Source organism: Arachis hypogaea, chromosome 17 (assembly GCF_003086295.3).
Source record: "Arachis hypogaea cultivar Tifrunner chromosome 17, arahy.Tifrunner.gnm2.J5K5, whole genome shotgun sequence".
Taxonomy (NCBI): Eukaryota; Viridiplantae; Streptophyta; class Magnoliopsida; order Fabales; family Fabaceae; genus Arachis; species Arachis hypogaea.
Window position 1 is genome coordinate 20,166,886 of NC_092052.1, and position 72,089 is coordinate 20,238,974.

At 35.5% G+C, this 72,089-nt stretch overlaps 2 protein-coding genes across 3 annotated transcripts; one reads left to right on the forward strand and one right to left on the reverse strand.

The window, feature by feature from the left end:
- Window positions 1-12,898: 12,898 nt before the first annotated feature.
- On the forward strand, window positions 12,899-17,561 carry LOC112764593 (probable inactive receptor kinase At5g58300). The gene is made up of 3 exons (XM_025810269.3): window positions 12,899-13,717; window positions 14,983-16,346; window positions 16,690-17,561. The coding sequence occupies exons 2-3, from the start codon at window positions 14,996-14,998 to the stop codon at window positions 17,319-17,321; spliced, it is 1,983 nt and encodes a 660-aa protein (XP_025666054.1). The 5' UTR covers window positions 12,899-13,717; window positions 14,983-14,995; the 3' UTR covers window positions 17,322-17,561.
- An 18,012-nt stretch (window positions 17,562-35,573) lies between these two features.
- Window positions 35,574-42,041, reverse strand: LOC112766468 (choline-phosphate cytidylyltransferase 2). Of its 2 annotated transcripts, XM_072222587.1 has the most exons (12): window positions 41,684-41,989; window positions 40,445-40,621; window positions 39,034-39,716; window positions 38,592-38,640; window positions 38,383-38,506; window positions 38,192-38,305; window positions 37,997-38,092; window positions 37,869-37,911; window positions 37,631-37,786; window positions 37,442-37,522; window positions 36,311-36,421; window positions 35,574-36,182 (listed from the first exon to the last, which is right to left on the reverse strand). In XM_072222587.1, the coding sequence occupies exons 3-12, from the start codon at window positions 39,049-39,051 to the stop codon at window positions 35,970-35,972; spliced, it is 1,005 nt and encodes a 334-aa protein (XP_072078688.1). In that variant the 5' UTR covers window positions 39,052-39,716; window positions 40,445-40,621; window positions 41,684-41,989; the 3' UTR covers window positions 35,574-35,969. The 2 variants fall into 2 exon arrangements, with proteins under 2 accessions (XP_072078688.1, XP_025668149.1); XM_025812364.3 differs by lacking the exon at window positions 40,445-40,621 and having other exon boundaries at window positions 41,684-42,041.
- Window positions 42,042-72,089: the final 30,048 nt, after the last annotated feature.

Sequence of the window (72,089 nt, forward strand, 5' to 3'; positions counted from 1 at the left end):
TTTCAGTCCTCTGTGTCCCTACTTTTTGGAGATATTGAAATACTAAAATTTTGGAGATAGAGACAGAAATTTTAGTACCAGTCTCTGTGCCAACAAACATGATACAGTGTCTCAGTCTCCCAATCTCTGTCCTAATACCTCAAAACAAACGCTACCTTATGGCATCTCAAAATGAGCGCAAGTTAGTTTTTTTTTTTTTGGAAAAACAACAATTTGTACTCATAAATTTTGCAAACACCGACAAAAGTACTCATTAAATAAAGAAACTAATGGTATACTCACAAAAGATGGGGTTTGTGAGATAAAAGTATCCAAACTCTAATTTTTTATTAACTTTTTAACAAAACTTTTAAATTACCCCCCACCCTTTATTTTTAACCTCAACTCCACCACCACCACCTCTTCTTCTAGAATCCCAAACTTTTAAAACCCTCATCATCACCACCACCACAACCTCCTCCTCTGATTTCAGAGTATTTGAGGACAAAGTAATTGCGCAGGGACTCATAGAGATCCAAGGGCTCACTCTTCTTCACCGCGTCCACGTTGACCTTGAAGACATTCGGGTTAGGTGCTGACCAGAAACTATGGTGCGAGATGGAGGCAGAGATTGGCTCACCAGAGAAAAGCGTGATCTTGACGTCGCCTACTCCATGGCCACGTGTGCATGGCGAGTTTGCTTTGTCAAAGAGAAGTAAGTTCTGTGCCCACTAAATAGCATGGAGATACTCCAATAACAGCTCATTTCCCAATTGATCGACGGCGCTGAGCAAATCTTGGAGTCACCATTGGAAAGATCCCGTGGCTGTCGGGGTTTGTGCGTAAATGGTGGTGATGGCAGTGCGGATGGTAGCGGTGGTGGTAATGAAGGATTTTGAAGAGTAGCACATGGATGTTTTTGGAGAGTGGTATTGGCATCGTTCTTATTGTTGTCGTCATCGAGTTGTTGCTGTAATTTGAGCTTTGAAGCCTGAGCGGAGAAGAGGTGGTGCAGAGTCTTGGTGAAGAGGTGGTGGTAATGTAGAGGGGAGGGGAGGCAATGGTAAATAGGGGAGGTGGTAGCGGTGGCAACGAGAGTTTTGAAAGTTTGGGATTGGAAAAAAAGAAGTGGTGGTGGTGGAGTTGAAGTTGAAGATAAATGGTGGGGATAATTGGAGAATTTTATTAAAAAGTCAACAAAAAATTAAGGTTTGGATACTTTTGTCACACGAAACCCATCTTTCATGGGTATAACGTTAGTTTTCTTGTTTGATGGGTACTTTTGTTAGCATTCATAAAATTCATGAATACAAATAGTTATTTTTTTTTTTTTGATATTTTGTTGGTTGTGTAAACTAACTTTTGTATATGTTTCAGTAGGTTGCCACAGAAATATGTGTACAAAAAGATTCATACTACACATCCAAGTCTTTTTGGCGACCAAGTCTAACCAAGTTAGTTCAAGTCCAATAAAAATCAGTTTCATTAGTAAGAGCGTAAATACACGCTCTAACTACGGAAATGTTCCCGCGTTCCTCTCCTTCTTTTCCTCCTCCTCCTTTATTTTCGCGTTTCTCTTCCTTCTTTTTCGCGTTCTTTTCTTCTTCGCGTATTTTCTTCTCATCATCTTTTATTACTGTTGTTATTGTTGCGTGTTTCTCCTCCTTCTTTTTCGCATTCCTTCTTCTTCTTCGCGTGTTTCTTTCTCATCGTCTTCTATTATTGTTGTTATTGCTACATTTTTTTCTTTTTCTCCTCCTCTTCTTATTGATTTTGCTGCATTATGCGTATCTTCTTCTTCTTTTGATTTTTTGTTTTGATTCTTGTCAAGAGAGTCAAACCAGAAGAATAATGAGAAGGTAAAATAAAAAAAAGATGATGAATAAGAAAAGATGAAGAAGATGATGATAATGATGAAGAAGAAGGAGTTTTGAGTTCAATGCATTCTGGATTTGAATTTTGGTGCATTTTGAATTTAATTTCAATAAATTTTGGATTTAATTTCGGTGCATGCTAGATTTGAATTGTTATACATATAAAAAGAAGACAATGACAATGACAATAACGATAACGATGATGATAATAATGATCATGGAAGAGGAGGAGGTGGTGGTGGTGTGGTAGTGGTGACGATGATAACGAAGGAAAAAGAAGAGAAAAAAAGAGAAGGAAGAGAAGAAGAAGATGATGATCATGAAGAAGAAGAAGTAAGAGGAGGGGTTTTGAGTTATCATTTCGTAATTTCAATGCATTTTGAATTTAATTTCGGTGTATTTTGGTTTGAACTGAGTTTCTTTTGATATCATCATCATTAAGAAAATTTCAATGCATTATGGATTTGAACTATTATACATATAAGAAGAAGACGACGATAATAACAATAACGATAACAATAATGATAATGATTATGATAATAATGATGATGGAGAATGAGGAGGAGGAGCAGGAGGATAAGATGGAGGTGGTGGCGTGGTGGTGGTGACAACGACAATAATAAGGAGGAGAAACAATACCAATCAGGGGTAGGAAAAAGAAGAAAAAGATAAATATGAGAAAGGAGGAGGAGGAGGAGGAGGAGGAGGAGGAGGAGGAGGAGGAGGAGGAGGAGGAGGAGGAGGAGGAGGAGGAGGAGGAGGAGGAGAGAAATTTGAAAAAAAAAATCCATAAAAAAAAGCTATCAAAAGGCAGTTACATATAGTGGCGTATTTAGTGGCGCGTAAATGTCAATTTAATTATATCAATTTGGCTAAACTTGAATAATTAACTTGATTGTAGAGCATTATTCGTACAAAAATTTACATATATTTTGTTGACAAGTCAATGAAATATAAGTAAATTAATTTCGTTAGTATCTAGTAAAATACTGTAATAATACATTGAAGCGTAAATATATTGTATTTTCGATAGAAACACATAAATAATAAGTCCTTTTTGTTTAAATTTATAAAAATTCTTTAAAATTTGGAACATTGTTTAAAAAAAGAGTTTATCTACTTTATGTCCTAAGGGCACATGTTAAATTTATAAATTAAGAAAGTTTTTGTTGAAAATATAAAAAAATTAGGTTTCTAAGACATTTGTTTGGCATTCATTAAATAAAAATATTTAAAATTTTTCACTAATAATAAACTTATGGGTAAAAAACTGAAATGAGCCAAGGGGAGCTCAAATTTACCCATTTCCGCCAAATGAAAATTTGATACAACAATCCACCAGATGACATATTTATGTAATTCGAGTCAATTGGATTCGAATTAACTTTGAACATAATTCGAACTCAATCACTTCGAATTAAGACCAAGTAAACTAAGCATGTAATTCGAAACAACTCGAACCGAATTATGGATGCAAGATCACACGTAGTTCGAGTCATTTAGAATCGAATTAGCCAGGACTAAATCGAAAGAAATCAACTCGAATTAGTATGAAAGGTTGACGTGTAGCATATTCGAGACATATAGATTCGAATTATTACTTTTGGTAATTCGATTCAAATTGACTCGAATTATATATATATATATATGGTGCGAATGAGGTTGATTCGAATTAGTGTGGAGAGGACCTCTATATATAGGCTGTGAACTCATGTTGCTGTGAACCAAGAGGTGAGATGGCTAGTGAGGATAGTTTTATAGTGCTAGTACACCACAGAGGTTCGATTAAGAGGAAAACTCGGTCTGGCGTAAAGTTCACTGATAAGGATCCTCTATGTATTGTCGTTAGCCCCACGACCAGCTACGATGCTCTCGCTAGTTCCGTTCTAGTCAAGCTTGGTCTAGAAGGAGTGAAAAGGGTTAAGATGTTTTTCTATCGCATACCAACCACGGTGCTTCATGATACGGTGAAGTTTGATTGTTTCACGATCGGGAGTGATGAGGACTTGCAGGTCATGTTTCTTTCTCGTAGGCAGTTTCCCGAGGTGAGGACACCAGAGCTGTTGGCAAAGTTGGTTGACGTTGTATCCAGCTCGGGTGGGTCGAACCGGAATGCCAACACTATAGCCACGATGGCCGGTTCGAGCTCGAGACCTGCGGTTGCTTCATCGTCCGTTCCAGTGTATGAGCCAGCGATCCAGTCTGCCGCCTCCCCGTCTTTTGCTGTTGATCTTAGCGGCAATGTTGGAGAAGAGGTTGGATATGGGGAACATCTTCCGGCCGAAGTACAGTGTCCTCCACCGGCTGGTGTTGGAGAGGGATTATGTGATGATCCAGATGACGATGATGTCGAGCCGGATATGATCGCTGATGACAGTGGCGATGATGTTGGAGCGAGTGATCCGATAAGGGTTACTGGTGGATCTAGTTCTGGCACACAGCAGTACCCACCCCATTTTTCATCTTTGGACCTGCATGCCATGAGGCAAGATGAATATCCTGGGCAGCTCGCTGGATTTGGCGCTAGAGATACGGAAGGGTCTGCTGGAATGACAGAGTTCCAGGTTGGTCAATAATTTCAGGATAAAGATGAGGCGTTGTTGAGCGTGAAGACGTACAGCATCCGCCGAGGGGTACAGTACAAGGTAGTTGAATCTGACTATCGCAGGTACGTGGGAAAGTGTTCTGAGTTTGGGAATGGGTGCACATGGTTGATTCGGTTGAGTCTCCGGCAACGCAAGGGCATCTGGGAAGTCAAGCGGTATAACGGACCGCATACCTGTCTGGCCACCTCCATCTCGAGCGACCATAGGAGTTTGGACTACCATGTGATAACGACATTCATTATGCCAATGGTTAGAGCTGACGCATCCGTGAACATCAAGGTGCTTCTTAATGCCACGGCCTCACACTTTGGGTTCAGGCCTACATATAGGAGGGTGTGGATGGCGAAGCAGAAGGCGGTTGCAATATGGCGCTCAATATGGCGCTCCGGTCTTACTCGAACCAAATGTTGGTCATTTTTTCTGGGATTTGGTGGGGTATGAGAATGAGAAAGTGATTCGAATGAACTTGGTTCGAACTCTTTGTATAGGCGAGTTCAGTGTAATTCGAGACAATTCGAGTTAATACTACTCAAACCCCTCTTTTGTAATTCGATAGAAGTAGATTCGAATTACTCACGAATTTTTAAGCATAATTCGGTGCTTCTTGATTCGAATTAGTTGTAATAGTGATTGTGAGTAATTCGAATTTACTCAATTCGAATTACGTGATAAGCTAATTCGAATCCTATTGTGTCGAATTATATAAATATGGGAACTGGTGGAATGAAGTAGCAAAATTTTATTTAGCGGATTTCAGTAAAAACGAGCTCCCCTTGGCTCATTTCAGTTTTTAACCCTAAACTTATCATATGTCATCAAGATACATGTTAGCTAGACCCTTAAAAAAAGAAAAACATGTTGTCGTTAGTTTAAACTTTTGGTTTTGTAGAATATCCTATGATTAAACATGTCAAAGACTAATTCATTGCGGATTTAAACTCCATTTAAGAGTTTATTATTAACCAACAGATTGCTATATGCATAAAGCAAAATTTAAAATTCCAACATTTACTTAAACAAACAAATTAACTAACCATTCGAACAAACTAAATTAGTTAAAACAACCCTATTTCAAACTACAACACCATTAATGTAAAACAATCCTAAACTCTACTTACCATTCTAGGGTGTGTTTGGTAAACACGTTTAAAGGGAAAAAGCACGTTACAACTTCTTGAAAGCTTTAATTTTTTGTTTGGCTAATTTTCTTCTCTACAAACGCAGAAGTGATTATGTTCATAAAACCACGTTTAGAAGAAGCAATAATTTTTAACTTCTCCGTTGCACTAACGCGCTTTTAGCCACTACATTCAACATTTATTTTTTTTTACCAACTTTATCCTTTATACATGTTATTGTATTATTTATAAAATTCTTATTATTTCTCTCTATATGAACTATTTTTTTATTATTTATTATTTATATTTTTTATTAATTTTTTTATTTGACATTATATATTTTTATAATTATAATTTTTGTGTATTATATTTATTATTATCTTTTTATAATAGAATTTATTGATTCCATTAGGTAAAATAAATTAAACAAAAAAATTAACCATAAATAATAATAATAGTTAAAAATTATAATGTACTAAAAAAGAGTACTAAGAGTATTAAAAATATACTATATAAAAAACATATAAGAAAAAAGTATAAAAAAAAATAACATTATAATTTAATATCATGTCCTTTTAAGTAATTATCTATCTAAAAGTGATTTTAACTAATATTATCCAAACAATATTTATTTTATCAAAATCAATTTTGGTATAGAGTTGCTAAACATAAATCATGTTGACACAAACTTACTTCTACTATATGAAGCACGGACACTTCGTTGAGTTGCCGTGTCCGTGTGTCGGACACATTTCGGACACGACACTCACCGATACTCGTCCAACACGCGTGTCTGCTGTGTCCAACCGTGTCTAAATAAAAAATAAAAAAATTTTCTCCGAACACACCTGGACACACCTAAATACCATCACGTGTCAACATGTCCTGTCTTATTCTTAACATATATTTTTAAAATAAATTTAGATATAGTATATATTATTATTTTTTTTTTTGGTGAACAACCAAGAGAAAAAACAAAAGAGCAGAAAAGAAAAAGAAAAAAAATCAGGTTCTTAACAGCAAGAGAGGACAAACCACCTCTGGCGGCTGGTGCCAAAGGTGAACCTCATCAGCTCCGCTACCTCCAGATCCTATCTTTGCCAACCGATCTGCCACGACATTAGCTTCTCTTGGGATAAGCTCAAAATGAATATCCCAATCCTTTCTTAACTTCAAGTCAAAGATCAGTTGTATCACTTCTTTTTCAAGATGCCAGAGTGGAACTTGCCAACTAGTCACTAGCTCAAAAGCTGATGCGCAATCTGTCTTACAGACAACAAGCTTAAGACCCGCCTCCCAAGCCCAAGCCAAACCTTTCCATATACTCCACAACTCCATCTTGATGACACTAGATCCAAAGGAATTTTCTGAGCATCCCATTACCCATTGACTGGAGCTATCGCGAATTACCCACCCAAAACCAGCACAATCATCTCCCAAGTTCACACTCCCATCACAATTTAACTTCCAAGCACCAGGTTCTGGCGGAGACCAAGACAGAGATTTTAATCCCTAGATGCAACACACTCGATTCTGAGTTGTATATTCAAAATCCACCATGCACCTGCGAGCCTTGTATGCAATTGACCAGCAGATCAAAAAATTCCCTGAAAATTACCCATATTTCTGTCTTGCCAAATTGACCATATTATAGCTGCAAATTTGGAACAACCTTCATTGAGGAGGCCATGCTTGAACCAATCATGCACCTTGTGAGAGCCAAAGAAACACACATCAGAAAAATCTAGAGAAGCCCAAACTGATCGCACCACTTCACAATCCCGAAAATAATGAAGAATTGTCTCCGGAAGTTGATTGCAACGTGTACATAAGGATGAGGAGGAGAGATGTCGCCGAAAACGCAGATATTGAGTTGGTACAGCATCATGAAGGCAAAGCCACACTAGGAGCCTCAACTTTTCAGGGACCCGCGCCTTCCAAAGCCAAAGCCAATTGATATTCCTATCCCAATTCAACTTATTCTGAATTAACCATAAATATCCTTGTTTAGCAGAGTAAAGAGTGTGCTCCCAACTCCAACCCAAATCACGACCAGAAGCCGAAATATGTACTAAACTAAGAATGTCTTCCCTTAAGTCCATAGGAATAAAAGAGTAAATCCTCTCCAAATGCCAAACTCCATCACGGTAAACATCTTCAATGGTCAAAGCAGCCTCACAGATATCAAGAAATTCAACCCTCGCTCCTACTGGCCCAGAGTGCAACCAAGAGTCAAACCAGAAATTCTTAGAAAGAGCTCCCACTTCCCAAACAAACCCTTCCTTTAATACGAAAGTTGTGTGCACAATAGACTTCCATATATACGATGAAGAACCCATTGCTTTAACTGCAAATAGGTTTCTATTCTGGAGGTATTTTTGAAGCATAATCTTGACCCACAGTTTCTCTTGATTCATCAAAATTTGCCAAACTAGCTTTCCTAATAAAGAAAAATTGACCAACCGCGACTCCCGCAAAGCAAGACCTCCAAACTTTTTCGGAGTCGTCAAAACTCTCCAAGATGCTAAATAAAGACCACAGTGATTATGATTACCACGCCAAATGAAATTTCTAGTAAACTTATCAATGTTAGAGCACACACCTGATGGAAAAAGGCTTACTTGCATCCTATAAATAGATATAGAAGATAAAACTGATTTAGCAAGGCAAATTTGACCAGCTTTATTAAGAAAGTGACCTTTCCAAGATGCTAGCCTATTAGTAAGCTTATCAACCACATCATTAAAATCAGCTTTAGTAACTCTGCCATGCTTGAGGGGGACACCAAGGTATTTTCCCAGAGAATTAGCAAATCGGATAGAAGAAATACCAGTGAAGAGATCCTTGCGTTGTCTAGAAACATTCATAGAATAGATAGCACGAGATTTGTCAAAATTCACCTTCATACCAGATGCTCTGCAAAAGGTGGCCATAGTGTCCAAAACATGAAGCACTTGAGATTTCTTCGCTTTGCAAAAAAGGATAAGGTCGTCTGCAAAAAAGAGATGGGAGATTACAGGACCTCCCCTAGACACAGTCACTGGTTTCCATCTACCAACCTCCACTTGCCTAGCAATGAGGCAACTCAACCTCTCCATACAAATAACAAATAAATAAGGAGACATCGGGTCTCCTTGCCTCAAACCCCTCTTTGGCTGAAAACCATCCAACCGGTTACCATTCCACATTAGAGAAAGGGAGGAAGACTTTACACATTTCATAATAAGAGAAACAATAGTATTTGGAAAGCCAAACATTAGGAGAGATTGCTCCAAAAACTCCCAACTCACCCTGTCATAAGCCTTTTTTAGGTCAATTTTAAAAGCAAGAACACCTTTCTTTGATTTGGTTTTCTTCATAAAATGGAGAACTTCCTGGGCTACAATGATATTGTCTGGGGCACCCCTTCCAGGAATAAACCCTCCCTGCAGAGGACCAATGATATCTTGTAGAAAAGGTCGTAACCTCTCCACAACCACCTTAGTTATAATCTTGTAGATGACATTACAGAGGCTGATAGGACGAAACTCTTTCATGCGAGACGGGTTATCAACTTTAGGAATCAGCACCACCAAAGTGTCAAACAGAGCACTATCCAGATCAAACCCAGCGAAAGCCTTCTTAACAAGTTCCCATACCTCTGTACCAACCACTTCCCAATATTCCTTGAAGAAAAAAGCCTGAAAACCATCGGCACCTGGGGCCTTAAAAGAGTTCATGCCCATAACCACCTTCCTAACCTCTTCTTTAGAAACATTTCTTGTGAGACTTTCAATAGCCTCACGAGATAAAGAAGGTAATTTTTGATCCCCCATCACATCAAGTTCTACCTGTTCCACATTACAAAAAAGATCTCTATAAAATCCAATTGCACATTCTTCGAGTTCTTGCGGATCAGTACTCCATCTTCCATCCTCCAAAAACAACCCCTGAACCTTGTTACGCTTCCTCCGCATAATGGTTTGCATATGAAAGAACTTAGTATTTCTATCTCCAAATCTGACCCAGTGCTCTTGGGATTTTTGATACCAAAACAACTCCTCTTGCATAAGCAGATTACTATATTCAGCCTGTAACTCCATTTCTTCCTGTATAAGGGATAAAGCATCAACTCTCTCCATTCTCTGTTGGATACTGGTCACACGCCTCTCCAATTCGCTCTTTCTTTTAAAAATATTCCCAAAGACATCTCGGTTAAAGGCCAAAGCATCATCTCTGACCTGAGAAAGGCAACGAATAGGATTTGGTCTACCCTTGTCCCAAGCACCCCTGACCACCGACAAAAAACTTGGGTGATAAGACCAAGCTACTTGAAAACGAAAAGGTTTTACCCCGAATCTTCTATCATTACCTTGACATCGTATCATAATGGGACAGTGGTCAGAATGCATCCTCGCCAAATTCTCCACATAGCTTTCCGGAAAACGAAAACACCAAGCATCAGTAGTCACAGCCCTATCCAGCCTCTTCGAGATGAACCGATTACCCTGCATATGTCTGAACCAAGTGTACAAAGATCCATGGGCTCCCAAATCAATCAAACCACACTCATCTAGGAGAGCTCCAAACCGCTCTGCCCTTCGAGAGACAAAGTTCCCACCTTTAACCTCAGATGAAAGAAGGATCTCATTAAAATCCCCAATAGCTAATAAAGGACCTGAACAATTTCTAGAAAAATCTGTCAAAACCCTCCAAGCTTCTTCCCTTTTGCTAGGAACGGGACTTGCATAAATTGCTGCACAGACCCAAGAAAAACCACCATTCGAAAACTCAACACACACCACTTGCGAACTCGCTGCCACGACATTGCAAGATACTCCGGGCCATGCAGAGAGTACCCAAATACCTCCACTATGCCCCTGAGCTTCTTCAATATGAATAGGAGTATAACCTAATCTGTTCCAAAAGACAGCCATCTTTTGGAAAGCACAATGAGTCTCTAAAATGATAAAAACATACGGATGAAAATTCTTTACCAATTGTTTCAGATGCACCCGAGCCAGCTTATTTTCAGCTCCTCTCACATTCCAAGCTATAATGTTTGCACAATCCATATTAATATTACTTGGAGTGAGACCCACACCTCAGATTATTTGAGGGTAGTGAGTGGGGTCTCCACTGTAACCACACTGTGCCCATTCTCAACCGGAGAATTCTGAAGAGAATTAGGCCTTAATCTCTTTAAATTGCTTTTGAATGGCGTTTTAGAAGTCTCCGCGCCTTGCAAATAAGCCCCTGCCCGTTCTGAACCAGGTCCTTGCTTGCCACCCGTCACACCTTGAGCAAAGGTAAAACCTGACGAAGCTAATTTAAAGTTCCTCGCTTGTTTTAGCACTTGATTGCCCTTACTTATGTGTAAAGATGATTCAACCACATTGATGCCTTTCATAGCAGGTTCTCCTTTAGCAACATCATTAGAAGATTTATTCACATAAACTTTTTTGGACTTATCCTGGTCATGCCTACCCAAAAAGACCTTCTTGCCCTTTGCCTTTCTTTCCACTTTGGTCCACGTTGTATCCCCTGCATGTGTCCCTTCCATTACATGCACTTCCTTATCCTTATTCTTCACTATCCCAATTGTAGTACTACCAAAAACAAAAGGCTTCTCAATATTAGAAGAAAATGGCACCTGATCTATCTTCTCATGATCTTGTTCCTTGTCTTCATTCACCCCTGTTTTATCAATGTTCACTGAAATTGAACTAATCAATTTACAGTCCACACCAACATGCCCATAACAACCACACGTATTGCAGACCAACTCAAGGCTTTCATATTCAACATCCAAAACCCTCCCATCCACCTCAACACTACGAGTAATGGGAACGCCTAAATCAATCTCCACACAAGCCCTCGCATACTTCCCTCTTGCTGCCATCTTAGTTGCTACATCGACTTTCACTGGCTTTTTCACCGCAGCGGCAATCCTCAACATAGCCTTCTCATGGTAGTAACGAATCCCTAAGCCGTAAAAGCGTACCCATACCATGGTGGATCCAAAAACCTCCTCCGAATAGAACTCAGGTGACCATGGCTTTACAGCAAGATAGAACCCAGATATCATCCAAGGACCACCAAGTAATACCCTCTCCCGATCTTCGAAAGCATCAAACTTCACCAGAAAATAACCATTTCCTACGTCCAGAACTTGAAACCCACCCTTCAATCTCCACACCATACCCAGCTTATGCACCATTGCCGTGTAACTCATATGCTTGCCCAAGACTTTGACGACGATCGCTTCCTTATATGGTACAGATAACGCCGCCAGCCCTTCTTCTGAGAAGATGACTCGAGGAGGATGCGAATCCCCGTGGTTCCCTTTGATCACCTTAGCTAGCCTCTCTCCATCTAAAGCCTCATTCCAAAGCATAGGAGACTTCTGTCCAGTCACCATGTCGCGGAAGGAAACCTTTTGAAAGCCATGTTCTTCCTTAGAAACCCTAGTACCCTCCTCCTTCTCACCAGATACAAACCCCCCGACGCTCTCCCCCTTAGTTCTACCGCCGGCATTACTGGTTACCTTACTGTGTGTCACCCTCTTCGTGAACCCCCCGCTCACTCCGTCACTCATACCTAAACCCTAATTAAATTGGTTTAAGTCTCTCACTGTATATATTATTATTTATTAAAACAAAAAATATTTTAAATACTTGATATAATTAAAATAAGACATTAAAAATAATTAAAAATTGTAATTTATATTTTAATATCAACAAAATATCAAAATATCATTACGATTTATCTAAAAAATAGTTTATATTTTATATGTATGCGTGTCCCCATGTCATATATGATTTTAAAATTCGCGTGTCGACGTGTCCCGTATTATGTCGTGTCCCGTGTCCGTGTCAGTGTCTATGCATCATAGCTTCTACTCAAAATCAATTCTATAAAATTACTTTTATTCAAACTTTAGTTTGACAAACCACAATCCAAACACACACCTAATACCTAAATCCCCCCTTCCCCTCCCCCTCCCTCCCCCAATTGGAATAATAGTATATCCAAAATATAATTTATCATGATTGATTTTAAAATAAATGAAAGATTGTTTAAAATAATAGTATGATTACAATTAAATTTATCATATATTAAAAAATTTATTATTATAATTATATATTATTCAATTAAAAGAGTAATATAATAAGATTTTTTACTAAATTTTAAAATTTATTATTGTAATAAAGATTATAAATTAGACAATAAATTTGATAACTTAATCTAAATTATTTTTAGTCATAAATTTATTAAAAAATATATTTTTAATAATTCAGATAGAATAATATATATATATTATTCTATCTGAATTATATGTGTGTGTGTGTGTGACAATACTACTTATTCCTAGGAAAACACAAATGTTAAGCCCAAGTGGTAAAAGTAAAACTCAAAAAGGTTAATTGAATTTTTTGCTTATTAACGGATAAATAAAATAACAGAACATTCATGTATTCTTTTTTCTTTTCTTTTTCATATGCGTTTCCAGTTTTTGAGAAAACATTAAAGTACTTTCCATCTTAGCCGTTTAAGAATTCATCAAACAGTAACATTATAACAATACTCATAAGTCCTACTTACGTGTCCGTTGTCTTCTTCTCTTTCTTCTTCTTCTTCTCTCTCTTCCATTGCTATGGGGTCATGGTTGAGTCAAGAAAGAGGGTAGTGTATGGCACTGCATTGCCTTGCTGTACACTCTTATTCTTTAATCCATTTGGCTTTTACTCTCTTTTTGTTCCCTCTTTGCTCATTCGTTTACTTTGCCAAATAAAGTAGAAAAAGAAAAAGGCAAAAAAAAAACCCCCTCACTTTTCTGAATCTTGAGCCCTTTTATTTTTTATTTAAAAAAACATTTTTTTTATATTTTATTTTGAATTTGGGTTGTGAAGCATATGTCTTTAGTTGTAAACTTGTAGCTGTTACTGAATCTTCTCTCAAGCTCAGGGGAAAAAAAAAAAGAAAGCTTTCAATCTCATCATGCAAATTCACACTGGATTTATGTTCTGCTATGCTTCAGATTCTTCATTGTTCTTGTGACAAGTACTTGTCAGAATCTGAAGCTGCTTCAACTTCCATAGCTTCTTCTTCTTCCGAGTTCTGCCATGAATCACCATTCTGCTCCTCAGGTTCCATTAAGGTGAGTAATCATTGAAAAGTGTTACCTTTTTCTTGCCCCTTTATGGTAACTGGTTACTGGTACTTGTAGTTAAGTTGGCAGATCTGGGGTGTTGTGTTTTGAGAGAGTGTTGTTCATGGTTGGTGACAATTTGGGAAAATGGTTTCCACATTGTGGTTTTATTGCTATCTCAAAACTCCAATAATATGTTTTGAAAAATGAATTTTTGGGTCTCTTTTCTCAGATGATGTTGTTGCATGTTTTTTCTTCTGGATGTGTAGCTCTAAAATCTAAATTGCTACAAAAAATCTGGTTTAGGATCTCAAGTTATCTGGGCAGAAAGGTGTTTTGTTTTTTTCAATTTTTCTTCTGATTAAAAATGAAAAAAGATTTGGTGAACTGCTTTGACTGTTGTTGGTGTTTTAATTTCCTTCCTAATCCAAAAAATGTGGTATGTTTTTGAAGAAGAAAACTTGCATTTTAATTCATCCATTAATTCTATATTCAAATGCAGCTATTCACGACCTTTCCTTTTTCATCTTGAGATTAAAGCAATCTTACAGTAGTTGATGGTTGACATGAAACTATTTGTTTCTGAGGATAAACTCTAGATATGTTAGTTCAAGCTATCAAAACTAGTCAAAATTTCATTTAGTTTAGTTTTAAGAAAGCTATAACTACTCAATGATCTTATACCTACCCATATGACTTAGTTTTACAGTGGAATTCACTCTATTATTATATTAATACATAGAAAGTTATGAATCAGTACATAGCATGTATGCTTAACTGCTTTTTACTCTTAGTCTTTGTACTTTCTCACCTATGAACTACCAAAAGTAATTGTTTCAACCTTAATTGTTCAGAAGACTTTCTCACCTATAAGCTGCTAAGCATGTTTCTAATTTCACACTGAGCTGGTTCGAAACTATGCTTATGGTTGTAGTATGATAAAATTTCTGAAGATGATTGTTTTTAAATTTTAATATGTATTTAAAATATCCTCTTAGAATACGTTTTCTCTTTTAGGCTGTAAATCTAGAGCTTTATTCTCCCTTTTTTCAGTCACACAAAGTTTGTTCTTCCATTATAATTAAGCAACAATTCATCAGTGGTTTACAATTGCCTATGTGTTTCTTACTTGAATCGGATGCTACGTTTACTTAATTGGAATTGTTCTGTGATTATGTTCTGGAGTTTTTGTTTAGTCTACATTATAGCTTCTTTATGTTGTGCTTATTCTCACTTTATCATTTTTTACTTTGATTTGTGTCATGCTAAATCAGGAAACTATGAAGGATGGAAGAGGTTACTTTGAATTCAATTGTCAACATTTTATACCTTTCAGCAAGAAAACTATCCATGAAGTTCTATTTACCTCTACTGCATCCTTTATTTTTAAGCATTGTTGTTCTTTCTCCTCTGGTCTTTGCTGACTTAAGTTCTGATAAGCAAGCCCTTCTTGATTTTGCTGCGGCTATCCCCCACCGTCGCAACCTTCAATGGAATTCATCTACCAAAGTTTGTACATCTTGGGTAGGTGTCACTTGCAATTCGAATGGCACCCGTGTTGTTTCTCTCCGGCTCCCTGGAATTGGACTAGTTGGCACCATCCCGGCTGACACGCTCGGCAAGCTTGATGCTCTTAGAAATCTCAGCCTTCGTTCAAACCTACTCTTTGGAAGCCTACCCACCGATATTACTTCTCTTCCATTACTCCAAAACCTCTACCTTCAGCATAATAACCTTTCCGGTAATATGCCTACCTCATTGCCTCCCCAACTCAATGTACTTGATTTGTCTTACAATTCTTTCTCCGGTGGTATTCCAAAGACACTACAGAATTCAACACAGCTAACAAGATTGAACCTACAGAACAATTCCCTATCCGGAGAGATACCGAATCTCAATGTTGCTAAGCTCAGGCATTTGAATTTAAGCTACAACCACTTGAATGGCTCTATCCCTCCTGTTCTTAAGAACTTCCCGAATTCTTCCTTTGAAGGGAACTCTCACTTATGTGGATTGCCTCTAAAGCCATGCTCTGTAGCTCCCCCAAGACCTACGTCAGCACCACCTCCATCGTCGCCTCTTGTAAGAAAAAGCTCCAAACATAAACTGAGTAAGGCAGCTATAATCGCAATCGCTGTTGGTGGATGCGTGCTTTTGTTGTTGTTAGTTCTTGTCATTGTTCTTTGCTGTTGTTTGAAGAAAAAAGATGATGGAAATGAAAGACCTAGTAGTGTAAGTAAAGGGAAGGGTCCTAGCGTCGGAGGGAGGAGCGAGAAGCCAAAGGAAGAGTTTGGAAGTGGGGTACAAGAACCTGAGAAGAACAAATTGGTTTTCTTTGAGGGAAGTTCCTATAACTTTGATCTCGAGGATCTGTTGAGGGCTTCGGCTGAAGTTTTGGGGAAAGGTAGTTATGGTACTGCATATAAGGCTGTGTTGGAGGAGTCGACAACCGTCGTGGTTAAACGGTTGAAAGAAGTTGTGGTGAGCAAAAAGGACTTCGAACAGCAGATGGAGATCATAGGAAGAGTCGGACAGCATCCGAATGTGTTGCCACTTCGTGCATATTATTATTCAAAGGACGAGAAGCTTTTGGTTTATGACTATGTCCCAGGTGGCAATTTATCAACACTTTTGCACGGTAAGCATTTCTTCTAAGGTTTATAATACATTATTCTTTTAATTGCTTTAATACATTGAGACTCTCTATAATGTTGTTTCTGTTCATTTCAATATAATTGCACGGTAAGCATTTCTTCTAATACATAAAATGCATTTGTACTAATTTTAGTCCAAACAATAGAATTTGTAATGCATTGTTCGTTCTGCATGGCATGTGCAGATGTCAGTTGCACCCTTTTTCACAATCATCCTATAGATTGTATGTTATGTATATGTGTATTGCATGTTCCCACTCTTTTTGTATTATTTGAATCAGCTAAATCATTCACTTACCTTAATTTGAATCTGAATTTTGATGACAGGTAATAGATCAAGTGGAAGAACTCCATTAGATTGGGACTCAAGATTAAAACTCGCACTTGGAATTGCCAAAGGAATTGCTCACATACATTCTGTTGGTGGTCCAAAATTCACTCATGGAAATGTCAAAGCCTCGAATGTCCTCATCAGCCAAGAGAATGATGGGAGCATTTCTGATTTCGGCCTGACGCCACTCATGAATGTTCCCACAGCTCCCACTAGAGCTGCAGGTTACCGTGCGCCGGAAGTCATTGAAACCAGGAAGCACACCCATAAATCGGATGTGTACAGTTTCGGTGTCCTCCTTCTTGAAATGCTTACTGGGAAAGCTCCGCCAATGTCTCCAGGACGCGATGATATGGTTGATCTCCCAAGGTGGGTCCAATCGGTCGTTAGGGAGGAGTGGACGGCCGAGGTTTTTGATGTGGAGCTAATGAGGTACCAAAACATTGAAGAAGAAATGGTGCAAATGTTGCAAATTGGCATGGCATGCGTGGCGAAGGTTCCGGATATGAGACCTACCATGGAGGAGGTAGTGAGGATGATAGAAGAGATCCGGCTATCTGACTCCGAGAACCGGCCGTCTTCCGAAGAGAATAAATCCAAGGACTCAAATGTTCAAACTACTCCATGATTATTAAATCTGATTGATTTACTTTTGCTTTGTTTTCCTTACAAACCAAATTGATTTCTAGAACTTTCTTATCCAGGAAGCAAACATAAAATGGTATATAAGAGTGGCCTTCAATATTTGTCATGGATGAAATTCCTTGAGTTTATTTGAGTAGCTTTTACTTTCTTGAATTCTTGTGTATTATTAACATTGTGATTCAATTGATGATGTTCATTCAAGAACAATTTAACCCCCTCTTAATTGTTGTTAGCACCTCATTTTATGTATATTACATCCTTGATCTTGATTCCAGAGATGAGTAATGATAATAAAATATAATAATATTTTAGGGAACAGAGCTTATTAAGTGCAATGAAACATAGACAGGGACACGGATACTAGTCACAATTCAAACATGTAAATATTAGATAATATTAAAATAATATTAGTTTGAATTTACTAGGTTAGAGTGGTGAAAGTCACACATTCGATTACTCACCTGAAGCTTTATATACATACATTCACGCCTTTGGCACTAGCTAGCAAAAAGAATATGCTCTCTGATTCTATCTAACTATACGCAAAATCAGCATGCAATCTTCTAACATATTTGCTTATTTTAATCTATCTATACACCACATATATCACACCTTTAGTCACCTAATATCAGTAGTAACATCCCCCCTCAAGCTGGGGAGCATGGAACTTGGTATTGCAAGATGGAAGTGATTGAGGTGCCAAAGCCTTGTTAACAGATCTGCTGCGTGATTTGCTGAACACAGGAAGAAGTTTCAGAACACCTTCATGTACCTTGTCTCGAACAGAGTGGCAATCGACTTCTGTATGTTTAGTTTGCTCATAGAAGACTGGATTAGTAGCAATGTGGAGCGCAGATTGATTGTCACAACACAATGTTATTGGGCGCTGAAGAGGAATTTCGGCAAACTCCTGCACACATAGCAAGCGCCATGGCTCCATACTCAGCTTCAGCTGATGAACAAGCTACCATGTGTTGTTTCTTACTACGTTATGAGATCAATGACTTTACAAGAAAGAAGCAAAAACCCCCAAACGGTACATCGAGTGTCCGAGCAAGTAGCCTAGTCAGAATCAGAAAATAGAATCCCCCGTGCAGGTGCACCTTTCAAATAACGAAGTTTACTCGCATGTTTTTTAAATAAATTAGCCACCCGATCAACCTTCCTCCAACAGTCATGGACAATGGCTTCCTCATAACTTTGAGGTTCTATTGTGGAGGAGATTGCAACTGAAAAGGCTTTATGAGTTGCTGATAGTGGATACCTATTTTTGGAGGAAGAAGAAAGTTGCTGTGTTGACCTTTTTCGCCTACTTGACTTTCGCAAATCAGAGACTTCTTGAGGTTGTTGATTAGAATTCAAGAAAGATGGTTCAGATGGATGCATGGTGTTCATGCCTAAGTTATCAATTGAATTATGCAGTGATGTAGATGATATGGATGCCAAATGAGATGCAGACCTATCTAGACTATTGGAAGTGCTATATGTTCATGAATTGTTAAAGAATCAGATCCGTTAGAATTGATACATTGGTTGTTCAAATTTTGAGGTGGCATAGGTGTCTCATCATAACTGCAGACATCTAAATGATACCTCATCCGGACTGATTAGGATTCTCACCATTACAATTATGAGTAGCAGCATTTGCTTCATTTTCAAAGCAGGATAAAAATATCTTTAATGTTTAATTTGTTTTAATTTTATTATTAACATTTAAAATAAATTTTAATTTTATACTTACTATTAATTGTTAACAGTCAACTGTTAGTTAACATGTTATTTTACGATTTTATCCCTAAATCTACCCTCTTCTTCCCCAACCCACTCCTTACTGTCTTATATTCTCCCAAAACCAAAACCAAATTCAGAAACAATAGCAACATAACCACCATCATCATTTCTTCATCTGCCGTCGTCCTCTTCTCCTCCTTCCTTTCTCTCTTCTCTTCTTTTCTCTTCTTTTTGTTTTGTCTTTTCCTCATTTAAATCTCCCTCTTTACAAGAACAGAGGTTATTGAAATCTTCTTTGTTAAAAAACTCATTATTTCCAAAATAACCCTTTTTTTTATTGTTGAATCTAATTTAAAACATATTTATGAGTAATTGTTGTTGTCCTTAATATTATTGTTGGTGGTGGTAGATTGCATTGAGAAGGGACTGACTATGTGATGATGGTAAGGGTGGAGGGCTCAGATGAGTTGGGGTGCCTGTGAACTGTGCTGGCACTAGATTGGGGATGTGAAGTGTAAAGGATGTTGAGGGATGATGGTGATGATAAGTAATGGTGGTGGATAGGGTTGAAGGGGTGGCAACAACAGTGGGTGGTGGTGATGGTAACGATGGAAACAGAAAGTGAAGATGATGATGATGATGATAAAAATTAAGGGTAGAATGGAAAAAAAAAAATTTGACTCACAATTGATTGTCAAAAAATTAATAGCAAGGACAAAATTAAAATTTATTGAAATTTTAGAGACAAAACTAAAACAAATTAAACGTTAAAGATATTTTTAAAATTTTTTAAAAACTTTTGGAATAAAAAATATATTTTATTCTAAAAAAAATAATTTTCATAGAACACTTGAAATAACAGTTTCTCTAGCTTTTATGTCAGGAAGAATGAAACCTTTTGAACCAATTTTGTAACTAAGAAAGACACATTTAGGTGCTCTATGGTCAAGTTTTTTTCTGTGAGAATGCAACGTAGAAGCATAGGCCAATGAACCAAAAACTTTCATATAGCTCAAAGTTGAAATTGTGCCATGGAGTATTTGATAAGGACTCTGATTCTTGTGAGATATCCTATTTATAACATGAATGGCATGTGTTACTGCATAATGCCAAAAATAACTTGGCAGACTTGAAGCAAATATAAGAGTCCTTGTAATTTAAGAATTTTTTGATGTTTTCTTTTTACCACTCCATTTTATTGTCGTATCTCAACACAATTAGTTTGATGAAGAATACCCTTCTCTTGGTAAAAAGAATGCATAGAAAATTCTGATCCATTATCAGACATTATGCATTTAACCATGGTTCTCTTTTGAGTAAACATCATTTGTATGAAATTTTCAAGTAAAGTTCTTGTTTTGATTTATGTTTCATAAAAAACAACCAGCAAAACTTAGTCTTATCTTTTACAATGGTGAGAAAATACTTATAGCCAAAAGTAGATTGAGTACTTATAGGACCCTATATGTCAACATGAATCAAGTCAAACAACAATTCAGATTCATCGACACTATTTAAAAATGGTAACCTCTTGTTTAGCATAGTGACATGAGTCAAGTTTTTTTTTAATATTGGGCTTTGTAGTCCAGGAAAATGGCCCAACCCACATGTATTATGCCGTTGTGAGGCCCTGAAAAATAGCCTCAATTCGGCGATACCCTTTTTCTAAAAAACGACACTGACGTATTGATCAATTCGACAGTGTCGGTCTAGGGAATCAACACATGGCATACTCCTTTTTCTCCCACCCGTGATCAGCTATTTTCTTACCCGTGACCAACTCTCCTTTTACCCTTTAAGCTTCCACACTCATTCACTCAGTATCAAATTTATTCGTTAAAAAAAAAAAAAAAAGAATATAACTAATATATCTATACCAATATATAATAGAGATACGGAAGTGTAGTATCCAATTCTTTCTTCCTATTTTACTCCTATTTTTTTTATTAAAAATTGGCTTTATCCCACGACAGAACTTAAAAATTGATTTCAATAAAATAACTGCTACTACGTACTCAATTCTTTTTTATTTTATTTTTTTAAAAACTTACTTTACCCCACGATAAATTTAAAACTGATTCACTTTCAACAGCTGATTCACTTTCAATAAAAAAAACTATTAATACGTACTCAATTTAAATACCGATTTACTTTCAATAAAAAAATTTATGTTCAATCGTACCTTATCCAAGAGAGTTAAATATTTGTTTCACTTTCAATCTTGCAATAGTTTTTTTTTGCGTCTTGCTATCTTATGTTCTCACAAATATAATTGAAAAATTCAACTAATCGTCAGCAATCACATTATATCAACTAATATAATTCATATTCCAAATCCATTGTCAAGTACAGGATTAACTACAATTAGACAAATAGTTAGAGCCACCCATCATCATCGTTATCATTTTGTTTCAGGTAACATAAAACTTAATATGTATTATGATAATTTAATTTTTTTGGACTATAAATTCAATTTTTGCTTAATATTTGTATTCTACTCTTTGAAAAATCTAGAATTGAAAGCGCATGATAATGGAGTTGGTCCAAATAACAGACATCATAGTAACATAATTGGTTGGTATTCTATAACAAAATTAGTTAAATTAATATACACTATTTATATATTTCTGATACTTATTATTTAACTTAAAAAAAATTACATATAACAGAGCACTCCTTAATAAAAAATACAAAAAAGTTACTAAAATTTGGTGTTCAATTTTTTTTAGACTTCGTATATCCTTACCTAATCTATTTCATAAAATAAATTTAGCGGACAAAATAATAATTTTTTTTAATATTCCATCTTTATCATATAATATATAAATAATTAAAAAATTAAAATAAATAATATATTCATAAAACTAACAATATCAAATAGAATAAAGAGAAAAATATTAACATATTACTTAATTTTTTGCCATGTGTATTTTTAAATTTGAGTGATTAAATATATTTTAACTAAAACTTTTATTATAAATTTATTACAAAAGAAATATATTTATGTTTCAAATTAATGTAGATGCTTGGGATAAAATATTAAAAATAAAAAAAATATGCATTTGCATTCTTATATTAAAAAATACTACGTTATAAGATAATTACAAAAGTTGTCAAACATAATAATTTTATTATTAAAATAGTATTTATATATTGTGTTAAATTAATGTAACATAATGATTTTTAATATACTTTAATTTAATGTTTTTAATTTTTATTTTAATTTATATTTTTATATTTTAAAATTTTGATAATAATATATATTTTTTATAATTTTAAAATAAAACCAGGAGAAATTTGACTTAAATACAAATATAATGATAGAAGAAGAATACAAGAATATTGATATTTCATCTCATGTATTTAAATACATGGCATAAATAAAAATTAATCCTTCTTATTATAAAATTATTGTCCATTTAAAAATTTAACAAATGCCAAAATTTGATCACGGTAAAATGGGTCATAATTTTATAAAAAATCTAAATACTATATTAAATATTACAAACAGTGATTGGATAAATAGTTTTCAAATTCTAAAATTAAAAACATAGATAACACTTTATATATTTATATTAGTTTTCAAATTCTAAAATTAAAAACATAGATAACACTTTATATATTTATATGAGTTACTGACTCAATTTTTATTGAATAATTATCTTAAATATCAATTATAAAAAAATGCTACTATATCAGCCAATAATAATAATCATGAAACACGTAACATTATTTATTATTAAAAAATATATTAATTTAATAATATTAAATATATAATAAATTCCTAATATAAAATGTTAACATATAAACACAAAAAATAAAGATAAATTAGGGTATAACAAATAAACTATTTTTTAAAAAATATTTCTGCAATCTTAACGGACAAAATACTCATCATATTATTAATTTATCATAATAAATTAAAAAATAAATTTAAAAATGTCACAAACTAATGGACGATATTCAAACTTTGAAAAAAATTAATAGAAAAAAATATAATAGAAGCATATTATTTTTAAAAAATATTCTCTGTTTCAGAATAAAATTAAACAAATTTAAAATAATTAAAATCACCTTTATACGCGACATAAAAATTAACTTTAATCATGATAACTAATTTTACTCTTATGAATTCAAATTATGCTTATTATCTGTATTGCTCTTTAAAAATATAGGTCTGAAATCACATTATAATGAAGTTGTTCAAGTAAAAGATGTGGTGATGACCTAGCTAACGTCGTTTTAAGTCATTTTGACTATATACATTAAATCTTAACATAGAAGATTAACAAAATTAATTAACTTAATTTACGCGATTTGATTTGATTTCTCAGAACTAATTTTTAATTCTTTTAAGATAATCTACAACATATTAAGTTTGTATTTTTTTTTTTTTTGTATAAGTGTAGGTCGAGACATACCCCACTGCTACTAATTCAATGTCTCAATTAATCCTTATAATGAACCAGTTACAAACAATGCTAAAAGCCATACAAATATGAATAGTTAGTACTCACTTACTCTACTTATTTTTTTTGGTGAACAACCAAGAGAAAAAACAAAAGAGCAGAAAAGAAAAAGAAAAGAAATCAGGTTCTTAACAGTAAGAGAGGACAAACCACCTCTGGTGGCTGGTGCCAAAGGTGAACCTCATCAGTTCCGCTACCTCCAGATCCCATCTTTGCCAACCGATCTGCCACGACATTAGCTTCTCTCGGGATAAGCTCAAAACGAATATCCCAATCCCTTCTTAACTTCAAGTCAAAGATCAGTTGTATTACTTCTTTTTCAAGATGCCAGAGTGGAACTTGCCAACCAGTCACTAGCTCAAAAGCTGCTGCGCAATCTGTCTCACAGACAACAAGCTTAAGACCCGCCTCCCAAGCCCAAGCCAAACCTTTCCATATACTCCACAACTCCATCTTGATGACACTAGATCCAAAGGAATTTCCTGAGCATCCCATTACCCATTGACTGGAGCTATCGCGAATTACCCACCCAAAACCAGCACAATTATCCCCCAAGTTCACACTCCCATCACAATTTAACTTCCAAGAACCAGGTTCTGGCGGAGACCAAGACAGAGGTTTTAATCCCTGGATGCAACACACTCGATTCTGAGTTGTATATTCAAAATCCACCATGCACCTGCGAGCCTTGTATGCGATTGACCCAGCAGATCCGAAAACTCCCTGAAAATTACCCATATTTCTGTCTTGCCAAATTGACCATATTATAGCTGCAAAATTGGAACAACCTTCATTGAGGAGGCCATGCTTGAACCAATCATGCACCTCGTGAGAGCCAAAGAAACACACATCAGAAAAATCTAGAGAAACCCAAACTGATCGCACCACTTCACAATCCCGAAAACAATGAAGAATTGTCTCCGGAAGTTGATTGCAATGTGTACATAAGGATGAGGAGGAGAGATGTCGCCGAAAACACAGATATTGAGTTGGTACAGCATCATGAAGGCAAAGCCACACTAGGAGCCTCAACTTTTTAGGGACCCGCGCCTTCCAAAGCCAAAGCCAATTAATATTCCTATCCCAATTCAACTTATTCTGAATTAACCATAAATATCCTTGTTTAGCAGAGTAAAGAGTGTGCTCCCAACTCCAACCCAAATCACGACCAGAAGCCGAAATATGTACTAAATTAAGAATGTCTTCCCTTAAGTCCCTAGGAATAAAAGAGTAAATCCTCTCCAAATGCCAAACTCCATCATGGTAAACATCTTCAATGGTCAAAGCAGCCTCACAGATATCAAGAAATTCAACCCTCGCTCCTACTGGCCCAGAGTACAACCAAGAGTCAAACCAAAAATTCTTAGAAAGAGCTCCCACTTCCCAAACAAACCCTTCCTTTAATACGGAAGCTGAGTGCACAATAGACTTCCATATATACGATGAAGAACCCATTGCTTTAACTGCAAATAGGTTTCTATTCTGGAGGTATTTCTGAAGCATAATCTTGACCCACAGTTTCTCTTGATTCATCAAAATTTGCCAAACTAGCTTTCCTAATAAAGAAAAATTGACCAACCGCGACTCCCGCAAAGCAAGACCTCCAAACTTTTTCGGAGTCGTCAAAACTCTCCAAGATGCTAAATGAAGACCACGGTGATTATGACTACCACACCAAATGAAACTTCTAGTAATCTTATCAATGTTAGAGCACACACCTGATGGAAAAAGGCTTACTTGCATCCTATAAATAGGTATAGAAGATAAAACTGATTTAGCAAGGCAAATCCGACCAGCTTTATTAAGGAAGCGACCTTTCCAAGATGCTAGCCTATTAGTAAGCTTATCAACCACATCATTAAAATCAGCTTTAGTAACTCTGCCATGCTTGAGGGGGACACCAAGGTATTTTCCCAGAGAATTAGCAAATCGGATAGAAGAAATACCAGTGAAGAGATCCTTGCGTTGTCTAGAAACATTCATAGAACAGATAGCACGAGATTTGTCAAAATTCACCTTCATACCAGATGCTCTGCAAAAGGTGGCCATAATGTCCAAAACATGAAGCACTTGAGATTTCTTCGCTTTGCAAAAAAGGATAAGGTCGTCTGCAAAAAGGAGATGGGAGATTACAGGACCTCCCCTAGACACGGTCACTGGTTTCCATCTACCAACCTCCACTTGCCTAGCAATGAGGCAACTCAACCTCTCCATACAAATAACAAATAAATAAGGAGACATCGGGTCTCCTTGCCTCAAACCCCTCTTTGGCTGAAAACCATCCAACCGGTTACCATTCCACATTAGAGAAAGGGAGGAAGACTTTACACATTTCATAATAAGAGAAACAATAGTACCTGGAAAGCCAAACATTAGGAGAGATTGCTCCAAAAACTCCCAGCTCACCCTGTCATAAGCTATTTCTAGGTCAATTTTAAAAGCAAGAACACCTTTCTTTGATTTGGTTTTCTTCATAAAATGGAGAACTTCCTGGGCTACAATGATATTGTCTGGGGCACCCCTTCCAGGAATAAACCCTCCCTGTAGAGGGCCAATGATATCTTGTAGAAAAGGTCGTAACCTCTCCACAATCACCTTAGTTATAATCTTGTATATGACATTACAGAGGCTGATAGGACGAAACTCTTTCATGCGAGACGGGTTATCAACTTTAGGAATCAGCACCACCAAAGTGTCAAACAGAGCACTATCCAGATCAAACCCAGCGAAAGCCTTCTTAACAAGTTCCCATACCTTTGTACCAACCACTTCCCAATATTCCTTGAAGAAAAAAGCCTGAAAACCATCGGCACCTGGGGCCTTAAAAGAGTTCATGCCCATAACCACCTTCCTAACCTCTTCTTTAGAAACATTTCTTGTGAGACTTTCAATAGCTTCACGAGATAAAGAAGGTAATTCCTGATCCCCCATCACATCAAGTTCTACCTGTTCCACATTACAAAAAAGATCTCTATAAAATCCAATTGCACATTCTTCGAGTTCTTGCGGATTAGTACTCCATCTTCCATCCTCCAAAAACAACCCCTGAACTTTGTTACGCTTCCTCCGCATAATGGTTTGCATATGAAAGAACTTAGTATTCCTATCTCCAAATCTGACCCAGTGCTCTTGGGATTTTTGATACCAAAACAACTCCTCTTGCATAAGCAGATTACTATATTCAGCCTGTAACTCCCTTTCTTCCTGTATAAGGGATAAAGCATCAACTCTCTCCATTCTCTGTTGGATACTGGTCACACGCCTCTCCAATTCCCTCTTTCTTTTAAAAATATTCCCAAAGACATCTCGGTTAAAGGCCAAAGCATCATCTCTGACCTGAGAAAGGCAACGAATAGGATTGGGTCTACCCTTGTCCCAAGCACCCCTGACCACCGACGAAAAACTTGGGTGATAAGACCAAGCTACTTGAAAACGAAAAGGTTTTACCCCGACTCTTCTATCATTACCTTGACATCGCACCATAATGGGACAGTGGTCAGAATGCATCCTTGCCAAATTCTCCACATAGCTTTCCGGAAAACGAAAACACCAAGTATCGGTAGCCACAGCCCTATCCAACCTCTTCGAGATGAACCGATTACCCTGCATATGTCTGAACCAAGTGTACAAGGATCCATGAGCTCCCAAATCAATCAAACCACACTCATCTAGGAGAGCTCCAAATCGCACTGCCCTTCGAGAGACAAAGTTCCCACCTTTAACCTCAGATGAAAGAAGGATCTCATTAAAATCCCCAATAGCTAATAAAGGACCTGAATAATTTCTGAAAAAATCTGTCAAAACCCTCAAAGCTTCTTCCCTTATGCTAGGAACGGGACTTGCATAAATTGCTGCACAGACCCAAGAGAAACCGCCATTCGAAAACTCAACATACACCACTTGCGAACTCGCTGCCACGACATTGCAAGATACTCCAGGCCATGCAGAGAGAACCCAAATACCACCACTATGCCCCTGAGCTTCTTCAATATGAATAGGAGTATAACCTAATCTGTTCCAAAAGACAGCCACCTTTTGGAAAGCACAATGAGTCTCTAAAATGATAAAAATGTACGGATGAAAATTCTTTACCAATTGTTTCAGATGCACCCGAGCCAGCTTATTACTAGCTCCTCTCACATTCCAAGCTATAATGTTTGCACAATCCATATTAATATTACTTGGAGTGAGACCCACACCTCAGATTATTTAAGGGTAGTGAGTGGGATCTCCACTGTAACCATACTGTGCCCATTCTCAACCGGGGAATTCTGAAGAGAATTAGGCCTTAATCTCTTTAAATTGCTTCTGAATGGCGTTTTAGAAGTCCCCGCGCCTTGCGAATAAGCCCCTACCCATTCTGAACCAGGTCCTTGCTTGCCACTCGTCACACCTTGAGCAGAGGTAAAACCTGACGAAGCTAATTTAAAGTTCCTCGCTTGTTTTAGCACTTGATTGCCCTTACTTATGTGTAAAGATGATTCAACCCCATTGATGCCTTTCATAGCAGGTTCTCCTTTAGCCACATAAACTTTTTTGGACTTATCCTGGTCATGCCTACCCAAAAAGACCTTCTTGCCCTTTGTCTTTCTTTCCACCTTGGTCCACGTTGTATCCCCTGCATGTGCCCCTTCCATTACATGCACTTCCTTATCCTTATTCTTCTCTATCCCAATTGTAGCACTACCAAAAACAAAAGGCTTCTCAATATTAGAAGAAGATGGTACCTGATCCATCTTCTCATGATCTTGTTCCTTGTCTTCATTCACCCCTGTTTCATCAATGTTCGTCGAAATTGAACTAATCAATTTACAGTCCACGTCAACATGCCCATAACAACCACACGTATTGCAGACCAACTCAAGGCTTTCATATTCAATATCCAAAACCCTCCCATCCACCTCAACACTACGAGTAATGGGAACGCCTAAATCAATCTCCACACAAGCCCTCGCATACTTCCCTCTTGCTGCCATCTTAGTTGCTACATCGACTTTCACTGGCTTTCCCACCGCAGCGGCAATCCTCAACATAGCCTTCTCATGGTAGTAACGAATTCCTAAGCCGTAAAAGCGTACCCATACCATGGTGGATCCAAAAACCTCCTCCTCTGAATAGAACTCAGGTGACCATGGCTTTACAGCAAGATAGAACCCAGATATCATCCAAGGACCACCAAGTAATACCCTCTCTCGATCTTCGAAAGCATCAAACTTCACCAGAAAATAACCATTTCCTACATCCAGAACTTGAAACCCACCCTTCAATTTCCACACCATACTCAACTTATGCACCATCGCTGTGTAACTCATATGCTTGCCCAAGACTTTGACGACAATCGCTTCCATATACGGTACAGATAACGCCGCCAGCCCTTCTTCTGAGAAGATGACCCGAGGAGGATGAGAATCTCCGTGGTTCCCTTTGATCACCTTGGCTAGCCTCTCTCCATCTAAAGCCTCGTTCCAAAGCATAGGAGACGGAGACTTCTGTCCAGTCACCATGTCGCGGAAGGAAACCTTTTGAAAGCCATGTTTTTCCTTAGAAACCCTAGTACCCTCCTCCTTCTCACCAGATACAAACCCCCGACGCTGTCCCCCTTAGTTCTACCGCCGGCATTACCGGTTACCTCACTATGTGTCACCCTCTTCGTGAACCCCCCGCTCACTCCGTCACTCATACCTAAACCCTAGCAGAAAGAGTACGTAAAATAAGTCCAGCACTTACTCTACTTATATTTTTAATATTTTATCTTCATCGCATAATATTCATTTAAAATATTTTTTGTATTGAATAAATTAAGAGGTTTGATGTTGTACACTGTTATATAAAATGCCTAATGTCAAACAAAATTATGAATTCTATAATAAAAGAATAAAACAAATAATTAACAAATACTATAAATTTTAAATAGGCAATGCATTCATAAGACTAATAATAACAATAACTTTGTAATAAAATTTTGGTAACAACATATATCTTTTTAAAATTAAATAGTAAAATTAGAAAAGATCTACCTTAAACATAAAACAACAACTATTAAAAAATAGTACAAAAATATGTCTTATTTTATCTCATGTATTTATTAATGTATTGTACAAATTATATGGATCCTTTTTATTATAGAATCTTTATCCAATTAAAAATTTAATAGATAGTAAAATTTGGTCATGAAAAAATATGTTCTAATTTCTTAAAAAATATCAAAATACTATATTAAATATTACAAGTCAATAGTTAACTAAATTAAAAATTCTCAAATTAAAAACATAGATAACATTGTATATATTTTTATGAGTTATCGGACAAATTTTTATTGAATAACTAATTTAAGTACAAACTAAAAAAAATGCTACTACAAATATTATTTAATGGCAATAACCATAATACACATTACATCCTTTAGTGATGAAAAATAAATCTTAATTAAATTACAGTAACTAGATAATAAGCACTTGATGATAAAAAAAAATTTTATCAAATTAAAATTGAATAATGTATGGAATATAACATAAACACCCAAAAACAAAATAAAGTACAATGAATAAACTAATTTTTAAAAATATTTTCGTAATTTTAGCAGACAAAATCTTCATCATATCGTTATTTTGGCATAATAAATTTAAAAAATTAAATTAAAAATATTATAAATTAATAGACGACATTCAAAACTTTTAAAGAAATACAATAGAAGTATTATCATTCTGAAAATACTTTTTGTATATTTTAGAATAGTTGAGAATAAAAATCTACTCTATCGAATATTTCACCTCATATAATACCCAGAACTTTAAACTATGACCATCTTATATTACCTCTTTATTGTGTGGTTTTATAATTTAACATTTTAAAGTAGTTTATAGTAATTTTAATTTCAACAAAATATGATATAAATAAGATTACGTCAATATTAAAATAAAAAATACTTATCTAATAAATTTAAAAAATAAATAATATATTAACAAAAACATAAAATTAATTTCTTAAAAACAATAGAAAAGCGGTGCCTGTTGAACCGCTAGTATTTTATAATACAAGTAATTTAGTTAACATTATTTTTAGTTAATTATTCTAATAATTTTGTATGCTAAAAATATATAATTTATTAATGCTGTTGTCTAGTCGATTAATCTTATTTAGAGTAGTAGTTGTTAATTGTTACTAACAATTGTTTATTAATCTTGTTAGTTAGTGTTAATGTTAATGTTAGTTGTTACTGTTAGTGTTAGTTGATTAGTATTAACTAATGAATTAACAACATGTAATTACTTAGTGTTTAGTTGTTTATATAGTTCTATGTATTTTGCAGTAGTTTATCTATTTTTTAAATGTTTATTTAAAAACCAAAATTATTAATAAAATTGTTAGCATATTTTGTTAGTAATTTTAGTTTTGTTTTAATTATTTTTTTAAACAAAAAGACTTATTAATTTTAGTAATTGTAGTTTTATTTAATTACTTTAATTATTTATTAAAAAACAGGTTTATTATTAATTTAGAATATAGTTTTAGTAATTTTAGTTTTGCTTAAACAATGTATTAAAAAAATAGAATTAGTATTAATCATGGTTAATATACAATTTTAGTGACCCTTAGTTCGTAATTTATCTTTTGTAATAAATATTTATCAAATAAGCTATTTTTTTGAAAAAAAAAAAAAAAAAGCAAAAATGGGAGGTCGTAACATTCCATGCCTTGAAAATCAGATTATAGAATATTTTGACCATCCTTTATATATGTAAGTAATTTAGAAATTACCAATTAAGTAATTATTATTGATTAATGATTATTTTTAATCATATTTATGATTATCATTATTATTGTTGATGTTGTTGCTGTTAGCTGTAATTATTGACTAATATTATTATTTTATTTTTTTTAGGCTTCAAGAAAGTTGCACCGAGACACTTAAATCAAATTAACTCTTACAATGTCAAGGTAGAAGAACATCTAAGAGAAAATGAGTTTTATTATATATTTCAGATTGGTAGAATTATTGTTCATTGTCCAAGTAGGAAAAAGGTACTAGTTGAAAGGTGACGTCCTATGACACACACTTTCCATCTTTTACATGGTGAGTACACGATCACATTAGAGGATGTCGCGATGATCCTGGAACTCCGAACTCATGGCCAACTGGTGACTGGATCGACTGATAGCAGCACAAATTAGCTAGAGAACAGGTGTCTAATGCAATTTGGACTGCACCTGGACCAAACGACCATAAAGGAAGCGGGATCAAGTTGACATGGTTCCGCAGCGTAAAGTGGCGTCTACCTTTGGCTGATCGGGTTAGTAAAGAAATGTATATAAAATGCCACATAATGTTACTGTTCGGAACGACATTATTCTGTGACAAGTCCAGAGTCACTGTGCATTGGAAGTTTTTGCCATTGCTTTGACAATTTTCTAACATTAAGAAGCTCAATTGGGGTTCCGCATGCCTTTCACATATGTACAGATCACTGTGTCGGGCATCACGATATGATTACAAGGATATGAATGGTCCTCTTACACTGCTCCATGTGTAGGCATGGATATGAATGCCGTCAATAGGGCCTCTGCCGTTAGATACTAATTTTTCGCTTACATGCAGGTAAAATTTTGATATGATGTGATTTTTTAATTTTTTTTGTTTTAATTACTTTCTAAAATCACAATTATGTGTTAGGTAAAATGATTATCAACCGAGCAAAGATCAATACAGACATTAGATAACCACTCACATGAGGAGAAGGTTGAATGATCTTCTCCCAAACAAAATATGTGTTTTGTTATTTGTGCTTTTTATTGATATTGAATTCAGTTAATAACTACTATTGATAACATTGTTCTTTGATATATTTTTGCAGTTTCTATGCGATGCATACAACTCAAACTGAGTTCCACCTCATGTAATTCCACTTTAGATCAATGAGGGTTCAAATCTATGGAGTGCGATGATGCCATTGATATGTTTTGAGTGCGTTGAGTAGCATCGAGTAAGGAGGCATTTTGGGTTTCACAAGGACTTTCTAGAAAATCTTTTTAACCTTAAAGGATCGCATAACATAGTACTTACCGGCATGCTCCACTACTACGAGCTATGGCTGAACTAATGGACTCATGTCGGTTAGAGATAAGATTAATATCATCTCAATTCACCACATGTGTTTGCAAATGGCTAAGAAAAAAGTACTATGCATCGGCAGTCTCACCTTTAACTATGGCAAATTCGAGAGGCAAAATATTTTCATTGCCATCATGTGATACTACAACTAAAAAAGCTCCTGTATGTTTTTCATACAAGTGTGTGCGGTCTACTTGTAATAGCGATTTGCAGCTTCTGAATGCTTTAATGAAAGGATAGAAAGCCCAAAAAACTCGCATCAGAATCCAAATATCCTGAACCAACTCATTCCCTTGGTAGGCATATGCAGTTTCATACTCAACGGCTGCTAATAGTTCTTTTGCTATTATTGCTTCAAACCATGTGGGGAAAGCTTTATAAGAAGCTTGCCACCCACAAATTATTTTTTCAATTGTCTTTTTGCTTAGCCAACCATTCTTTGTAATAACTTATTGTATAATTGAACTTAGACTATACTTCAGCAATTACAGATTTCACCTTTAGAGATTGGCAGCTTCAACCAATGACTTTATTGCCTCTGCAATCATCTCTGAGTCCAATTTAACATGATCTTGGAAAATGGTAGTGTTGGTGCATGTGTGGCTACCGTTATATTTTCTTATAACCCAACAATATTGTCTTTTGATAAGACTAACTCTAATAAGCCAATCACAAGTTGCTCCGTATTGTACATTTGCATAGAATGTCGTAGGTTCTGATTCAAACGCCTTGTAATCAACTCCTCTACAAATGGTATACTCTTTAATTGCTACAATCATAGCCTCTCTTGAGTTAAACTCCATTTCAATGATGAATTCATCGTCTACGACAACGGGTGGGGTTACACCAATAACAATACCAAATAAATCATAGAATGCTAAATTTATATTGACTAAAATAATTAATTAATTATCTCTATAATAATAATATTAATAATAATTAAAATAATAATAACAAAGCTAATAATTGACTAAAATAATTAACTATATCTAAATTTCTATTAACATGATTACTAAGATTATAATTAAAAATAGGCTACTACTGGTAATTATCTGCATTGACATACTCAAGAAACTCTAGTGCATGTATGGCATCAAGATTTAAAGTATGCATGAAAGATGGTTCTTCGAATGGATGCCGATCTGCTAGTACATTTGCAACATCTGTCACATCTGTGTCAACCATTATATCTTCTTCATCTCCATCTTCATTTGGACCAAGAATTTGGTAATTGCCTTCAAACTCTTCTTCATTTTTACTGTTATAACCACTCCAATCTATGTTAAGCTCCGGATTAATCAACTTCAACAATTTTTTCGAACTCAACATATAACTCGATAATTGAGACTTGTGCTCTAGTTTGATAGTAGGTTAAAAATATTTTCTGCATACTTTTTCATCAGCCACATGCATTATTTAAAATTGAACAAACCCATAAAATACCAACACAGATTATCTGTACAAAACATTTGTTATTCTCTTCAATATTTGGTAATCTACACTTTGACCGAGTACATTCTTAAGTGCTTCATATGTTATTTCAAGAAGAACAACAATAACACAGATTCTCACATACAAAATTTACATCCTCATATGTTTAAGATAAAATTTTACCACTATAGTATATTTTTAAACTAACATAACCCTTCACTTTATACATTCAAACAATTTTGTTCTCGCTCAAAATACAAAACTCAAGAAATAGACAAATACATAACGCAAGAAGAAAGCAAGAAGAATACCCTTTACCATCACTAAACCACTAAACCTAACTTTCGAATGCAACAAGCGTCTCCCTTTTCTCCCTTTTATAGTTAGTTTGATAAGTTTTTAAAATACATAGTATACAAAACGGCACATACGAGAATACATCACTCACGTAATGCTAAAATAGCACTGTTGTTTTACTTTTTCTGACAAAACAACTATGTTTTATACTTTTCGAAATTTTTATTTATTTTTTATACAACAATTCGGCAATCCCGAATTGATTTTGAATGAATTAATTTTTTTTTTTAAATTCTAAAGTAATTAAAAAAATTTTGAAAACATTTCGGCAATGCCGAATTGATCTTTAATAAAGTTCACATTTCCAAACCCACATACATGTATAACACAAATTAGAAAATAAAATGGAAAAACTCAAATAATCCCAATAATAAAAAAACTGAGCCACATGAGTCACATGGTAGTATGGTACATTATTACTTGGAAATGAAATGAAAGGGTGAGTTTTCATTAACTATTACAATCTATTAAAGGAAATGTGCCCTAAGGTATGGTGCCAAATGACACCTGTGATGAAGTATGCATAATACTTCCTTCTGGGGCAGTAATGAAGGCCGCCAGCATCACTTATGTTCTTTGCTTACAACCCCCCTTTTTCTGTAGCAATTCCAATCGTCCTCGAAACAGGCAGCTCCTGCTGCACCTCACAGTCATGTGCACACATGTACAAAACCGACAGGGCCAAGTACGAGGCTACCGCCCGCAGCTGGCCACACAAGTATGCCATGGTGAGGGTGGGAACAGGGGTTGGAGGGGTTGCTGCTTCTTCCCTCGTATAGTGACATAAAGCAGGCAATTAGGTGCTCTAACTTGGCGATTATTGTTGACCAACCCCGCCCCCTTGTTTATGTGTATTACTATTCATTATTATGTGGAGCAGCAGCCGCCATCGCTAGTAAGTAGCTAATGGTACCTCATACCTCAGGAATTAAGAAGCTTCTGTTTTCCTTGCAAGTCTTGGACCATTGAAGGTGAGCCCACGCACCAACTTAGTTCTAGGCTTCAAGCTCAGACCAAAAAATTAAATACCCTGAATGATGTTCAACAGTTAACGCTTAACATTGTACTGCTATGGAGAATGACTTCCTCGCAGATGTTACAATTTAAAAGAGATGGGAATGGGATTGGAAACCAGACAAGCCAACAACAAAATTACGTGTTTATTACCCTATTTTTATTTTATTTGTCTTGATTCTATCATGAAAATTTCCCAAAAGTAAACAAACAAATAGAAAGGATACAGAATTGAGAATTCTCCTCTAATATCAACTCCTTGACTGACTAACCACTAACATGTAAGCCCAGGGCAAGTCTAGGTACTAAGCTATGCACAAACATCATTTTCCATGTATACCAGCACTCCACAAGCAAAACTAAGTTAAAAAAACAAAAAAACCCAGCAAAATGGAAGTTCCCAATGCAACTCCGAAGCATGTTCCATAATTCAAGATATAACATATAATATTACAGAAATCCCCATGGGCAGTTGTTACGCACATTCCGCCAAGATCCTAACTCCTTCCTTGAGGTACACCTACTTTTTGTTTTCTTCATCCCCATTACTCTTAGGATTAACCTCCTCATCGTCATAATACTCTTCAAAATATTCTTCTTCGCTATCATCATCATAGTAATACTCATCAGAATCGACATCCTCACCATCCTTGCCATTTTGTAGAAGAAAAGATCCGTCTCTTGATTGTTGACCTCTTAACCTCTCTTGAATTCGATCCCTAATTGCGGTGCCCTGATAAAATCCACACATTAACAGAAAAGGAAAAATGAGAGAGAGAGAAGAGAGAAGAGAGAAGCCAGCTAATAGTTCACTAGTAGCAACAGAGTTGTCGCATTTACCCCCTAGGTTGGTTAACTCACCATCTTATGACAACCTTCTTCAAACATCTCAAGAAATCCAGCAACCCAACGATCAGCATTTTCAACCCATTCATTGCGGTGCATACTGGCAGTCCTTTTAACAATTTGGATCTGATAACAAAGAATATATTATACTTTTCTACAGAGAAAAACACAGAGATATCCTATTAACCATGGATAAATATTGAAAGGAGAATGGAAAAGTCCATGGCACTGCAATGATGCAGTCTGCAAGTAAGGCTTTGACACAATACTTTCTTAATGAAATTATCCCCAAGATCGGTTTCCAACTGCATTATATATCCAGTATAAATCTTGAACCCATGTAGATTGCTATCCATGTCATGAAGATTCGACTAAGTTTTTATGTTGGCTATCGAAGGCCTAACACAACCCTTCTCCTTTATCCGGGCCCACTAAGTGAAAACTTTATTAGGTTCAACACTTCCTATATATACAACAGCTCCCTGTCATGCTTATCAACATTTAACAAGATCAATAATCAAGAAAGCCGCTTTAGTTTTGCTTCTAGAAACTATGTATAACGGAAAAAAAAATTGGAAATAACATGAAAAAACAGAATCACAAAGGTTTTAGTTCTCTATTTTACTAGAAAACTACCATCAGGCCAGTCTTTTTTCCAAATTGCATCAACATGTGGAATGTAGACATAGGAATGTTAGGATAGACAGTTGTTAGTTCCTTATTGTTATTGATGAGGGCTTTAAGGAAAGAGTTCAACAAAAGCGAGAATGGAAATCTAAAGTTTTTATGCTTTACGCCCATAGGATATATCTGACTGGGGGATAAAATGGGATGAACATTCATGTCTGAGATTGATGTGTAAAATTACACATGGAGCTCATCCAAGAGAATTCTTACCCGACAACCAAACATGCCCTTAGTTTATGTTTTTGTCCTCAAACAAGCACTTGAAAATCAAAGTGTCCAGCACTTGAACATAACTGATAATAAACCCTTAAAGAAAGTAGCAATTCTATATGTCCAACTATTGCATTTAAATATGTGTACACGTTTATCCATCGACAATTCCAACAAGCAATTCAATTGACATGATATTGGCCAAAGAAAGTAGCAATTGAACTTGATTAGCTAAACGAGGGGGCATACCTTTTCGCCAACCTTTTCTTGGTGCTCCTTGACCTTCTCCTGTAATGTTTTCAACCTTCTATTGACCCTGAGTCGCTTCTCCTGTTTATTATATAATGAACATGAGTGAAGAAAGGTATAAGGTGATTGAGGAAAGGAAGGCCATATTAGGAGAAATAGTTGAGTTAAGGAGGTGTGGCAAAGTCATGCCTTGACATAACTGACGCCGAGCTCTTTCCTAGAGTAGCCACGATCCAAATTGCGCAGCACATATTGGTTATAATCCTTGACAATCCTCATTATAATGTCTGATGTGGATATTCCTTCTGTTCGTTTTGTTTCCTTAAATCTGCCAATAGCTTTAACCTGGGAATAAAATGGCAGACCATATAGAAGGAAGCAAGAAGGAGAAGTAGATAAAAATGAAGAATATAAGGGTGAGACATACAAATTCATAAACATCATTGGCAGCACCACTTGTATCAGCATAACTGTGAACAGGAGGAAAAGGGTGGAATGAGTAGACAGATGCAGGGCGTATAGAGTTGAGGAGATTAGTTGAGTGATTGTTCTTACGGAAGAGAGTCGTGAGCTACATAGTCGATGTTGTGCATATCGAGGAACTCTTGGTTGATGACCCAGGGAGCATCGGGAATGACTTCATCCACCCATCTGCTCAAAACCCGCAATTATCAGTCACAAGAGAGAGAGAGAGAGAGAGAGAGAGAGAGAGAGAGAGAGAGAAGAGTCAGCGAAACAAATATGACTGACTTGCAGTGGCGAAGGGATTCGTAACGTTCGGCCTCAGTCATAACAGTTTTGCCTTTGTATTTGTGGGTGATCTCATCGTTGCAGCAACCCACCAGCAAGTAAGTATTCGGAAATCTAAAAGTGAGAGTAAGTAGGATAACACAAGAGATCTATTAATTTGATTCGACACAAAAGTGAAGAGAGAGGATTACGATTTCTTGGCTTGCTCAAGGGAACGAGCGTGACCGAAGTGGAAGAGATCGTAGATGCCGTCCGCGTACACACGAACAGGGCGGTCCACGGGAGGTGGTAACATCCGATGTTCACTGCTGCGGTCTGCCATTCCAATTAGTGGTGTCAATATGTCTTTTAACCGAGACCAATGGTTTTCGGTTTTTCAATTAATTCAAAAAAAAGTAACCTATTGCTCCTTCTGTGTCACCAATGTTGTCACTTGAACTGATATCAAACTGCATAATTATCGCAATTCACCAAAAAAAATTAGCACCAATGAGTTAGAATTTGTAATCAAGTAATCAAAACTAACCCACAAATTAGTAGTAACTACTGAATTTGCACACAGATTCACATTACTAACTACTGAATTTACAAACAGACTGGAAAAAAAAAAAATCAAACTGCAGTAACAAATTAAAATCAGAACAAATAAAGAATTTGAAACTTACAAAAACAGAAATAAAATTTTTTTAACCCTCATCAACAGAACAAAAAAAATCGAACAAACACATTAAGCAGAACAAAAACAATTGAATGATATCAACGAAGCAAATTCATAGCCAAAAAAAACAAAAACACAAACAGAACAAAAATATTTGAACGAAATCAATGAAGCAAATTCATACCTGAGGCTGAGGCTCCATTGGAAGTGCAGCGATGAAGGGGAGAGACGGAACAACAAGGCGGCACGGCGCTGACAACGACGACGACGCTGACTCGCTGAGAACCACGCCGCTGCTGCCTGCTGAGGACGACGCCGCTGAGGAGTGAAAACGACGGCGCTGAGCAGTGAGAACGATGACGCTGAACGGCCACGGAACGACGCGGGTGCACCACGGCGATGGCAGAGAGAACGACGGTGCTCTGAGACTGAGAACGAACGACGCGAAGAGAGATTCTGAGAATGAACGACGCGGAGAGAGACTAAGTACAACGCCGGGAGAGAGACTGAGAACGACGGAGGTTGTTGGAGTAGACGACGACGGCAGAGACCATAGATGAGTAGAGGTTAGGGGTTTCTGTGAAAAGAGAGGAGGGTGCAGCGGGTGAATTAGGCGGCGGCGTGAACGAACGAGAGAAAGGGAGTGAGTGTATTAGGTTAGGTAAAGTTGGGGTACTTTCGTAAAATTCATATGCATGTTTACATTCACCGGCTCGGTTTGATTTGGTCCAAGTCTTTTTGGAGTCAGAACCGAAAACCAAAGTTATCGATTCCAATTTTCAATTTTCGATTCTCGGTTTGTTTGGTTATCGGTTTACTCAGTACGGTTGCTCGATTTTGTTTGAATTTAATCGGTTTTAAAAACCCCTGTCATAACACACATAAAACGTATTAGAAGCCTATCCCTGTGCTATTTTTTATGTATAGAAGATAAGAAAGTTAAAAAATAGATATCAAATAATATGCATTATTCAACATTCAATATTCATATTAAATTCAACTTTCTATATACAAACTGATTCCAAATGATAGTTATACATATGCCTGTTTGTGTTCAATTTAGAATTGCATAATGAAACTTCGAATCACACACAAACTCTTGAAGAAATTTCCTTACACAGTGCAAGCTCCATATCATTATAAAAGGAATGAAAAGATTCTAATTAAAAAACACATACAATATACATCAATCAATTAAGCATCTTCTATCTCATCACCCTTATCACCCTTCTCCTTCGTATCCACCGTCATCAATGTCTCTACTAAAAAACCGAAACACCTGGTAGCGTTTATTTTGAAATATTGAGATAAAGACTGGGAGATTGAGACTCAATATTATGTTTATTGGCTCAGACACTGGTATTAAAATTTCTGTCTTTGTCTCTAAATTTTCAGTATTTCAGTACCTCTAAAAAGTGAGGACACAGGAGATTGAAATTTTTAGAGAGAAAAACTGAAACTTTAATAACATTTTATACCTAAAATACCCTTATTTCAATTAATTAATTTCAATTTTACCTTTTATACAAATTAAATTAAAATTTTATTATTGTTTCAATTTCTGTCACCTACTTTACACCAAACAGAATACTGACATTTATTTCAGTCTCTGTCTTTTGGTTTCTGTCTTTCGGTCTCAGTCTTTCAGTCTCTGTCTCTCCACCAAACGCTACCCAAAAGAATATGAAAAATAGCACCTCCTCTCAACTATTCTTCTATTTGCTCAATTGCTTGTCCATTCAAGTTAATCCCAAACTGATTAGGTTAATTCACTGATGTTAAAGAAAATATCCAGATCATTAGAACCTATATGATAATTACAAAAGAATATGAAAATTTTAATAAATGAAAGTACAGCACCGCTAATCTCAAAGGATAACTTTTCAATGTTAAAATGTAAGGATTAATCACTGCTCGTTAAAAATTAGTAAACCTATGAACCTTTTCAATGTTTTTCGTGCATTGATATTCCATTGTATTCCTGTGCCTTCTCAAAAGGTAGCTCTCTTTTCATACTTCCAATCACATTGATGTAACAAGGTATGATAGAATTTAACATACTCACTTGAATTAACAAGTTAAACCATATTAAATGGGGCAAATTCCAAAGTTTCCTATTATTAAAGAGACACACAATAATCCAAAAATACAAGGAAAATCACAAACTAGTAACCAACAAAGCAAGGTTGACTCAGAAGTCAGAACAAAGAACATTAACATTTAAGATAGCTTTTTTTTTAATAAATAGAATTTAATTTTGATGCATTTATGCACCTAATTAGACGATGTCACATCAATAATATAACTACTATTTATATTGACTTTGACAGTATAAATGATCATCCAAAAAATCAGATATAATTGCATCATGTGTAAAAGCTTTCCACTAGTAGTGCATCAAAATTAAACTCTTACATAAATAAACACCCCCCAAAAAATTCCATCAAAACGGTTAAATTCTACAAAGCTACAAACTACAAAGCTCAGATCCAGTTCAGATCCATACCTAAAAAGTAAAAACTACAAAGCTCCAGATAACAACAGCAAAATCATCAACAGATCCATGCAATTCCCAAAAAATATAACCAAAAACAAAAATTACCAACTACAAAAAAAGTCAAACTACCTAAACCTTGTCAAATCCTTTAAGATCTAGGAGCAATCAACCAACCGAACCAAATAGAATCACCAATTATAACAACAATTCAAAAATAAAAAGAAAAATTAACAACCCTAATTCCAGTTATGTTCCCAAAAATGAAATTTCCAATTTTAAAAACAAAAAGAATCCTCTTTTAGCATGAGCTGAAGAAGCAAATAACAAAAGACGTTACCTGGAGAGAAAAACTCGAGGTGTAGAAGAAGAAAACCGGTTTCAGAGAGATTCGGTTTTGAAGTTGGGAGTTTTTGTTGGTCTCTTTTTTTAGGGGTTCGGAGTTTAGACACCGATTCTGACTTTGGGCGGCTGAGTGGAGTTAATTTTAGGGCTTTTAGGCCCTATCCTAATTTTTTGTTGAAACTTGGTTAGGGTCAGGGTCTTATAAAATATGTTTTTGTAATTTTAGATTTATAGGCTGAACTTTATTTGAAGGATTTAGGGCCAACCCTGAAGTCTTGGCTTCAATAATTGACACTGCTACATTCAGGTAATCGGTTTTTATGACCACATTATAGTCGCAAGATTATCACATTATGTGAAAATTATTGTAGCGGTCAAATTATAGTTGCAATTTGAAACACATTCTCGTGTGTTTTGGTTCACTCTTTACGGTTGCGCAAGACTATGTCCCAGTTTGGATAACTAATTTAATTAAGCTCCTTTTGATAAAATAACTTAAACAATAAATGATTCTGTTAAAAGTAACTTATAAATAAGTTATTTTGTGTTTGGATTTTTAACTCTAAAAGTGTTTATTTTAAAAAAATGTAATGAAAAGTAGAAGTATTATGAGAGAAGTCATTTTTTTTAATTTCTCTATAAGCTCCAAAATAACTTCTTAGAAAGTTGCAATTTGGTTTTGAAAATTTCACCCAACATTAATACTATTACTTTTTATAAGTCAAAAGTTAAAAAAAACTACTTATAGAGTTTCCAAACGGGCCCTATATCGTTTATATCATTTCAAGAGTACTACTTCTACTTCTAGGATATCAAGTAACATCGTGCTTATTATTTATTTGAAACCTTTACACTTTCGTTATAAATAGAGACATTGTTTAAGTGTCATTCATGACAACATATAAATATTATTAAATACTTTAATGTTTTATAATTAAATAATTCTATTATAAATATAAACCTACTTAATTCAAAAAATGTGGTAAATGAAGTTGATTCACTTAATAAAATGTTAATTTTGTGATAAGGATATATTGTATGTATCAGGGCGGAGCTAGAAATTTTTTTAGAAGGGGTAACATGAAAAATATAAATAAAGAGAAAAAATTAAAAATTAAAAAGAAGCTAAACTAAAAAATTAGAAACTTACACATACACCTTATTAATTTGGGGGGCCATTACCCCCTTCTTATAACGTGGCTCCGCTAATGGTATGTATGGAACAAGAGTGACAGGTTTAAAAAAAAAAGGATTGAGTGAGAGACACACACTAAAAGACAAGAAATTAACAAATAGACATTTAATTAGGTTTTTATATTGTGTTTGATTTAAGATGTATAATTTATAACATTGAGTTATGTTTTAGTATTTTTTTTTTTGTTTAAGATAAATATGGAGAGAAAAGTCCTAATTATTTTCAACTAAAGGTAGAATTAGAATTTAAAAAATTAAAATGAGAATATTTTTTAAAATAAATATTATTAAAATTTTAATTTTCGTCCCCAAAAATTTTAGTCCCCTGTGTTCTCACATTCTAGAAGTACTAAAGAGACTTAAATTAAGTGTTCTAGAACTGAAATTTTAGTTCTTGTTTCAAACTATCAAACATGATACTAAATCATACTCTTATAATCTGAATTTGAATTTCTAAAATAAATACAGCCTTAGTGATTGAGGGATAAATTAAAAATAGTTAAATGTGTATGTAATCTTATATGTGTTTATTTTAAATTTTAGATGTATAATTATTTGCTAATTGTTGGTTGATTTTTTATTACTTCTTACTAACTACTATTATAATTATCTTTTTTTTTTCAAAGATAGTAGGTTATATTTCATTAATTATTGAGAAATAAAATACAAAGATGTTCAAAAGCACAACAGCATAATGAAAGGTGGGGATTTCCCAAAAATACTACACTAAAGGTGTTCATCCAACGGTGCGTGGTCAAAAAATGAAGAAAAATCTTAAAGAAGAAAGAATGATAAATCAAATTGAATGCAACTAAGAGCTTGCCTCATGGAGATGACGACCTAAATTGGGAGTTCTTTGGATTTTACGGAGCAACTTGACAGAGCTTGCTAGAATGGCAGACGGCATTGAAGTAGAACCTTCAAAAATCAACTGGTTGCGAGCTTTCCAACAGTTCCAGCAAATGATGGCAAGCAATTGAGGATTACGGTCAGCATTCTTCAGCGGGTTAAGAATCTCTGTTGATGCAATCCACCATGTTCAAAAGTCGTTAGGACTCTGAGGGGGAAGACAGTCACGAAGATAACTCTGAGACCATACATTTTTAATTCTAGAGCAATCGATCAAACAATGAGTGACTGTTTCGGTTGCTTCATGACAGCAGGAGCATATTGGTGATATAGATGGGATGCGGTAATGAATCTGAGTAAGCACGGGAAGCCGGCCATGGAGAGCTTTCCAGATAAATAACTTAATTTTGTGAGGCAAGTTCAACTTCCATAGATCAATCCAGGGCTTTTTCTGCTGCATATAATTAGGGCAAAGCTCCAGAGGCGGATGGTAAAATAAATAGCCAATTCTGTAACCTGAAGCTGTATCATATTGCTTGGATTTGTTCAAATCCCATTGTAATTTGTTCCTACTCTGCTGAATTTTCACTGACAAAATCCTATTTGCAACGTCTTGGGGAAATAATTCTTGAATGAGATTCTGATTCCAATTCCTATCTTCAGTAATTAGATCTTTAACTCTTGGAACTAACTCAGAAATAGCCTGTCTATTTGGCATGTCAGAAATCATTAAAGGATACGGAGGAGGCAGCCAAGGATCCTCAAAGGTTCGGATATTCTCTCTCGTACCCACAGCCCAATTAAGACCTTTTTCAACAATCTTTCGGCCTTCCAGTATGCTCCTCCATCCCCAAGAAGGTAAGACTCCAATTTCTGCCGTTATAGCATTACCATTACTAAAGTATTTACCTCTTAGGATTTTGGATAATAAGGAAGTAGACTGTGTTACGAGTCGCCAAAACTGTTTGCCTAAAAGCGCCAGATTTTGGATTCTAAGATCTTTAAATCTAAGACCTCCTTCTTTTCGTGGGTGAGTCATAGTGTCTCAGCTAATCCAAGCCATCCGCCTTTCAGAACCTTTTTGTCCCCACCAGAACTGAGAAAGTAGAGAGTGAATTTCCGAAATTAAACCATCAGGCAACTTGAAGCAAGACAATGTATAAATAGAAATAGCTTCTCCCATTGCCTTAAGCAATACGTGTCTACCACCTGACGATAGAAGATTGTGCTTCCACCCTTGGATTCTTTTCTGAACCTTTTCTTTGATCATACTAAAAGAAGCCTTTTTCGATTTAGAGACTGTAGAAGGCAAACCAAGGTATTTATTCTGAGCCCCAATATGATTAATATTCATAGAGTTAGCCAGTAGTGTACGAGTAGTAGAGGGAGTGTTGTGGCTAAAGAATATAGCAGATTTATTAAGATTTACCCTCTGGCCACTGATGCTTTCATAAGAATTCAATAAATGTAGAATATTTGAACATGCTTCAGGATTAGCCTTACAGAATAAGATGGAATCATCAGTAAAGAGGAGGTGGTTGACCTTGGGACATCGCCTATGTATCTGAAGACCCTGAATTAGTCTGTTTTGTTCTGCCTTGTATAGCAAGAAGGAGAGGCCTTCTGCACAGAAAAGAAAAAGATAGGGAGATAGAGGATCTCCTTGTCGAATACCTCTATTTGGTTTGAAGAAACCATAAGGTTGTCCTTCCACAATAACAGAATAAGAAACAGTTGTCACTACTTCTCGAATCCACATGATCCACCGGAAGTCAAAACCAAACTTCTCCAATATAAACCAAAGAAAGTGCCATTCCACCCTATCATATGCCTTACTCATATCTAATTTTAGCGCCATTTTATTTTCGAGTCCCCTTTTTTTGTTCTTCAAGTAATGCATACACTCGTGAGCAATTAGGATATTATCAAAGATTAATCTGCCTTTAATAAAAGCAATCTGCGTAGGACTAATGAGTCTATTAATCATACCCTAAAGTCTATGTACAAATACTTTGGAGATAATCTTGTAAAATACTGAAGATAAGCTTATTGGTCTTACCTGAGACATATATTTAGCATCAGAAATCTTGGGAATAAGACAGATCTGAGTGTGGTTAAAATCCTTCAAAATTCTACCCCCTGAAAAGAAGCTCTTAACTGCTCGAAACACATCACCACTAAGTATGTTCCAGAAGCTTTGAAAAAATTTTGCTGTCATACCATCATCTCCTGGAGCACTTTGAGGATGAATGCTAAATGTTGCACGTTTCACTTCCTCCATAGTCACTGGTCTTTGAAGCCTACGGTTCATGTGAGCTGTAACCTTAGGTTCAAAATCAGTAAACAGAGGTTCAGGTTCTCATGACAAGTGGAGGAAAAGATGTCCTTGAAATAAGATTCAGCCACAGAAGCAATACCAACATTTGAAGTAGCCACTTCACCATCACTGCTAGTTAGTTGCCAAATTCTATTCCTTTAGGTTCGATTTCTAAATTTCTGATGGAAGAAAGTTGTATTCTGATCACCAGATTTGAGCCATTTGACTCTAGACTTATCTTTCCAATAAGATTCCTCATTTTGCAATGCTTTTTCAAGTTTGTCCTCTATTTCTGAAATGATGTCGCCTCTATGAATTCCTGCTAAACGAAGTTTCTCTAATTCAGACTGTAGTAAATTAATCTCCACCTTCGAATTAGATCTGTGTTCTTGCTGCCATCTGACAATCTTATGCCAACAATGCTTTATTTTTTGAGCTAGGATATACATGGCTGAATCATCAATCTGTTCGTGTCAAACCTCTCTAACAATCTACCTTATTTCATCATTGGAACACCATCTTTCTTGGAATTTGAATCGGCATTTAGATCTCTCAGTTCTCGGATTAGAGTCTAAGAGAAGATGGGAATGATCTGAGCCTGATTCTGACAGTCTAAGAACCGTTGCATTAGGATAGAGTTGCTGCCAATCAACTCCTACTAAGAATCGGTCCAGTCTTTCCTGTATCAACTCATCACCCCTCCGTCTATTCGACCAAGTGAATGGTCTTCCGACCATACCAATATCAATCAGAGAATTATCATCAATAAAACTATTAAAGGTTTCGATAGAAAAAGGAGATTTAGCACCCCCACCTGTTTTCTCCAATTGATTAGAAATGGCATTAAAATCACCCATTAACACAACCTTACCATCGAACTGTTGGGTGACTGAAGTTAATTCAGCAAACTGAGATAAACACCTAGAACACCATAGGGATCATTAGAACCAGCTACCAGAACTGATGCCACAATGAAGAATCTACCATGCTGTAAAATCTGAACAGTGCAACCATCCCTCCATGCCATTGCCAAACCCGCTGATAATCCATCCGGATCCACAATAAACCATTCCTTGAAACCACAAGATCTTAGTTTTCCTTCAACTTGTCGAGATTGATTTTTTGTTTCACAGATAAATCCAACCTTAGGGGAGTAGGATTTGCAAATCCCTTTAAGATTGTGGATTGTCAGGGGTCTCCCCAAACCCCGATAATTCCATGAGAGCAGTTTTATATTTCTTTGGGTGCCACTTGAAGGCTGGCACCCTCCACCGTCATAGCATCAGAGATAATATCATTGAGACAAATTTTCTTTGAAATATCTTCAGTACCATTACCTCCACTCCTCCGTTTGAAATCTATCATAGACTTTCTGGCAAGTTGTTTCAGGTTTGGCTTTTTGTTCTCCTTTTTAAGCTTAGATATGACGTTGTTATTATGTTGGACATTATTCATGGGATAGGATATCTCCAATAAAGCATTAGAAGAAGAATTAGCATCAGTAGCCATACCTGTATTTTCTGATTCACCCTCATTTTCTGCTCTAGAACCCGAATTAGCAGCAATTTTTTCATTATTCTATTTTTTCTGATCATCTTGCACACTCATTTTTGAGAAACTATCAAAAATCCAAGCAAGTGGAGATTTTTCTTTGGTTGAGTTGGAGTAAAACCATCCCGAGGTTGGTTAGGATTGAAGGAAGCTCTCTTTTCAGTTAAACGCCTACCGACTTGATCTGCCTTAAGCCATTCACCAACTCTATCTTTCTTGATATTGTTTTGGGTAGAATCATCGATAAAACATTGGCAGTTCTTAGATTCATGCCCCAATTTTGCACAATAAGTACAGAACACACCTATACGTTCATAGCGTACTCCAATTTCCAGCATTTTCTGATTAGGATCAAGCAATTTCAGTGTATCCCTCACTCTTTTATCACCATTCAGTTCCACTTTAGCCTTCACTATGCGTGTATCTTTGTCTCTAACTTCAAATAGAGCAACATCTTCAATTTGACCAAGTCTCCCACCCAATTTTCGGCCAACTTCAAGTGTTTTGTATTGTTCAGGCAATTTCCAAAATTGTGTCCATACAGAAAAAGAAGAGATATGATTATCCTCCATGTTTATTGACTGCTTCCATCTGCGAACATGAATAACAAAAATCTTGAATAACCAAGGTGAACCCCTCTCAATTCGAGTCACATCAAAGTCATTCTCAAAGAAAAATTGAAACTGGTTCCTGGATTTTTGACTACTCTGAATCATTCTAGTTTATTCCATATTGCATAGAGATCTCCTTCCATGGTACCTACGGAAAAGATCTGATCTGAGAAAATTCTTCCGGACAGGCTCCGTGTACAGGCTTGAATTCCTTCAGAAACATCTTTATAAGCTAAAACGATTAAGCCATCCTCCTGATCACTATCAATATGAAGGTTCTGAGTCTCTGATTTGTTGCTCATGGTGTAGAGAAAAATAGAATTGGTATTTAATGATTTCAGAGAGAAATAAGATATATGGAATGAGTGAATTAGAAAACGGAATGAATTAAAAAAGGAATGAATTGGGAGAGAAAACAAAAATTAAGGAACTAAGTGGAAAAGAAATTAAGAGAAGAAAGTAGAAGACGATGAAAAAGACTTTGACGAAGAAAAGACAAAGAAAGGTGTAACCATGGAGGCGGCGCAGTGAAACCCTAGCAAAGCGTGAACGAACTCATGGGGCGCTAGATGAGGAGTATGTACTCCTGCAAATTTTTTCACTTGCATCTACTATTATAATTATCAATATAATAATAATACTGAGAATTTAATCTTCTGTTTTTTACATAATGTAGGATAATATAATTTTTAGCATTTCATTATATTGATTCTCTTAGATGCATCATTGTACATGTTTTCTTCATTATCCCTATCTCTTATTATTGTCCTATGACTCTTACCGTTTAAATTAATACTTTTATTTTCTGTCAATCTTTGTGATTTTTTTATTTTTGAACTGAAATTACAAAAGCATAATTAGATTTAAAATAAAAATTATAAATTGATTTTATTTATTTTTTCATGAAAATTATTACAATTTTGTTCTTTGAATTCTAAAATGTGAAGCAAATGATTTTTTTTAAAAAGAAAATATTATAATAAACACGAGTGAAAAAAGGGATAAGGTGATAGAAGAAAAGAAGTTCATATTAGAAAAATAGTTAAGTTATAGAGGTGTGACAAAGTCATGCCTTGACATAGCTGATGCCGAGCTCTTTTCTAGGATAGCTGCGTTTTAAATTGCACAACACATATTGGTTATAATCCTTGACAATCCTCATTATAATGTATAATGTGGATATTCATTTTGTTCATTTAGTTTTCTTAAATCTGCCAATAGTTTCAACTTGGAGTAAAATAGCAGGACATATAAAAGGAAGCAAGAAGGAGGAGTGGATAAAAATAAAAAATATGATAGTGAGACATACAAATTCATAAACATCATTGGCAGTCTTATTGGTATCAGCATAACTATGAATAAGAGGAAAAGAGTTGAATGAGTAGACAGATGCAGGGCGTATAAAGTTGAGGGAGATTGGTTGAGTGATTGTTTTTATCGAAGAAAGTCGTGAGTTACATATTTGATATTGTGCTTATTAAGAAACTCTTTATTGATGACCTAGGAAACATCGAAAATGACTCCGTTCACCCATCTTCACAAACCCAGAGAGAGAGAAAGAGAGAGAGAACTTTTAAAAAATCTAGTATGAGTCAATTTCAATTTATTTATTCATTAAAAATTTTAATTTCAGAAATTATTTTATTAAAGCTAATTAAATTAAGTTTTGATAATTAAATTAGAATTTTTATCTAATTTCATAATTATTGGATAATTTTCTATATTTAAATTATAAAGTTTAGTAGTCGTAAAATAATAAGAATTTTATATGATTTGATTTAAATAATTGAGATTTTTGAATTTAATACTTCAATTTTATGAATAAAAAAATTAATTATATTATCTCTAATTCTTGGATTAGAGTATTTATTTGAAAATAATTATTAAATTGATGAACAAATAGTATTTTTATATATAATTATTGTTTGATTAAAATTGGTTTTCAATTACTCTATTACCCCTATTATTACTAAAAATACCTAAATTACCCTTAAACCTAACACAACACACCCACACACTCACTACCCCTCACAGCCGCCACCCCTTATCGTAACACGCACAGTACGCAAAACAAAAAAAAAAGAAAAACACGCACCCACACCCACGGAAAAAGGGAAAGAGAGAAGAAGGGAAACCGTGAGAAGAAGAGGGAGAAGACTGCGCCAGCGACGCTAGGCCTTGCTGTCACCGTTGTGTCATCGTCGAACCATGGAAAGAGAGAGCGTTCGCGGAGGGAGCCAAGGGAGAAAGGACGAGCGCGAGCCAGGAGCGGGAGGAAGAAGACACCATCGTGCCTCTTGTCGCCGTCGCAGTTCGTGCTTCGTCGTCGCTGCTGTCACCGTCGCCAAAGCTTGCGTGGTGGCCGAGAAGCGGAGCACAACACGACGGGAATAGGACGCGAGGAGAGAAAAGCCACGCACCATCGTTGATGTTGGTCGGGGTCGTCGTCGAATCGCCGCTGGAGGCTGTGCCATTGTGTCTCTGGCCGCCGAGAAGCTGCTTTGACGTCGCCATCCCCCTGCTGCCGTCGCCGTCGCTGCCGGAACCACCGTTGGGGTTGCTGCTACTCGATTTAGTCGTTCTTCCTTTGTTACGGTAAGCGTTTTCATTCCGAAAGTTGTGATTGGAGTTGCGGTTGTTGCTGTGGTTGTTGCTGCGGATAATGGTAAAGCTGAGGTTGTAGCTGCCGCTGTTGCGGGCCGAGAAAAAACGTAGTTTTTTGTCGCGTAGTTGAGTCACGATCGAGGTAGGGGCGCTTTTCTTAAACTTATTTTAATGTCAAGAATTGTTATAAACCGATATTGATGCAAAAATATATTTATTTGGTAATTATGTGAGTCTTATAGATTGAACTGAGTTACTTTGAATAAATGTATTTGTTTGCCTGGTTGGTTGTCATTAAAGTGGTCGCTTGATTAGTTATATTGGTTTCTTGATTGTGTTGAAGTCATTGAAAATTATGATTTATGAATTTTTTTTTGTTAAATTGGTGATTGCTAAAATAATTTGAGACTTGTAAATGTTTTGATAATTGAGACGAGTTTAATTTATTGAATTATTAAGAAGGCTGGTTATTCTGATTTGTTGATTTAGTTTATTGACTTGGTTGTTGTTGGACTGGTTTCTTGAAATTGTTTCTAAATTATGATAGAATGATTTGAGATATTAGAATTGGTCTGATTTTAGAAATGATTTGAAAAGAGTTTGAGAAATGGTTTGGTTGGAACCCGAAAAGGGTGGCAAAGTCTGAATTTTAGAGAAGATGCTGCCGAAATTTTTATAAAAATTGGATATTTTGTTTGAAGTGATTATTTAGAAAACATTTGGATTTAAGAATTATATTATTTGATTTTGATTTATTAAGAAAAGGATTACGTTTTAAATTCGATTTATCAAGAAAAGGTTAATGTTCGAGTTTGACTTATTTGAAAAGAGAATTATGTTTTGAGTTTGAATTATTTAAGAAAGGAATTATGTCTTGAGTTCGATTCAATATGAAAGTAATTATGTTTTGGGTTTTGAAATAAAGAATTACCTTTTGAGGAGTTTTGGTGGATTTGCAACATTTGAATTTGATTGGTAAAGAAAGATGATTTTGGGTCTCGAAAATTATTGAACTTGAGAATGAAGTTGAAAGTGGATTTTATGCAATTTTTTTCAAATTTTAGAGTTATGCTTTTGGAGATTTCAAACGGAATTGAAGAATGAATTATCGAGGTTAATTTGAGACTTTTGATTTGGTGACAACGAGTTTTATTAAATTGATCTGAATTAATGATGAAGGCTTATGAGTAGTAAACTGATTGAATATGAAATTGACTGAGGAAATGAATGAATAGGAGAGTTGAGGTAGAGGATTCCCTATCTCGTGTAGTGATTATGAATAAAGAGAAACAAGCTTTTCTGTCTGTGAGGTGTACAGGACACTTACCCTGCGAGACGAATAATGAGTTTAGAAAGAGATACAGGCTTTTTTGCTTGTGAAGTGTACAGGACACTAACCTTGCGAGAGATACAGGCTGTTCTGCTTGCGAGATAAGAAAACTGATGGTGAAATTGTGAATGGTTGTACGATGATATGACAGGGTACTAACCTTGCGAGAGATACAGACTTTTATGTCTGCGAGGTGTATAGAGCACTTAACTCTGCGAGGTGTACAGAGCACTCAACTTGCGAGGTATGCAGGACACTCAACCCTGCGAGATTTTCCTTGTCTGCGAGGTGTACATGCCAGTCATCCTGCGAGATATACAGAGTATTAATTATGCGAGGTGTACAGGGCACTCACCCTGCGAAACTATACTATTTATATAACAAGTAAACAGTAGAGAGAACATTGTCCGGGTTAGCTACCGGATGTGTCGAGTTCTGGCAGTTAACTGACACATGAGCTCATGGCCAGTAGGACAGACATGCATCATATGCATCTATGTGACATTGTTTAGGTGTGTATATTGTACTTGATTTGCTTATGTGAATAACTCTGTTTAACTGCTAATTGCTATACTTGATGAAATTGCTCTTGATTGTGTTTGAACTATGTTACTTGTGATTGTGACTGTTGGTTCGGAATATGGTGGTTGGAGTGTGATTTGATTTTGTGTTGAATCAAAGGCCATGATGTGATATTGTTTTGGGCCGGAAGCCGTGATGTGATATTGTGTTGGGACGGAGACCGTGATTTGGTTATGTTTAGGCCGGAGGTTGTGATTAGATGAATTAGTGGTAAGTTTGATGAAATTACTCCTTTGGTACATATAGTAAAAAGTTACGAGATATTGTGTTTAATTGGAGTTTTTATAAATTCAGAATATGAATTCAGATTTTGGGTAATTAACTAATGGTTTTTTGAAAAAGTTTGAGTTTTTGGATGATTAACATTTGGTTTTCAAAAAGATTCATAAGACGAGTGATGATTACTACAATCGAAAAATAGTTTTCTTTTAAATATCCTCTTATGACAATTCTTAAAAATCCTTACTAAGAACCAGTGAAGACGATGTTCTTATTCCCCTACAGATTTTTCTTTTCAGGATAGACGAAGAGTTTAAGGAGTTTCTTTCGAGTATCTGAGTGTATTCTATATTATTGTATATACAGTTATAGTTTTTCCTCGTCTTTATTATTATATTTGTAAGAGGGATAGGAGTTGTAATGATATGTATGTATATTTATAAGTTACTTGTATAAGAAGTTTTGTATATATATATATATATATATATGGATTTTGATTTGAATTGGGTTATATATGCATGTTTGATTGAAATAAAAAATATTTTCGGCTTTTCAAAAAAAAATAGCGACACAGTTTTGAGTTAAAGACTCGTATCTTATTTATTAAATATATGAAAGTCGTCGTAATATTCTCGCTATCAGAATGGCGCAGCTAGAAGCGTGAGATTCTGATAGTAAGAGTGTTAGAGAGAGAGGTGTAAGCAAAACAAATATGACTGGCAAAGGAATTCCTAGGGGTGTCCGCGGATCGGATCGGATCGGATATGGCCAAAAATTCGATCCGATCCGCATTAAAATTATCGGATCGGATCGGATCCAATATCCGCAGCTTTTAAGGTTGGATCCGATCCGATCCGATCCGCACATTTGCGGATCGGATCGGATCGGATATCAGATATATCCGCAAAACACAAAAATATTTTTAAAAGCTTATTTTTATTAAAAAAAATATCAATAAAATTCATTTTTTCTATTCTTTTAAATATGTTTACTCTTAAAATAATATTAAACATACTTTTCTTAAATAATAAATTAAAATAATATAACATATATGATAATTATTAATTGAAATAAAACATAAAAAGAATATTTACTTATTTATTTCTTTAATTTTGCGGATACGCGGATATGCGGATCGGATATGCGGATATCAACACAAAATCCGCAATCCGATCCGATTAGTGTGTGGATTCGATCCGATCCGATCCAAAAGCCTTGCGGATCGGATCCATATCCGCAATTTTCGGATCGGATTCGGATAAACACCGCGGATATGTGGATCGGATCCGATCCATGGACACCCCTAGGAATTCCTAACGTTTGGCCACAGTCATAACAGTTTTGATTTTAATTTTGTATTTGTGGATAATCTGATCGTTGTAGCAACCCACTAAAAAATAAGTATTCAAAAATCTAAAAGTAAGAGAGAGTGAATGACTAGGATAACACAAGAGATCTATTAATTTGATTTGACACAAAAATAAAAAGAGAGAATTATGATTTCTTGTCTTGCTCTAGGCAACAAGAGTGATCGAAGTGGAAGAGATCATAGATGTCATCGGCATACACATGAACGGGGCAATCCACTAGAGACGGTAGCTTCAGATGTTTACTGCTGCAATCTGCCATTTCGATAACTACTTTTTTGTCAGATTTTTTATTTTAATAAATAAATTAATCATAATAATTACTGAAATAAATATTTAAAAAATAATTATCTAAATAAATATTCTTTTCTTATCTCATTTACACTGTAGATTCGATGAGATATGTTATCTCGTTTACATTGTAAATGAGATAGGTGTATTTGTAAAAAAAATAATTTTTTTAAAAATAATAAAAAATGTTAATAATATGATCCAATTAGATTAATTTAAATTTTAAAAAATAAAAAATTCGTACATGTTCAAGTTTCATGAAAAAATGGAAAAGTGATGGACAATAAATAAAAAGTTACATGCAAAATTATCTCGTTTACAGTGTAAACGAAATAAGAGAGGAACATTTATTTCAGTAATTATTTTTTAAAATATTTATTTAAGTAATTATTATAATTAATTTATTTATTAAAATAAAAAATCCTTTTTTGCCCCCTTTTCTTTTTATTTTTTTTTCTTTCTTTTCTTTTTTGTCTCCAGCTACCACTTCCACTTCTACCTAGTATCTTCTATTTCTATAATCTATTTCCTTTTTTTTTTTTAATCTTTTGAACCAACCCTAAATAAAATCATTCTTGTATTCATAAACCTATTAATTAAGTCACCAAAAAAAAAAAACCTATTAATTAAGCAACCCAATTACATGCTCATTTGAGTCATTTCTTTTCTACCAAAACAGATTTTGATAAGAAAATAAAAATAAAAATTGAGCATATGCCTATAGAAAACTAAGCAACACACACCAATTATAGGAGTGAAAGATTTTAAGGAGATTTAGGAGACACATTTAACTATTTTAAATTTACTCCCAATCACTATGACTGCATTTATTTGTAGAGATTTGAACTAAGATGGTAAGATTATGATTTATTATCATGTTTGATGGTTAGAGGTTAAAATAAAAATTTTAATTCTAAAATATATAATTATAATTTTTTAATATCTTTAAAAAAATAAGAACACACGAGACTAAAATTTCTAAAAACCAAAAATTAAAATTTTAATAATATTTATTTTCAAAAATACTCTTATTTTAACTTTTTAAAATTTAATTCTACCCATTTTTAAAAATAAATTAGGGCTTCTCTCTTTATATTTATCTTAAACTAAAAAAATATTAAAACATAATTCAATCTTATACCTCTTAGATCAAACACAATATAAAAATTTAATTAAATGTCTATTTCTCAATTTCTTGTCTCCCTCAATTAGTCTCGCTACCTTCCAAACCTGTCATTGTTGTTCCACACACACACAACACAGCCTCAACATAAAATTAACTTTTTATTTTGTGAACTACTCTCATCTAACACATTCTTGGAATTAAGTAGGTTTATAATTATAATAGAATCATTGTTATAAGACATTAAAGTACTCAATAATATTTATATATTTTATGAATGACACTTAAGAAATATGTCTCTATTTATAACGAAAGTGTAAAACTTGATATCCTGAAAGTAGAAATAGTATTCTTGAAATGATATTGAAGAGTCTTGCGCATCTGTGAAGTGTGAATCAAAATAGACGAGTGTTAGAGATATAACCATTAATGTTATCTTCTTCTATCAGTTTAAGTTTTTGGGATGAATAGTTTCATGATATGGTATCAGAGCCTATGTCCGAAAGGTTAAGAGTTCGATTGTTGGTGAACTCCAAAAAGTGAAAAAATAACAAATCAAGCAAATCGAAAAAGAGAAGCATGATAGAGATATAACCATTAGTGTTACCTTCTCCTATCAGCTTAAGCTTTTGGGATGAATGGTTTCATGACAAGATAAAGATTAAATCTAAATGCTTTTAAATCATAATAAAATATTTAAATTAAATAAATTATTTTTTATTTTTTAAAATAGTATTACTAATTTTCCGCCTATGATGGTGATGAGCCCTTGAATGAAGCTGTGAAATCATAATTTATGTAAGGAGAGTGTTAGGTAAACAATGACTTTTTTAAACAACATGAAATTACACCTTCAAATTACTTACCTAAATCTTAATATAAAATAACCATCCGTACACCTAGTAAAATAAACATCCGATATATCTATTGTTCACGTTATTTAGTATTTTCATTGTCTACGCATATTTTTCCTTTATGTAAAACAACAAAAATATATTTTTGGAATGAATGCTTTTCTCTGAGTATTTCTTTGTTTGACGATGCTGGTGATGTAATTAATGTTATGTTTACGAAAACTTTGTGCTTCATGCATTTTCATTTCTTAATTTTCCTCATATGCTTATTAGAAATTATCATCGATCTATGTACTAAAAACTAATGTATATATAACAAGTTTCAGAACATAAGCACCATTTTATCTACAGTAACACTGAACGACAAAAACAACCAAGCAAATGAATTCAGTTAGGGTGAATAATCAAATATTAATATAATGTTATTTTATTGTTGTTCTTGTGGTGTTAATTTTGGTATAGACTTGATGATTTTTTATTTTTTATTTTTTATTTTTTATGTTATGATGGTGTTATTTTTAATTTCAGTATGGACTTAATTTTATTATTGTTGTTCCTATTATAGTTATGAATTATTGAAAGATTAAATATTATATTTAATTAAAAAATAATTCACTTTATTATTTTTGCATTGTGAGTAGTAGGGTTGGATGAAGGGTTAGTTCTGCAAGTAAAATTCGAATGAAGAGGTTTAACCGTTTAACACCTACGAATAAAATAAAAGATTTTTTTTTTGAAAGAAAGAGCTTAACACACATGTGGAGCATTACAGACAAACAAACATAACAGTTGTACAACTCCTATGTCATTTTCGGCATTGCCATCAATAACATGAGTTATTTACAACACCATTATGTGGTATATGAAAAAGATTGTTCCACGCATTCTCTAATCCCTGTTATCTTGTTGTGAAAAATCACATCATTTTTGCGTAACCATATAATTCATATCACTGAGAAAAAACCAACTAACTAGTACTTGCGTATCTCTTTCCTCATTGACACCGATCTCCAACTCTCAAATTGCTCTTTCACAGTACCGGGGGTAATCCACTCTTGTCCAAACACCGAGACCCAAGCACACCACACCTGCCAAGAGTAGTCACAGGTAATAAACAGATGTTGTATATTTTCAGCGTCTTTCTTACATAACATGCACATAGTATCATTCTGTTGTAGGATTCCCAATCTATTCAGCCGATCCTTAATATTGACTCTGCCTACCAAAACGAACCAGGAGAACAATTCCACTCGTGGCGGAACTAGGCCTTTCCAAATTTCTTTCGTGAACCTATAGCTCAGTAGCTTCTCATCTAAAGTCTCTTCTTGCAAGACCTGCACAAATGAATTAGTTGAATAAACGCCTTTCTTGTTAAATTTTCACACCACTCTATCTTGCACATCTGCTATCAATTTAACAGATTGCAAGACATGCAGCAATTGGTTCAGTACATTTGTCTCCCATTGTCGTAGTTCCCTTCTTCATTGAAAGTGCTACACCCACTCTATCCCATCCCAGAACTCACAGTCCCCAATAACTGATCCTTTTTTGTTTGAAATCAAGAAGAGTCTCGGAAAGTTGTCTTTCAGCTTTCCCACTTGGAGCCATGTATCCTCCCAGAATCTGGTCGATCTACCATATCCTACTTTCATAGCCAGCCTATCAATCATCTTCTGCCTAACATGTTGTTCCTTTATTTGCACTTGACAGATGTCCTTCCATGGTCCTCTCCTCTTCGGTAATATCTGAGTTGACAGCAAGGGACTTGGGTTCAAACTATTGCAAGAACATACAATCCTCTTCCATAGGGGGCAATCCTCCTTGGAGAACCTCCACCACCATTTAAACAATAATGCTGTATTTCGGACCACCGCATCACCCACCCCCAACCCTCCTAGCTTCTTAGATTCCTGGACCATCTCCCATTTCACTAGTGCCATACCCGGTCTTCCATCATCCTTTCGCCAAAAAAATTTCCTCTGTATAGAGATAATTCTCCGTGCAACCGCGTTTGGCATCTTGTATAAGCTCAGGTAGTAAATGGGCAGGCTGTTGATAACTGACTTGATAAGTACTAGCTTTCCAGCCTTGCTAAGAACCTTTGCTTTCCACAAGCTGAGTTTCTCTTCCACCTTATCAATCACCGGCTTCCAAGTTTTTACCAACCGCGGATTCGCTCTTAGCTAGGTTAATGCCAAGGTACCGTACTGGCAGAGCAGCCTCCTGACAACCTAGTAATTGACACATCCGGTTGACCCACTCCTGGCTGCAGTTCACTGGTATCAAGTTAGACTTCTCGAAGTTGATGCTCAATCCATACATCATTTCAAAATACCTCAGAAGCCTCTTATAGTTCCTGACAGTCTCCTCCTCTGGCGGACAGAATAAAATAGTGTCATCAGCAAATTGTAGGTGTGATAGCTCTATTTTATCCCTACCAACTAACAGAGGAGATATCCGCCTATTTCTAACTGCCTCCCCAATCATCCTGTTCAACGCATCCACCACCAGTTCAAATAAAAAAGGCGATAAAGGGTCTCCTTGACGTAGCCCCCTCTCCATTTTGAATGGTTTCGACGGAGATCCATTAATTAGGATAGATATAGATGCCGATGTAACACATTCCCTCACCCACGCCCTCCATGTTCTCCCGAAACCCATCTTCTCCAGTACAGTGTCAACAAAGCACCATTTAACTCTGTCATAGGCTTTTTGAAAGTCCAGTTTAATAATCGTTGAAGCCTTCTTCTTCATTTTTAACCATTGCACAGTTTCACATGCTATTAAAGCTCCATCGTGTATCTTTCTCCCCTTCACAAAAGCACTCTGTGTTTCCCCAACTAAACCTGGCATAACACCCCTCATTCTTCGTGTCAATATTTTTGAAATAACTTTATAGACACATCCAACCATGCTGATAGGTCTAAGGTCTTTTATCTCCTTAGCCCCAACGAATTTCGGAGCCAACGCTACCCAAGTGACATTAGCATCCGCTGGCAATCTTGCAGTCTCAAAAAACTTCATCACCGCTGCAGTGAACTCCGTGCCTATCTCAGCCCAACACTTTTTAATAAAGTTCATGTTGTACCCATCGCTCCCCGGAGCCTTAGAAGATTCACAGTCCCATATACTGCCTCTTTCACTTCCTCTACTAATGGTAGCGCCTCTAAAGTTTTCGCTTCCTCCCTCTCTAGCCTGTTAACCAATCCATCCCTAAAAGTCACCCTTGGGGACGCTTCCTGGTGGTACAGACGTTTATAAAAGTCCCGGATCGCAATCTTGATTCTTGCTTGATTCCTTACCAGCCTCCCATTAATCACCAAAGTCTCAATTCGATTATTCCTTCTCCTTGCCGAAGCAATATTATGGAAGTACCTTGTGTTTCTATCCATCTCAGTGGCATATTTAGATATTGACATTTGCTTCCAGTGCATATCCTGTCTTATGTACCACTTCTCACAACACTTCACTAAAGCCTTTCTCCTCGCCTCTAATGTACCATCGTACCGGCCACTACTAACCATATCATCCACCTTACGTAGTTCTTCCTCGAACCTCTTTATCTGCTCAGTCATATCCCCAAAATGCTGCTTATGCCATAAACGTAATGGTTCTGACAGTGCTTTCATCTTCTCTAGGAATTGTACATCTCATATTTTCCTCCATTCTTCCTTCACCATCCTCAAGAATCCTTCATGCGTGAACCACGAGTCCAGGCCACGGAACGGTCTTGGACCATCAAATCTTCTGAAATCTTCCATGATCAAAGGACAGTGATAAGATAAACCTCGAGGCCCACTTCTTAGCCTCATCTCCAGGTACATATCAATCCACTCTGAAGAAACCAAGCTCCTATCAATACGACTGCACAACTGTCCCCTGAACCATGTATACTTACAATCATTAAGTTCTAAATCAACCAACTCCATATCATTTATCCATGTTCTAAACTCTGCCGCAGACGCTGGTAATGTGGTTGCTCCTTTCCTTTCCTCCAAAAGCAGAATTTCATTAAAGTCTCCCAAAAAATAGAACGGTACCTGACACAATCCTGCAATATAACTCAACTCCTCCCACATGGAGATCTTCTCAGCTCTCTCATGCGGTCCATATACCAAACAAATAGCACAATGAAAGTTCTCTTTTACCACAACCCCCTCTAAACACAGTCATCTATCTCTTTTGTAACAATTATACATTTTAAAAGCCGATTCATTCCATATTAACAACAGTCCTCCAGAAGATCTAATCGAGCCTACAAACTCCCAGCACGCTCTGTCACTTTCCCAGATATGAACAACATCAAATTTAGTCATGACCTCCTTCTTTGTTTCTACCAGACCCAACATTTCCAGCTTAAATTTATTTTTAAAATTCTTTAACATACTAACTTTTGCAGCACCTCCCAACCCCTTTATATTTCAGGAACAAAAAATCATTTAACCAAATTATTACACACCTGTTTTCGATTTTTTGGCCGGCTCCTTCTAACCTTTTCCTTTTGCTTCGCTTGGCGTCGTTTCATCGCAATTACTTCGTTCTGCTCCTGCAAGATCGCCATAATATCGTCTTCATCACTGCGCTGGACACCTGATTCTACAGTTAGTTTCCAGACCTCTTTATTCTCTGCCATCTCTTCTTCCCAAGCCAGCCTCTGTTCTTTGCTGTCCATTTTCCTACGACGCTCCGAGTCATCCCCCATCTCCGGACCTGATTCTGCGTCATTCTCATAGTTTTCCTCACTTCCTCTAACCTTTCTGTGAGCAGCTACATCCAGCAAGTCATCCCCTTCATGCAGATCCATTCCTGACTTAAAATAAAAACTTTAACTAATTATTTATGTTTTAAGGATATATTTTAAAAATATAATAATAAATTTTTTTTATTATTTTTAATGTATTCAATACATTAAAAATGTAAAAAAATTAATTTTTACAATAACTTTGATAAAAAAAATTTATGATATACTTAATCTATGTTTTTAGGGCATAAATTAACAAAATTCTAAAATACAATAAATAAAATATTATAAGATTTAAAATTAAATTTAAATTAGGATAGAATTCATTAAATTTTGCTATTCATCGTTCATTGCCACCTCTAATAATTAGGTAAGAGATCTCTAAAAGGTGTAGGATTACCAATATTCTCAGTGAAGTATTTTTTATTTAATTTTTCATGAAATGTAAATCTTATTGAAATCAATTTCATTGGTAAATGTAGGATGACTGTGTATTTAAAGTAAAATAAGTAAAAAAAAAAAATTCTATTTTCGATGGTGCACTCATATATTATTCCTTTTATCCTTTTTAGTCTATTTTTGTGCCACTGAATGAGTGACTTGATATAAAAGGCGTTTATTATGCTTTCCATGCAATTTGAACATAGAGAGGTATTGATGGTATCAATTACATTAGATCCTCCTTTTCAATATTATACTTTGATGGAGACATCCCAACTGCAAGATACAAAGATCAGTTCATCATAATTGATCATATAAAGGAACTAAATTATTTGTCCCTTGGAAAGGTGAAATCTCAAATATTGGACATGTTTCTTGCATGCTTCACTTTGAGAAAATGATATGAAAGCCAATGTTATAATATATGTGCACACTCAAAGATCTTATAATACAGGAAATGTTTCAAATATTCCTGGGATATAAATATTTCAATAGTTTTAGTAAATAATTTTAATTATATACTTACTTGAGATCAATTATTAAAATATCTTATTTTGTTTTTAAATACTTGAAACGTTTCCTATATTATAGATTCAATGAAAAAAGTGTATTATTTAATTTGAGTGTCATCAACTAACTGTAAAATTTGACCATCTATATTTCATATCATAATTGTAAGAAAAAGAAAATGAAATTATGTTGTTAACTATAGTTTTTATTCTGCTAATAATAAATATTTTTTTGGTGACTTAAATAAACTAAATAAAAAAAATAAGAAAAATAAAAGAACTGTTTAAATAGAAAGACAGTCCTATTTAAGATTATTCTTAAATTCTTCTTAAGGAGAAGGAAACTTCACATGATGAAGTTGTAAACTCATCGCTATTTTTACCATGGTGTCTGCCACCGTGTTTGCATATCTCATAATCAAACGAAAATCAACACGTCAATTCCAATGCATTATATCCCTTATTTTGAGTACCAATGGCCAAAACCATCTTGGTGATTAGTAACAAGATTAAACACTTCCATACAATCCGTCTTACAAATAACATCTCGTTGACACATATCACAAACTAAAAGATATCCTCTCCAAATAGCAAACAATTCCCTTTTAAGAATACTATTACTCCAATCATTCCCAAACTCCCCCCTTTGCCAACTCCCATTACAATCTCTAATAACGCAAGCAAAACTAATACTTTCACCCGAACCAGGATAACTAGCATCACAATTAATCTTGAAAGCACCAATGGATGGGGAATTCCAAAAACCATTTAGAATAGAGAGAAGTGACATACGTTATAATTCAAAAATATTTCTAAACTCCTTTTCTGAAACTAATGTCAGACAAATCACTTTTTCCGGAGACCAAGTCTCATGAGGATTAAAGATGTCATTATTCCTTACTCGCCATATCCATCAAAGTCCCGAAAAGAACCTGAACGGATGCTTTCTTCTATGATACAAGATCCAATTCTTTAAATCCAGAGGATGACAAGAAATATCCAACCTATGCCATACAATCTGAGCTTTTGGACAATCTCGAATACAATGTAAAATTGATTCCTGGCTAGAAAGACATCTTAGGCACCTATCTGATGATGACATCCCTCTTCTGAAGCGAAAACTTGCAGTCGGAAGAGCTTCCTTAAGACATAGCCAAGTAAAAAACTTGCACTTTTCCGGAACAAGTTGGCGCCAAAGCCAAAGCCAACTCTCGCACTCCGCCCAACTAAGCAGCTGCTTACACAACCACAAGTAACTATTGCGTGAGTCATAGACTTTGGCAGCAGACCCAGACCAATACCAATTCACTTCCGGACTTGTTTGCACATTTGGATTGTAAGAAAGAATATTATCTTTCAGATTTTGAGATAAAAAAGAATAAAGAGTATCCAAATGCCACCTACCAACTAACCAGATATCCAATATCTGGAGGTTCAAATCAGAAATGTGAACATAATCCATCTCATTAGATAATTGCCCTTCTCTCCTCCAGTTAGAAAACCAAAAATTTTGATTCAAATCTCCAATACACCAAGCAAACCCATCCTTCAACACTTTCCAAGCCTTGCAAAGACTCCTCCAAATGGGAGAGCCCTTGTTCTTAGAAAAACCAAAACAGTCATATAGAGATGATTGGTATTTGGCATCCAACAATTGGACCCATAACTTGTTTGGTTAGAAAAAAGTCCAAACTAGCTTCCCAAGAAGAGCAATATTCACATAATAAGGATCTCCAATCCCCAAACCTCCATTTTTTTGGAGTAACCAGTACCTTCCAACTAACAAGATTCAATCCTCTTCCATCAACTTGTCCTTTCCAAAGAAAATTTCTCATCATAGACTCCAATTTACTAATGATTCCTTTGGAAAAAATAGAGACCTGCATCTGATACGTGGGAATAGCAGCTGCAACGGAATTAACCAAGCAGAGTCTACCAGTCCGATTGAGTAAACTCCTTTTCCAACTTACTAGTCTACCCCGAATCTTATCCAGGACACTATTGAAAGCTGAACAAGTCACCCTAGAATGACTAAGGATAACCCCAAGATACTTGCTCAAGTCCTGGACAAATTTGATAGAGAACACCCCAGTGAAAACCTCTTTCCTTGTTGTAGAGACATTCTTGGAGCAAAGTGCTTTAGACTTCTCGACATTTACCTTCATCCCAAATACTTTGCAAAATATCTCTAAAACCAACATCACATTTTGCACTTGTTTCTTTGTAACTTTACAGAATAAAAGCAAGTCATCCGCAAACATTAAGTGGGATATTCTTGGTCCCCCTCTAGAAACAACAACCAACTCCCACAAGTCCAAATCAACCTGATGACTAATAAAGTATGCCAATCTCTTCATACACAACACAAAAAGATAGGGTGACATAGGGTCTCCTTGTCTAAGACTCCGGTTAGGAGTAAAGACATTCAGACGATTCCCATTCCAAAGAATAGATAAGGAGAAAGTAGTGACACAATTCATAATCAAATCAATTGTAGGACTGGAAAAACAAAAGCTCTTAAGGATATGGAATAAAAACCTCAAGTCAACTCTGTCATAAGCTTTCTCCAGATCAATCTTAAAGGCCAGTGTGCCTTTCTTTAATTTAGTCTTCTTTATAAAGAAGAAGACATCTTGAGCAATAATGATGTTATCAGGAGTTCCTCGTCCCGCAATAAATCCTTCTTGAAGCGGGCCAACAATCTTCGCAAGATGAGGACGGAGCCTATTAACAAGGACCTTCATGATGATCTTGTAAACTACATTGCAGAGACTAATCGGCCTAAAATCTTTCATAAATACAAGTGATTCAACCTTTGGAATAAGAACTAGTAAAGTCTCCATCATTCTCGGATCAAGAGCAACATTGGAAAATGCATACTTAACCATCTTTCAAACATCAAGACCAATGATCTCCCAATATTCCTTGAAGAAAAAAGCTTGAAATCCATCAGGACCCGGAGCTTTAAAAGAATTCATGTGAAAAACAACTATTCTAACTTCCTCCATAGTAACTGGTGTCGTAAGATCATTGCAAGCTTCCTCATGCAAAGAAGGAAGAGGCACATCACCAAGGCAACCCAAATCAACATCATCCAAACGATAGAATAAGTTTTGGCAGAATGACTCTGCTTCTCGACTCAGAACTTCCGGATCAGTTTTTCACACTCCACTCTTGAGAAAAAGGCCATGAATCTTATTATACTTCCTTCGCACAAGAGTTTGAACATGAAAGAATCCTGTATTCCTATCCTCAAACCTTACCCACTGCTCTCTGGACTTTTGGAACCATAGGAGCTCTTGTTGCACTAGAGTATTATTATAATCATCAAGTAACTGTTGCTCTTTCTGACGCAAATAAATGCTATTCACCACTTCCAAAAGCTTCTGTAAATAATTAATCAGCTTCTCTAATTCACATTTCTTAACAAAAATGTTACCAAACACCTTCGAATTAAACTCCAATGAATTCTTCTACACTTTCGAAAGCTTGTCTAAGACTCCAATTAGGAGTAAAGACATTCAGACGATTCCCATTCCAAAGAATAGATAAGGAAAAAGTAGTGACACAATTCATAATCAAATTAATTGTAGGACTGGAAAAACAAAAGCTCTTAAGGATATGGAATAAAAACCTCCAGCCAACTCTGTCATAAGCTTTCCCCATATCAATCTTAAAGGCCAGTGTGCCTTTCTTTAATTTAGTCTTCTTTATAAAGTAAAAGACCTCTTGAGCAATAATGATGTTGTCAGGAGTTCCTCGTCCGGCAATAAATCCTTCTTGAAGCGGGCCAACAATCTTCGCAAGATGAGGACAGAGCCTATTAACAAGGACCTTTGTGATGATCTTGTAAACTACATTGCAGAGACTAATTGGCCTGAAATCTTTCATAGATATCGGTGATTCAACCTTTGGAATAAGAACTAGTAAAGTCTCCATCATTCTCGGATCAAGAGCAACAATGAAAAATGCCTGCTTAACCATCTTTCAAACATCAAGACCAATGATCTTCCAATATTCCTTGAAGAAAAAAGCTTGAAACCCATCAGGACCCGAAACTTTAAAAGAATTCATGTGAAAAATAGCTATTCTGACTTCCTCCATAGTAACTGGTGTCGTAAGATCATTGCAAGCTTCCTCATTCAAAGAAGGAAGAGGCACATCACCAAGGCAACCCAAATCAACATCATCCAAACGATAGAATAAGTTTTGGCAGAATGACTCTGCTTCTCGACTCAGAACTTCCGAATCAGTTTTCCACACTCCACTCTTGAGAAAAAGGCCATGAATCTTATATACTTCCTTCGCACAAGAGTTTGAACATGAAAGAATCCTGTATTCCTATCCTCAAATCTTACCCACTGCTCTCTGGACTTTTGGAACCATAGGAGCTCTTGTTGCACTAGAGTATTATTATAATCATCAAGTAACTGTTGCTCTTTCTGACGCAAATAAATGCTATTCACCACTTCCAAAAGCTTCTGTAAATAATTAATCTGCTGCTCTAATTCACATTTCTTAAATAAAATGTTACCAAACACCTTCGAATTAAACTCCAATGAATTCTTCTACACTTTCGAAAGCTTGTCTAAGACTCCGGTTAGGAGTAAAGACATTCAGACGATTCCCATTCCAAAGAATAGATAAGGAGAAAGTAGTGACACAATTCATAATCAAATTAATTGTAGGACTGGAAAAACAAAAGCTCTTAAGGATATGGAATAAAAACCTCCAGTCAACTCTGTCATAAGCTTTCTCCATATCAATCTTAAAGGCCAGTGTGCCTTTCTTTAATTTAGTCATCTTTATAAAGTAAAAGACCTCTTGAGCAATAATGATGTTGTCAGGAGTTCCTCGTCCGGCAATAAATCCTTCTTGAAGCGGGCCAAAAATCTTTGCAAGATGAGGACGGAGCCTATTAACAAGACCTTCGTGATGATCTTGTAAACTACATTGCAGAGACTAATTGGCCTGAAATCTTTCATAGATACCGGTGATTCAACCTTTGGAATAAGAACTAGTAAAGTCTCCATCATTCTCGGATCAAGAGCAACAATGAAAAATGCCTGCTTAACCATCTTTCAAACATCAAGACCAATGATCTCCCAATATTCCTTGAAGAAAAAAGCTTGAAACCCATCAGGACCCGGAACTTTAAAAGAATTCATGTGAAAAACAGCTTTTCTGACTTCCTCCATAGTAACTGGTGTCGTAAGATCATTGCAAGCTTCCTCATTTAAAGAAGGAAGAGGCATATCACCAAGGCAACCCAAATCAACATCATCCAAACGATAGAATAAGTTTTGGCAGAATGACTCTGCTTCTCGACTCAGAACTTCCGGATCAGTTTTCCACACTCCACTCTTGAGAAAAAGGCCATGAATCTTCTTATACTTCTTTCGCACAAGAGTTTGAACATGAAAGAATCCTGTATTCCTATCCTCAAACCTTACCCACTACTCTCTGGAGTTTTGGAACCATAGGAGCTCTTGTTGCGCTAGAATATTATTATAATCATCAAGTAACTGTTGCTCTTTCTGACGCAAATAAATGCTATTCACCACTTCTAAAAGCTTCTGTAAATAATTAATCTGCTGCTCTAATTCACATTTGTTAACAAAAATGTTACCAAACACCTTCGAATTAAACTCCAATGAATTCTTCTACACTTTCGAAAGATTGTCTAAGACTGCGGTTAGGAGTAAAGACATTCAGACGATTCCTGATGAGCGGATAATTTACGCGCTTTTTGGCATTGTTTTTAGTATGTTTTTAGTAGGATCTAGTTACTTTTAGGGATGTTTTCATTAGTTTTTATGTTAAATTCACATTTCTGGACTTTACTATGAGTTTGTGTGTTTTTCTGTGATTTCAGGTATTTTATGGCTGAAATTGAGGGACTTGAGCAGAAATCAGATTCAGAGGTTGAAGAAGGACTGCTGATGCTGTGGGATTCTGACCTCCCTGCACTCAAAGTGGATTTTCTGGAGCTACAGAACTCTAAATGGCGTGCTTTCAATTGTGTTGGAAAGTAGACATCGAGGGCTTTCCAGCAATATATAATAGTCCATACTTTGGCCAAGAATAGACGACGTAAACTGGCGTTCAACGCCAGCCTTCTGCCCAAATCTGGCGTCCAGCGCCAGAGAAGGATCCAAAACCAGAGTTGAACGCCCAAACTGGCACAGAAACTGGCATTCAACTCCACAAATGGCCTCTGCACGTGCTACACTTCAGCTCAGCCCAAACATACACCAAGTGGGCCCAGGAAGTGGATTTATGCATCAATTACTTACTCATGTAAACCCTAGTAGCTAGTTTATTATAAATAGGACCCTTTACTAGTCTTTTTGACCATCTTTGGTCTCAGTTTTAATCCATTGTTCATCTTAGGAGACTATTGATCTTGTTTAGGGGGCTGGCCATCTCGGCCATGCCTGGACCTTTCACTTATGTATTTTCATACGGTAGAGTTTCTACACTCCATAGATTAAGGTGTGGAGCTCTGCTGTTCCTCAAAGATTAATGCAAAGTACTACTGTTTTCTATTCAATTCTTCTTATTTCGCTTCTAAGATATCCATTCGCACCCAAGAACATGATGAAGGTGATGATTATGTGTGACGCTCATCATCCTTCTCCCTTATGAACGCGTGCCTGACAAACACTTCCGTTCTACATGAAATAAGCTAGAATGAATATCTCTTAGATCTCCTAACCGGAATCTTCGTGGCGTAAGCTAGAATGATGGCGGCATTCAAGAGAATCCGGAAAGTCTAAACCTTGTCTGTGGTATTCCGAGTAGGATTCAATGACTGAATGACTGTGACGAGCTTCAAACTCGCGAGTGCTGGGCGTTAGTGACAGACGCAAAAGGAGGGTGAATCCTATTCCAGCATGATCGAGAACCGACAGATGATTGGCCGTGCTGTGACAGAGCATGTGAGCATATCTTTCACTGAGAGGAGGGGATGTAGCCACTGACAACGGTGATGCCCTTGCATAAAGCCAGCCATGGAAAGGAGTAAGACAGATTGGATGAAGATAGCAGGAAAGCAGAGGTTCAGAGGAACGAAAAGCATCTCTATTCGCTTATCTGAAATTCCTACCAATGATTTACATAAGTACCTCTATCCCTATTCTATTATTTATTATTCGAAAACACTATTATCCATTTATATCTACCTAACTGAGATTTACAAGGTGACCATAGCTTGCTTCATACCAACAATCTCCGTGGGATTCGACCCTTACTCACGTAAGGTATTACTTGGACGACCCAGTGCACTTGCTGGTTAGTTGTATCGAAGTTGTGACAAATTATGAGTGTGTAATCACGATTACGCGCACCAAGTTGCTCACGTTGCCAGGGATTGTTCGAGCCTGGACATCACAATTTCGTGCATCAAGTTTTTGGCGCCGTTGCCGGGGATTGTTTGAGTTTGGACAACTGACGGTTCATCTTGTTGCTCAGATTAGGTAATTTTCTTTTTGTTTTCTTTTCAAAAAAATTTTTCAAAAAATATTTCTAAAATTTTCTCATCTGTTTTCGAAAAAATAAAAATAAAAATGTTTTCAAAAATAAAATTTTTATTCAAAATTTTTAAGAATGAATTCTAGTGTTTCATGAAGCATGTTGAAGCTTGGCTGGCTGTAAAGCCATGTCTATTCCTTTGGGAATGAGTATGTCAGGCATGTCATATCTGAATTACATGCTGAAACTTGGCTGGCCATTGGCCATGTCTAGTGTTTTGGACCGGAGCTTTCATTGAAGGCTTGGCTGGCTAGTGAGCCATGTCTAATTCCTGGACTGAAGATTTAGACTAAGAATGCAAGATTCCTGGAATTCATATTAAAAATTTTTGGAATCCTTATTCTCCTTTTTCATATAATTTTCGAAAAATACCAAAAAAAATTAGAAAATCATAAAAATAAAAAATATTTCATGTTTCTTGTTTGAGTCTTGGGTCATGTTATAAGTTTGGTGTCACTTGCATATGCATCTTGCATTTTTCGAAAATTTCATGCATTCATGGTGTTCTTCATGATCTTCAAGTTGTTCTTGGTAAGTCTTCTTGTTTGATCTTGATAATTTTTTGTTTTGTGTCTTTTCATGTTTATCATATGCATTCTTGAATTCTTAGTGTCTAAGCATTAAAGAATTCTAAGTTTGGTGTCTTGCATGTTTTCTTTGCATTAAAAATTTTTCAAAAATATGTTCTTGATGTTCACCATGACATTCAAAGTGTTCTTGGTGTTCATCTTGACATTCATAGCATTCTTGCATGCATTCATTGTTTTGATCTAAAAATTTCATGCATTGCATATTTTTCATGTTTTTCATAAAAATTTCAAAAAATCAAAAAAATATCTTTCCCTTTTTCTCTCATCAAATTCGAAAATTTGGATTGACTTTTTCAAAAAATTTTAAAATCAAGTTGTTTCTTATGAGTCAAATCAAATTTTCAATTTGAAAATCTTATCTTTTTCAAAATCTTTTTCAAAAATCAAATCTTTTTCAAAATTCTTAGTTATTTTCGAAAATTCCAAAAATATTTTTCAAAAATCTTTTTCTTATTTTTATATAAAATTTTCGAAAATAACTAATCAATTAATGTTTTGATTCAAAAATTTCAAGTTTGTTACTTACTTGTTAAGAAAGATTCAAACTTTAAGTTCTAGAATCATATCTTGTGATTTCTTGTGAATCAAGTCATTAATTGTGATTTTAAAAATCAAATCTTTTTCAAAAACTAATTTCTATCATATCTTTTCAAAAATATCTTCTCATCTTATCTTTTTCAAAAATTTGATTTCAAAATATCTTTTCTAACTTCCTAACTTCTTATCTTTTCAAAATTTGTTTCAACTAACTAACTAACTTTTTGTTTGTTTCTTAACTTTTTCAAAACTACCTAACTAACTCTCTCTCTCTCTCATTTTTCGAAAATATCTTCCCCATTTTTCAAAAATTCTTTTTAATTTATTAATTATTTTAATTTTTAATTTTTAAATCTTAATTTTCGAAAAAAAATACTAACATTTTTCAAAAACCATTTTCAAAAATCACTAACTCCTTTTCAAAAATAATTTTCGAAAATTCTCTCCTTCTCTCTCATCTTATTCTATTTATTTATTCATCTACTAACATCTCTCCCTCACATCATCACCAAATTCGAACCCACTCTTCTATCTGTGTTCGAATTTCTTCTTCTTTTCTTCTACTCACATAAGGGAACCTCTATACTGTGGTCAAGAGAATCTCTATTATTATTATTATTTTTCTGTGCCCTCTTCTTTGTCATATGAGCAGGAGCAAGGATAAGAACATTCTTGTGGAAGCAGATCCAGAACCTGAAAGGACTCTGAAGAGAAAATTAAGAGAAGCTAAAATACAACAATCCAGAGATAACCTTTCAGAAATTTTCGAACAGGCTGAGGAGATGGCAGCCGAAAATAATGATAATGTAAGGAAGATGCTTGGTGAGTTTACTGCACCTAATTCCAATTTACATGGAAGAAGCATCTCCATTCCTGCCATTGGAGCAAACAACTTTGAGCTGAAACCTCAATTAGTTTCTCTAATGCAGCAGAACTGCAAGTTTCATGGACTTCCATCTGAAGATCCTTTTCAGTTCTTAACTGAATTCTTGCAGATATGTGATACTGTTAAGACTAATGGAGTAGATCCTGAAGTCTACAGGCTCATGCTTTTCCCTTTTGCTGTAAGAGACAGAGCTAGATTATGGTTGGATTCTCAACCCAAAGACAGCCTGAACTCTTGGGATAAGCTGGTCACGGCTTTCTTAGCCAAGTACT

What these genes read in the sequence shown, in the direction of transcription:
- LOC112764593 (XM_025810269.3), top strand. Translation starts at nt 14,996, where the DNA reads ATGGAAGAGGTTACTTTGAATTCAATTGTCAACATTTTATACCTTTCA. An exon ending in TTTATCAACACTTTTGCACG is followed by an intron (nt 16,347 to 16,689) that starts GTAAGCATTTCT and finishes TTTTGATGACAG; the next exon opens with GTAATAGATCAAGTGGAAGA.
- LOC112766468 (XM_025812364.3), bottom strand. An exon ending in GAATCCCTTCGCCACTGCAA is followed by an intron (nt 38,093 to 38,191) that starts GTCAGTCATATT and finishes GGTTTTGAGCAG; the next exon opens with ATGGGTGGATGAAGTCATTC. An exon ending in TCGGCGTCAGTTATGTCAAG is followed by an intron (nt 37,523 to 37,630) that starts GCATGACTTTGC and finishes TATAATAAACAG; the next exon opens with GAGAAGCGACTCAGGGTCAA.